Genomic DNA, 71,745 nt, shown 5'->3' on the forward strand with positions numbered 1-71,745 from the left:
AAGGGACATATAAACCAAACTCAATCATATCCTATCTCATTATTATATTTTAGGTGCGATTTCATATATTTCACAACCCCCTCGCCTTTCACACTGCTCAAGGCAGCAACAACCAAGACATCAAAACGGTATTATGAGCCCATTAAGCCGGAGCAGTAGTGCTTTTGGTGCACGAGGACTCAAGGGTCAGAGAGGAGTTAACTGTTTCTAGTCTTCAGGTCAAAGGCTTGCTGGCCCCAACCGAGTAAATGAGAGAGCTGGGGAACTGCATGAAAGTCCTCCTATACATTGTAGAGAGTTCTATATAAATCTATTCTGCTTTGTTCCTTTTTGAAGTCTTCTGATTGGGATCGGATGCTGATCATGAGCCTATACACAAGATAATCTATTGTAATTTGTAAGGGATTTGCATGTCGGAATTGATGGCTCCATTGAGTTTTGAATATTTTGTGGACTGGTTCAAGATAAGATACCTCTCGAGAGAAGGATCTAGGCGTTGAAACCTCATGACAGCCTATAACGGCAAGGTATTGACATCATTTTCTGACTTAAACATATGGTGGTGGCAACTAATCACCTCTAAGAATAGTTTAATCGTATACATAATACCTGTTTCATTGGGATTAATAATTTGTTTAGTGGTTGGTCCCTTAAAGCGGAAGCTTGCAGATTAAGAGCATCCAAGTTAGCCGGCACGCCATGGGTGGCGAGCGTTAGGGACTAGTTGCATAAAGTTTAAGGCTGCTACCTGGCATGTACATATACATGACAGTTTCAGCAAGCAAAACAACATTTGTTAAACAATTGAATTAATTATGGTCCTATTAATAAGGAAAAACTACTTAGCAAGTTTGATTTTATGACTGGTTCAATAGAAAGGAAAATCTTGTAATTGGTTGAGATCTAATAGGGAGAATATTGGACATCTTGACCTTCGCTTGAACCGACCTTCTTGACTTCGATCGTAACGAAGGTGAATGACTTTGGAGTAGACTGAGACACTACCCTGTTTGAAGCAATAAAGATTAATAGTTATGCTAGAGCTGTAGTTAAGGTATGATTAGCGCAATTGTCGCCTGTGTGACTCGGGCGGGACGGTTTTCATGTCGTTAATGCGTGACCGATCATTACCACATAGTTAAGGCACGTCGCGCCAAATCAGGATGCAGATAGGGGTGGCAAAATATGATCCGACCCGCCAACCCGACCCATGTTCAACCCGCTATAAACAGGTTTGGGTTTGGCCTAAACAGGTTCGGGTCGTAAACAGGTCGACCCATTTAACCTGTTTATTAATTGAGTCGGATACGGATTTTAGATGTCTTACCCGTTTAAACCGTTTAACCCGTTTAACTGTTGGTAGGTTAAACAGGTTAAACGGGTTAAACAGGTCTAAACAGATTAAACGGGTCTAAACAGATCGGGTTGGGCGGATTAAACAGGTTGGGTTAGGCAGGTTAAACAGGTCTAAACAGGTTAAACGGGTCAGGTTGGGCAAACAGGTTAAACAGGTCGGGTCGGGTTGGATAAACGGGTTACTTGTTTATTAAATAGGTTAAACGGGTCGGGTTGGGTTACCTGCTTTAATAAACAGGTCAGGTTCAGGTTGTAATTTCTGACCTGTTTAATAAACAGGTCGGGTTCAAGTTTATGATTTTCTGATCCGACCTGCATGTGACCCGACCTGTTTATGACCCGACCCGACCCGATTGCCACCCCTAGTTGCAGACATCTATCTTAACTCTCTATAAAGGTGTAACCTGGGGATCCTTGCGTAAGCTCACACAGATTCTTCTTAACATATTTGCTCCCTTCCATTGTTGATCTAGGTTTCTGACTTAGGCATTGCAGGGTCTCCAGCTGGAAACCTTCCGGCAAGCGGATTTTTTGTGGTTGGCCTCAGCTACAAACAGTCTCAGTTTCCATCGATTCTCATCGACCTCAGCTCAGAATCTAGTAGCAACAAGATCCTTTTAATCAACCAAGAATAAGGAGTTGAGAGATTGCTGAATTTAATTGCATTAATCTTTTTTACTGTTTAGTTGAATTAATGCCACACAAAAACTTTGTTGCATATAAACAATATAAGGAATTTCTAATGGATGACTATAATCTGATTAAACAATAAAATTTTACATGTCAAGCCTTACGTATATAACTAACTTAAGATGAAAAAGTGACACTTGCACGACAAACAAGAATCTTTCCCGAGCTCCTTAGCTCTATTACTTCTGCAGTCTTTTGCCATGGATGTGCATGAACCCTGGATTAACTATCTTGTTTCCCTTTCAAAAACATCCTATCTAACCACACATAGAATCGCATTCATACATCAAATTTCTCTAGATATAACTCTAATAGGAGCAAAATGAGCTGGCTTCACAAAGATCTGCCTAGTTGTTTCAGGACAGAATATCCGGTTTAATTACTAATTCAAATACGGCTAGTTTTTCCGGTTAAAACTAAAATTATAATTCTTAAAAAATAAAAGTGAATCAAAATCATCCTCTCCAATCCAAGATATAATGGCATCATCAATTGTCCTTCATTGCCCTATATCTCGTTAAGTTGGTGGAAAAAGGCCAATATCTAATGAAATAGGACGAACCATAGTCTGCTATGTTATCCACGTCGGATTTGATAAAAAGGCTGCCTTGTGTCTTTAGGTCAGGAAGATCTAGTGGGATATAGTTGGGAAGTATATCCAAGAAGAAAGCTACATGTGGGGCCCTCGAAGATCTGTAAAGATCTATGGAAAACGGGGTAGACCGTAGAGGGGAGAAAAGCATGATGGTAGAGGAGGGATTGGTGGTTGGTGGGGCCCGAGGAGTATTGCGGAGGCCGCATCCCCTTTCCCCATAGGCTGCGTGCCCCCGAATGCAGCCACAGGATGGCGCCACGTCAGCTCCAGATAGAGGGTGACACGTGGCAGATCGGAGGCCATCATGAGATTACGTCGAATATGATCGTGTGGCGGGCCGACACGGACCCACCATATGGTCAATTTGCAAAAGGACATGGACATGGGAACTCCATGCCCTTTTGTGACTTCTTTTCACTTAACCACCAAATGTCATGCATCATATATTTGTTTTATTTCTTTTAGAAGTTATGGGACCACTCTTTTTACACCCATATTCAGTGATGAAGCTCGGCCTACTTTACCACACTATCAATTATTATGTAAGCAATGCTTAAGCAACGCAAACTCGAACTAATTATTCCAAAAAAAAATTGGATTTGCATTTCTAAATTATATTGTCAGAGTAGAAGAAGCTCACCATCCAAGGGCACTTTGTCTCTGAAGATAATATTAAACCCAAACTTTTGGAGCTATTTGTAAGATAGTCTTTAGAATTTTCTTCATTATGCAGGCTTATCTAACATGTACCCTGTCGAACTAAGGATGAATTTGTTTACATTAATTGAAAAGTATCCGTCTCAAAATATTAATAAGAGATTTTACAAATGCAAATATTTGGCTTAGATAGGTCTATGTCCAAGTCATCTTGTATCCAACTTAATTCGTCTATCATATTTGAGTTTTGAATGTAAAATTAATCATAGCATTCATAGTATCATGTATAGCTAACTCGGCTTTGGACTTGGAATAGCTTTGTCACAATATCAATGTATGGATCAAGGTGTTCTATCTAAAATGAAACTCTTTATTCTTTTTTTTTTGAAAATTGAACAAAAATGAAACTCATTCTATCACTATTCTACATCTTTGCATGTCTTATATTCATAAATTATATTTTTAGTAGAAAATCTATATGGTCAGGTTATATTGCCTAAAATGGTAAGATATAGGTTATGTGAAATACATGCAAGCATATCATATAAAATCTCCTTGGTTGTAATATTATAATTATCCGAGCTACAATCAAAATTGGCTGAATGTTCATTGCACACATATTCAACCAATATAGGTTTCTACTTATTGTATGGCATTTCATAGCTAGGGATAGGATTGTGATGTATAAAGTAACCTTTTTACCTCATTTACTTAGTTACTTCACCCTTTAGTGGCATGTTTGTTGTCTTTCAACGATTATGTCACTGACCCTCTGTCTTTATTGAAGTTCCAAAGCACCATGAAACTAAAACTTTATCTTTATCTTCCTAAACAAATAATCAACCTCTAAGTGTCAAGTCAATCCATTGGCAACTACTTGTGCTGTAAATTATCTGGATGTCTTATAAATAGTCTAACAGTATAAAAATCATTCTTAACTACATTCACTATATCTCTTCATTGCACATCAATCTCTAGGATTCTAATGTTTTAATCTTTCTTTGAACTATTATATAGTTCTATTTGAATGTAATTTTTTATTTTCATTTTCTTACTAGCTATAGTACACTTGAGAGACAATGAAGTAGCCACGATTTAGATTCAAATCAAGTGCCTCTCCCATATGGAGAGGGATGCCAACTAACTAGGATGAGTTCAATTAAATATAGTTGCGCCAATATAGTATTTGATTGATTTATCTAAAGCACTAGTTTTATACTTAAAAAGTTATGTATCTTTTTTTTTTCTTATTTGTCTCATAGATTATTTATTTTTTTAATTTTGTTTGAAGGATTTACTAAGCACATTGATGAGTTAAAAGGTTGCACAATTAGTCAACAAGTTTTGCATCTTATGTATAAAATAGGTCAAAATAAGGTATCTTGTAATCCTACCAACCAACTGAAGAGAAGAACTTTATAAAATATTTTTGGCTTAAAATACAAGTTGAAGATTACTTGAAAACTCAAAGTTTGAGCTAGCCGAAGTAAAAATAAGTAATGCATTTTAAAATTCTTATGAGCTTATAACCGAGCTTTTTAACCTTTAGGACTATGTGGATGAATTAGACTCATACGCATCCTTAAAAACCTCTAATGAAGTGTGGACTATGGGTTGATCAATAATTTACATGAGAATCAAATCTAAGTGTTCAAGAATGCTTATCTAGTATAATATAAGGTTTATGCTGCTAACCTACTATATCACTTCTTCAGTACGTACTACGTTAGCTCGTCTAAAGTATAACTACAATCTTCTGAAAGGTTAAAACCTAGTGCCAGTCCAAATTTCCGGCTGGTGCTACGCTCGTCTAGTCCTGGTTAACCCTCTTTCATTCTTTGATAAATAAGAAGATTACCCCCCAAAAAAAATAAAGGTCGCACAAATAGCCATAAATAATAAAACAACGGTAATAATTCCATGATATAAAAGGAAAGCCTTCGGAATTTGGCAATTTTGTTTACCCGGGGCATAGCTGGGAGCCTTCACGCGGCTGATGCTGACCACCCCCTCGACGTGACCGATGGATCACGTGTGATTCTTTTGCTTCACTTTTCCACCAAAGATATACCTATTTAAATACGTACCTCCAAGATTACTTATATCTCCCAGAAGGTATACAAAACAATATAAATATTACGAGTATTTTACCGAGTTCTCCCTCCACACGGGCACCGGAGATCCAGTAAAAGGGGAGTTCTCCCCCCGGTTTGCGGCACGTGTCGCCCGTCCGTCCCCAAAAGGGGAGGAGGGAGCTGGGCCCCACCGGACAGCCGGCCGGCATCCAAATTGCGAACCTAATGATCGGGTCGAGCCCACGCCGGACCGAGGGCCGCCACGTACAGACGCTGCGTGCATCATTCCGGCCCCGCGGGCCCACCCGTCCTCCTCCTCCTGCTGCTCCTTCGCCTCCTCTTCCTCGCCCCCCGGCCGGCCTCCTCTTTACTATTTTGGGGCTGAGTCTGGCTGGGGTCGAGGTTTATTTGCTGGGCTTCTGCTGCCATGGATTGTTTGATTTCTATTTGGCGAAGAGTCTCTATCGGAATGCTTAGGGCGGTTGAGGGGACCCGCCATGGGAAAGCGACCCATGGCAAAGTGAAGGAATGGAAGGGAAGGGGCAGAGAGAAAAGGGGAGGAATACTCAATTGTTAAGAGCCAGCCAGCCAACCAACCACAGAGAGGCAGATTGGTCCCCCCAGCCACTCGTTCCTTAAAGTTCCCATAGTGCCCTCACAGCACCACCACGTTACTTCCAGTATTAACAGCAGCGGCCCCAACCTCACAAACAGCTGCAAACTTGGAAGAAGAAGAAGCAGCGGCTCCTAGAGGCTGTTCTATTACGTCACCTTGGCCGGGGTCATGCTGTGGGTTTATTTATTTCTCTTGTTTTATTTCTTGGTGCCTTTTGCCCTGGGTGGTGGAAGGTGGGGAGAGAGAGCTCGCAGAGGTCTTCTGGGCTCCAACTCTTGACACGGCCTTTTTAATAAAGCTGGTATCCCGTTATCTGTGCTCCGTTATGTTGCTATTCATCTCTCTGTTTTCCTTGCTCTTGAGGTTGGGACAGTGAAGTTGGGAGGAGGAAGGAAGCGGATATTGTGATCGATCTGGTCGCTATCCGTAGAGGGTGGAGGGGGTGGCGGTTGCGGCCAAGCGGGGCCAAAGGAAAGGGAAGGAAAGGGCTCTCTCTTTCTCTTTCCGGCCCTCCCGCCATTCCTCCCGGAATTGGAGCCTTTTCCCGCAATCCATCCATCCTTTCCACCGTATCTCTCAGTAGCTCCGCTGATAGAGAAAGCTAACGAGCAAGAGAGAAAGAGAACGAGAGAGTTATCAAATATGTATATTTTTATTATCCTTGGAGTTTGGGGTGGTGTTATTTAACGCTCTTCCTTTGCCCTATTCCCCAGCCTCTCCTGTACTCCTCGCGCGGTCTTTGGCGTTTGTTTTTCTCTGTCTCTTCGGGGGTGGTGGTCTTCGGATCTGATCGCTCGCGGGGCCTCGGGAAAGGTAAATAAAAAGGAAGGGAGGGAGGACGAGGAGGTACGGCCGCTCAAATCCCGAGGGCTTGTGTCACGCGAGGCAGCAAAAGGAGGAGCAGCAAAACCTTTCTCCAGTTTCCACCTCTTTCGAGCTGACTTGGATGATCAAGCGTTGTCTAACCTCACGACGGCCGCATTGCACATACTAGCAACAAGGCTCCACGGAGTGGAGTTTTTTTTTTCATCTACGTTGTTTCTCAGCTTCTTTTGACAGTGAGCTCTCTCTCTCTCTCTCTCTCTCTCTCTCTCTCTCTCTCTCTCTCTCTCTCTCTCTCTCTCAGTGTTAGATGTGTGACTATAATATGGCTTCCCGTTTTGTCCCTTTGGTTTAATGTATGAATGAGAGATCGATGAGAGCTATCCTAATCTAAGCCTAGTTATGGTATGGTTTGTTGCATGCTTATGCTGTTATTGGATCTTATCTAAGATAGTTCAGAGGGTATGCATGTAAATCTTTATGTTTTGCTTTTGTTTGTAAAGATGAAGCTTAAAAGATATACAGAGAACATGAGAGATCTATGGAGCCCGGAAGGAAAGGAAATATTGAAAAAACAACGCATGCCTTCCTACTAAAACGGGTACGGATAACACATTTAGTTTCCATCTGTGAACTATTTCTAGAGGTCTTAGGATGAGCGAGAGGAATTTCTTAATTTTCTTTGTAGAAGTTTAGTATATATATTTATTTGTTGTCTTCTATTTCAAACAACAATATAGACAAAATAAGTTAGACGTTGCCTTGAAAAAGTGGAGGAGTTCCATTGATCTATGTTCATTGGCTGTACAGAAATAGCCTATAATGAGAAGAAAAAAGAACAAAGAGAGAAATATAGTGTCATGTATCATTCATGGGGACAACCACATAATTACTTGGGTTGATATGCATCCATGACGCCTTCTAAATTGTACTCATCATAATTTATTGAATAAGATGAGAAGTTTCTATATCACATAATTGTTAGCCACTTATGAGTTACTTGGTAAATCATTGTATTTGCAAAGCAACATTTTCTTTTACCTTGTATTTAATATATATGGAGTATGGTGCTTCTACGCATTTTCTTGGTGGAAAAATTGAAGTTTAACAAAAATATCTAGTATTACCTAATATTCCTTTCTTTTTTGGTAAATCGGATGATTTAAACTAAATAAGAATAGATACATGCGTGGGAGTCTGAGAATAAAATATTACAAATCTAGATAGGAAGATCAGCTGAAAATTCCCCTAAAGTAATCCCATATGGTTTGCCACGTATAACGTCATCAGTCAGTAGGACTATTAGCTTCTCTATAAATATGCAAAACCTCAAAAGATAATAGTAATTGTATTAGTCTCCAGCAATCCTATGGAAAAGGTTGAAGCCTACCCTTAATAGGAGGCGATTCAAAAAGTGATATGATAACCCTCATAGAATCGCCCTCTAAATAAATTAGTGAAACCTGTAATGTGTACGTGAAGCCCTTTAATTAGCACTGTTAGCTAATATTCGTTTTAAGTAATACAATTCTTTTCTCTATATTTTTAGTAAAGAGGCACTATATCCAATGTTGTCCCAATGAAGCAATTTTTATGAGTAAGAGGCATAAAAGTCTAGCTATATAGCTTATTTTCTTGAGAAAGAATTAGATAGATGGTTTTTAAGAAAAGATAGAGATATTTAGCTAGCTTACTTGTAATTATTACTTATATTTGTTCTCATATGTAGGAAGCATTTTGGGCTAGCCTACTAAGTAAAATACTCAATTCTAACACAATATAATTCCTAGTTTTGTCGTCAGTATTCTTGAAGGCCACTCAAATCTTGAAATACTTTATTCAATGGATTAAAGGAAGATGAAGTGTTTAATTTATTTCAATTCTTAAAAAAATATAAACAAAAAAAAAGAAAAAAAAAGGAAATAAGTGAAGCAATAATTGTTCCATTTGCACTGGATAGATCTATTAATTTACTTGACATTTATGATATAATAAGCTTCAATATATATAGCCAACTGCTTTTTGGCACCCTCACCCTCACAATTAAGTAAATGACATTGCATTTTTATTCACAACAAATTACCATCAAGCAGTATATATGTACGTCCATTTGAGTTATGAACTCTCTTTCTATCATAGGCATTCACAAAACCTTTCTCAGTTAGGACATGACAGGATTGTCAAGCATGTTTCAGCATTTAAATAGTATACAATTGCAATAACTGGAAGTCGAGCAAGTTAAAATCATGGTCAAGGTCATATGTAATGCATTTATGGACTCTTATATAGATATGCAATGAAATTAATAAACTAAAAGGAATTATGTCATGAATCCTTTTTCTTTGGAAGTACAGTATCCAAGTTAAAAGAACTACAATGAATGTATAAGTATGTTAATCACATATCAACTATTTTATTAAGTAAAAAATGTTGATTCTGTTAGAAAGCTTTTAGTTGATTGATGACATATTGCTATTCTTGTTCTTTTTCTTGTCATATGAAATCCCTTACCAGATATCAGAATTTTTGGGCACTCACTGCTAGGTTCTAGAGCAAAGTCACGACCATACATTGCAACATATGCAGCACTCCTTGAGTTATATATACATCAATTCTTATGGGATCTTCTTCCTGCATCACCAGTACTCCTTACATGATCTGCAGGTACTGACTACATCACATAGAGAGCATGACTACTTTTTCACATGTACCCCCAGGATTTCGTTTCCACCCCACCGATGAAGAACTTGTGGACTACTATCTTAGAAAGAAGGTAGCATCAAGAGGGATTGACCTAGATGTCATAAAAGATGTTGATTTGTACAAGATTGAGCCATGGGACCTTCAAGGTAGCAATTTCATGGTTGTCTAATGCTGATTATGCCATAATAAAATTTGTTTTTTATATATGTTATTGTTTCAACTTTGCACTGCCTATCTTGCTCATTTCACCAGAGAAATGTAAGATAGGGACAGAAGAGCAGAATGAGTGGTACTTTTTTAGCCATAAAGATAAGAAGTATCCAACTGGAACTCGCACTAATAGGGCGACGGCAGCTGGATTTTGGAAGGCAACTGGAAGGGACAAGCCAATATATTCGAAGAACAACTTGATTGGAATGAGAAAGACCTTAGTCTTTTACAAGGGTCGAGCACCAAATGGTCAGAAGTCGGACTGGATCATGCATGAGTATCGGCTTGAAACAAACGAAAATGGGACTCCCCAGGCAAGTTCAATTATTTGATAATTGATTGCTTACATATGCAGAAGATAGAATGCAGGGAAAAAGTGAATACATTGATTTTCTTGGGACTGCCTGCTTTTTCTTACCAATTATCTGAAAAGGAAAATATGTACAAAAAGAAGGTATATTTTCTTTGGAATAGAGTCCAATACCTAACAATTTCTTACACTTTTTAAGTCTAATATAGTCCAAAAGATTTTTTATAGTATTGCTGCCCTGATTTTATTTGCAAAGAAATACATATTAATCAGCACGGGCTAGTGAACTCAGGAAGTATGAGTGAGTGGCTAAATGCTTAAAGCTTTTTTATATTTCCAAAGTCGAAAGTTTTATTTGATGTTCTCCTCATGAGTTCAAACATATGATCGCTATTATTATAAGTTATTTAATAATCAAGTTTATGCAAGAAATATAATTATTCAATAATCAAGTTTATGCAAGAAATATAATTATTCAATAATCAAGTTTATGTAAGAAATATAAAGAGAGGATGGATTCACTTTGACAATTACAGTACACATTGGAGATAACAACTCTTCTTAGTAGAGAGCGGCAAGGTATTTGAAGATAAGCTGATGAAATTCTCCATATAAGTTTATAGATGAACTATTTGATGGTCACATTTTCTTCCTTGTTTTGATGATTAGAGGAGTATGGACCATACAGATGGTGTAATTATAATAATTTATTATTAGGTTCTCTAGACAAATGTCAAATACTACTGACACTTCTCTCTCTGTTTTTTTAAGAAATATATGTACTGCTAGGACTTTAAAAATTAATCAACACTCTAAATAAATAATGAATGCTGATGATTTTGTGATAAATAATTGATCATTATTTGATCAAGCAGTATAAAACAACTACTTCATCAACTAACCGATCACATGTTGTTCATTGTTTTGATGACTGGAGGAGTATCTGCAATATATGTGGTACTGTTATACTCGCATATTATCAGGTTCTTGAAACAAAGGTGGAATACTACCAGACTTCTTTGTTTTTTAATTTTTTGGATATGTAAATACTAAGACTTTTAAAATCAGATAATAAGTAAGTAATGGATGTTGATATGCTTTTGTGAGGAATAAGCATGACTACTTAATCAAACATTATCAGTTACACATTCACATTGTGGAAGGAATATCATTTTCATACAGGAATCTCTTAAAGCATTTTCCTAGTATAATCACTAAATATCAGTAGCCAAATCTTTCATAAAACTTTGGTCGTATAGATGGGTCTCTTGAGGATGTCACTGACTGCGTTTTCCTCCAGATAAACCAGCAAGTGCAATCTTTTCCAATGCATATTTTCCTTTGAGACTGTTAGCTGCAGCTTCCTTGACTCTATTACATTTTTTTCCAGGAAGAGGGATGGGTGGTCTGCAGGGTGTTTAAGAAGAGAGTAACAGCGATGAGAGGAGTGAGCGAGCATGAGTCGCCACGTTGGTATGATGAGCAGTCCTCTTTCATGCAGGATCTAGATTCTGCAAAGCAGATAGCTCCCCGGCCCGACATGGCCTACCATCACCATCTCTATTCTTGCAAACCAGAGCAAGATCTGCCTCACCTCATGCCGAATGACTCGTTCCTTCAGCTCCCTCAACTCGAGAGCCCCAAGCTTCCCAATAATGTTAACCATGCATGTGATCTCCAGTCATCTACAATCAGGCCTGAAGAACCAATGCAACATGGTCGCCAGCTTCAGATTATCTCAATCTATAATAGCAGTGGAAGCACCGATCAATCAGCGGAGCAGGTGACTGATTGGAGGGTTCTTGACAAGTTTGTGGCGTCTCAGCTTAGCCACGATGTTGTCTCCAAAGAACCTAACTACTCCAATCCAGCCCAAGTCTTTCATCTTTCTGACAAGAAAGAAGCCACAGTAGAATATGCTTCAACATCCACCTCCAGTGGGCAAATCAATCTATGGAAGTGAAGACTGTATACCAATGGGGCTATACATACATACATATATATATATATATACACACATACTGATCATAGGACTTGTAGCATTAAGCCAATGGACAAGCTATTATAATGAAGGTTTCTGTACAAAATATTCAAAAAATTGGAGCATTTGGGGTTGCATCCAACCTTTGTAATATGGGTTAATATCCCCAAGCTAGTTCGACAAGGAGAATTCTGCTGTTAATAAAGTAATAGATGGATGGCAAGGCCGGGGGTTTCGGTAACTGGCTCGGCACTCCAGGGAGGAGGTGTCTTTCAGGCAGTAATGGACTTTATTATGTAGTCCATTGCCGGACAGCCATGTAGGCTGTCAACAAATTAATATCGACAAAATCGGTAGATGTATTTCTTTTTAATTTTAATCGAAATGGAATTGGATCAAGCAACTTTTTTCTTTTTCAATTGAAACAATTTTTGCCTAGAAATTTTCTTCCAGTGAATCTAAATCATTTAAATTGTTACTTTGAGCTTTTGTCATTGTTTTTCTGCTTGTCCCTTTTATTGTTCTTTGATAGAGATGCCAACAATCAATGCGCACTTGATAAAATGGCCAATGTGGACGAAACAATTTAATCTGAGAACTTATGATATATTTATTGGCAATAGTATCTAAATCTTAATGAACAGTAAGGATGAGAATTCATGGTATGCATGCTGTGGGTTAAATTGTGAAGGCGATACGAAGTGACTTTATATGCTATATCTCATGCGATATAGACTCCTGTTTGCAATCTAAGCTAATAAAAAACTTTAGATTCCTTTAGAAGGAGAAATATATTATATAAATGCCAAGAGACAGTATCCTACGAGGTACTGGCTTCTGCTGTTTGTACTCATTCTCTTGACAAATATCTGATCTTTGAACTTGCAGGGGAGGGTCAAAATGATCCACCTTTCCATGCACAAATTTGGGCTGTTTTTCTTCTTTTTATGGGCATAGTGCATGGACCGGTGACATAAGAGCCGAAAATATCTCCCAAACTTTTAAATGTTCACTCCTCTTAGTTCTGTAACCTAAGTATCGTGGAGAAAAACCAAAAAATGCCTTCATTTTCTCGAAACTTAGATAGCATTAGTTGACTTTTAAGAAAGTGAATGCTGATGGAGGGAAGATTTCTTGCAAGCAAGTTTCTTCCATTTTAATTCAAAATAAGGATGAAATGACTCAATGTGGCTGCAATTGTTGAAATGTGCAAGAGAAGCCACGAGAAAATGCGTAGAAAGTTGACAGCTTTGACTGCAATATTAATTATCTCCAACTCCTCGGGCTTAAAATTGGCAAAATAAGTAAAACCAACTAGGAAAAACTATATATATATATTTTTGAAAGTTTGAAACTGCAGGAATGTTCCAATAGCAGCCTAAAGGCTTAAACGAAAAATGATTTTAAAATATTCAAAATTTAGGTCTTCTTATGACATTAATTCAGTGTGATGATAAAGTTCCATTCTCTACTAGAACACTTGAGTGGATAGCAGATCGTTACCATCTTAAGGGAGCAAAGGAGAACTTTGAGATCAATACTAGTAGGAACAATAAAAAAGTCATAAAACTATTCAAGCATAGTTCCCCTTCTAAGACCAAGTTCATGATAACTCTGTTAGCCATCTAGGAAAAGAGAAACATGTTCCTTAAATCAAGGGCTGTCAGGTCACTGGACTTACAAGAGCAAGTCGGGCAATGCAAGTGAGAGGTGGTATAGATAGTCAGAGCCTCACAACATTCTCACAACCAACTAGAAAAAAGGTAAAACCTTTGGGCCAAGCAAGATCATGCTCCCATAAAAAGGGTATATGAAGGATCGATTCTTTAAGAAATAGTTGTTGTGGGAACAATCAAGAGTGGAGCGTTGCTGAGTTTGGAGTTGGAATACTTAGCTATGGTAAACTAGGGCCTAATGGTAGTTGATACAGGAAAGGTTTCAAGAATGCTTCATGACATTAGAAGGCAAAAACATTGTATCATGCAAGGTATTTGGAAAAAAAGTAGTATTTTTTTCTTAGAATGAAAAAAAATAAAAAGATGATGCAAGTAAGGCAGCCCACAGAATATTTTTTTATTGGGAGAGGAAAACGGGTTTCATACAAAATTTTTTCTTGTTAGGAGCTCTCCCCTCTCTCTCTACTCTCCCTTTCTTAGAGACTGTAAGAAAATGGAAGCTTGATGGTTTTAGAGTTGTTACGGTCATTTCATATATATATATAGGCACACATGCACGCAAGGAGAACATGATATTATTTTAATAAAATGTTTGGAGTAAAATGGTTGTGTTTTTTTCAGAGTGAAAGGGGTCGCAGACTAGCAGGATTATTTCATACTAAATTGACATTTAGGTTGAGGTTTATTTTCTCGAAAACGTGCACACGCTAATTCTTTTTCATGATAGAAACATTTAGATTCTGCAACAACCTTTCCAAATAATATTTACCAAAAGTTTATGTTTCTTGATATCATAAGTTTACTCTAAAAACAATGATATAGTGCCTTTCATGACCATGGCTGGTGTTAAACAATGATGTGGTCATTTATCCTTAAAACTTGCCAACTTGAGCATTGTAAAATTCTATAGAACTCAAACCAGAATGGTATCATAACCATTTAAATGATTTGGACAAAACACATCCATCCCAACTCCCAAGTGTTGTATTGCTGCTGATCAAGTGGTATCATAACCATTTAAATGATTTGGACAAAACACATCCATCCCAACTCCCAAGTGTTGTATTGCTGCTGATCAAGTGGTATCATAACCATTTAAATGATTTGGACAACACACATCCATCTCAAGTGCTGTATTGCCGTTGTCACTTGATCGTATATGCAAACCACAGGACGTTACATGCAACCCGACAATAAACCTTTCTTCTATCAAAGATGATTTTTTTTTTAAAAAAAAGAGTTTTTTTTTGCATGAATATTTTTCTAAAAATTTAAATTTTTACGAATATCCTCTTAAAAATTATATTTATATCTGTACCTTCATAAAATACTATTTTTGCACAAATGCCCCTAATATAACGGTTCTACTAACACTGTTAACAAAAACTATATTTATTTTAATTAAAAATAAAATAAAATTTAGAAATTACTTTTTTGTTCTCCATCACGATTGCTTTATAAATATTTTTTTTTGCACATCTACTCAGTAAAGATATTTTAGTCATTTTAATTTGAAACCATTAATTTTTTAACGGCGTTGATGGCATGGTACATATGCAAAAATAAGAATAAAAAAAAGAGATAAAATAGCAAAATAAGTGTTTATAAAGGTATACATATAAATAATAATTTTGGAAGAGTATTCATATAAAATTTGATATTTAGGAGGATATTTATATATATATGTATATATGTATATATATATGTATATATATATATGTATATATGTATATATGTATATATGTATATATGTATGTATGTATGTATATATGTATATATGTATATATGTATCTATATATGTATATATGTGTGTATATACATATATATGTATATATGTGTGTATGTATATATATATGTGTTACGGGGGAACTTAGCCACCATGCCCCACGTGACCGGCACGCGCGCCCAGGAAGACTACGGCAGCCCCTTGATCCAGCAATCCGACCCCGAGTCGGACATCTTCGCCTCCGCAGCCCGACCCCGAGTCGGCAGCCCCTTGATCCAGCAATCCGACCCCGAGTCGGACATCTTCGGCTCCGCAGCCCGACCCCGAGTCGGCTGCCCCTTGATCCAGCAATCCGACCCCGAGTCGGACATCTTCGTCTCCGCAGCCCGACCCCGAGTCGGACATCTCTCGACAACGACAGGCTATTCCCCAGAGGCACGCCGCAGCCTCCTGCTCCACTACTCCCTGCAACGGTTGTATCTGGCGCTGCTCCACGATCCTCTGTAACAGCCGTACAAGGCGGAGCTCCACTACGCCCTGTCACGGCCGTACCCAGCGCTGCTCCACGACGCCCTGTAACGGCCGTGTCAGTGGCAGTTCCATCGTGCCCCACGATGACGAACCCCCCTGAAAGACCCCCCAGCCTGGTATATATGCGGCTGGGGGGAGAAGGGGGGGTAAGCAAGAACCTCCAGAGCATTCTCCTACTTGCTACTATTATCTTTCCTTCTCCTCCGATCTCCTCTGACTTGATCGTCGGAGGGCCCCCACTACCCCAGTGGTGGTGCGAGGCTTGCTTGCAGGTTTCCCGGTGGAAAGTGGAGCGCAATCAACACCAACCAAGGCAACCCAAACGGAACCCCGTTCACACCGCTGTGCCAATCGTTCTCGGTTTGGACCACCAGCAACAGTTGGCGCTAGAGGAAGGGCCCGAATCTCAGAGCGATCGTAATGGCACGGCGAGGTGGTCGTGGAGCTTCCAATGCCTCCGGTCGCGGGGCCTCTCGCACCTCCGGCCGGGAGGCCGCTGCGTCTCCAACACATTCTCAGCAACACTCCACCGTTCCACCCCCCATTCAGATGGTCGAAGCCGCTCAGTTCGACCAGTTAGCCCAGCAGGTTCGCACCCTCGCGGAGGCAGTGCAGAACCTGCAGGGTGTGATGTCTCAGGCGCCGCAGCGGGCCCAGGAGCTGCTGCTCCCTGAGCGCTCACCTGTCCTCCTCAACTCGCGCTCCTTCCTCTCCCATGGGGAGGAGCGCCGGCGCGAGGAAGATTCTCGAGCACGGTCCATTCTGCCGGGACCTTCCCATCGGAGCTGCGCGGGGTACGAGAGGCGGGCCCGGGCGCGTTCCCAGACCCCCCAGTCCTCAAGGAACCCGCGCTCCAGTCGGTCCCCCTCTCGGTGCACCTTGTCTCCCACCCATCGGTCGCGCTCCCTGGACCGGCGGGTGGACGATCTCCACCGACAACTCCAGGTCCTGAAGGGCCACTCCAAAGATCCCTTCGCCGACTTGGAGATCTCCTCCCAGCCGGCGCTTGCCTCGAGGATCCTGCGGACCCCGAATCCGCCGGGGTTTAAAATGCCGGCGATCGAACCCTATGACGGGGCGGCGGACCCGCGGGATCACGTCGAGAGCTTCAGGACCCTTATGCTCCTCCACGGAGCATCAGATCCTCTCCTCTGCAAGGCCTTCCCGGCGACCCTCCGTGGCCCGGCAAGGGCGTGGTTCGCCGGCTTGGAGGCTAACTCAATCCAGTCCTTCGACCAGTTTACTCGCCTCTTCATCACCCATTTCGCCGTCAGTAGCCGGCGGCGACTGATCTCCGACTCCCTCTTTGATGTCCGGCAAAATGAGGGAGAAAGCTTGCGGGATTATCTTACCCGCTTCAACAAGGCTACGCTGGAAGTCCGGAACCTGAGCCAGGAAGTGGCTCTTTCAGCCCTGAAGCGTGGCTTCCGAAAGGGCAGACTCACCTTCTCCCTGGACAAACGCCTGCCGCGGAGCTTCCCGGAGCTGTTGTCCCGGGCGAACCAGTATGCGGACGCCGAGGAGGCGGCCGCCCACCGGAGCAAGGAGGCCGCCGAGATCCCTCCAAAGCTCGGGAAGAAAAGGCGAAAAGAGGCACGCCAGAGGAGGAGCCCGACGCCTCAACGTCGGCGCAGAAGCCTGTCGCCGGCGAGGAACCACGGCGCCCTACGCCCTCGTTCTCCGCCCCGACGTTTCAACCGGTACACTCCTCTCCTGACTCCCCGGGCCCAGATCCTCATGGAAATCAAGGGGCGGGAGGACCTCCCGGTCCCGAGACAGATGAAGAAGATTCCCGGGAGGAGGCCCTCTCGGGCGTACTGTGAGTATCACCGGGACCACGGCCACGACACCGAAGACTGCTTCCAGCTTCGGGACGAGATCGAGGCTCTCATCCGCCGAGGGCGTCTCGGTCGATATGTGAACGACCGACGTCCCCCCGCAGACCCGCGTCCGGCCGATCCAGCCCCTCAAGAGCCTCGGGAGCAGAATCGACCCGTCGCGGGCGTGATCCACACTATCACTGGGGACTGCCCCCGGCCCGAGAGGAACGCAGGGGGCTCGACTGAAGCGTCAGGGGCAGCCGTCGCAAAGAGGCAGAGGGTCGGTAATGTAATCACCTTTTGTGATGAAGATGTAAAGGGGGTTCAGACCCCCCACGATGACGCCATGGTGATCTCCCTCACTATGGCAAACTATGATGTAAGGCGTGTTCTTGTGGATAGTGGAAGCTCAGCTGATATTATGTTTTACGAGGCCTTCCAAAAGATGAGCTTGTCCAGACAATTGTTGCACAAAACATCCACCCCCCTCATAGGATTCACTGGTGACGCTATCTCGGCCGAAGGTGTCGTTGAGCTGCCTGTGACTGCGGGCGTTGCACCCGCAGAAGCCACGGTGCGGCTCGGGTTCTTGGTCGTCCGTGTTCCCTCGGCCTACAACGCTATCCTCGGACGACCCGGACTGAACGCCCTTCGCGCGGTGGTCTCTACGTACCACTTGCTCATGCGGTTCCCCACGGCGGCCGGGATTGGAGAGGTCCGAGGTGACCAATCGACCGCAAGGCAATGTTTCCTAGCAACTCTCAAAGGGAAGAAGCCCGTAGAAGCCTTAAGCGTCGAGTCCCTCGACGCCAGAGACGAGGTGGCCTTGCGGCACGGGGAGCCGGCCGAGGGTGTGATCGAAGTTCCCCTCGAGGAAGGTCGCCCGGACAGGACGATCCGGGTCGGCGCCGATCTCGACCTGGGAGCTCGGGCCCGGTTGGTGGAATTCCTCCGAGCCAATGTCGATGTGTTTGCCTGGTCGGCGGCCGATGTACCTGGGATCGACCCGGAGGTCATTTCTCACGCCCTCAACGTCGACCCGACCCACCGACCGGTAAAACAGAAGAAGAAACACTGTGCCCCGGATCGGATCCGAGTGGTCAACCAGGAGGTAGACAAACTCTTGGAGGCAGGATTCATAAGGGAGGTCAGCTACCCCGAATGGCTGGCAAATGTCGTACTTGTCCGGAAGGCGAGCGGAAAGTGGAGGATGTGCGTCGACTACACCGACCTGAACAAGGCATGCCCCAAGGATAGCTTTCCGCTTCCGCGGATAGACCAACTGGTCGACGCGACTTCCGGATATCAGCTGCTGTCTTTCATGGACGCCTTCTCCGGCTACAACTAGATAATGATGGCTCCACAGGACGAGGAGAAAACTGCCTTTATAATAGACCGGGGGCTGTACTGTTACAAGGTAATGCCCTTCGGTCTGAAGAATGCTGGCGCCACTTACCAGCGCCTCGTTAACAAAATCTTCAAAGAGCAAATCGGCCGGAACATGGAGGTGTACGTGGACGATATGCTGGTGAAGAGCCGCCATGCAGACCAGCACATCGCGGATCTGGAGGAGACTTTCGCCACCTTGCGGAAGTTTCACATGAAGCTGAACCCAGCGAAGTGCGCCTTTGGCGCTTCGGCCGGGAGGTTCCTCGGTTTCATTGTCAACCAGCGGGGGATCGAAGCCAACCCGGACAAAATCAAGGCCATCCAAGATATGTCCCCTCCGACCAAAGTGAAGGAGGTTCAGGAGCTCGCTGGGAGGGTCGCCGCGCTCGGACGATTTGTGGCAAAATCGGCCGAACGCTGCCAACCTTTCTTCAAGGTGTTGAAACGCCCGAAAGACTTCCTCTGGACGGCCAAATGTCAAGCAGCATTCGACCAACTCAAGGAATACTTGGCGTCTCCTCCCCTGCTGTCCAAGCCGCAAGAAGGGGAGATGCTCTACCTCTATCTGGCGGTCTCCCCAACCGCAGTCAGTGCGGTACTGGTTCGGGAAGAGGCAAAGCTCCAGAAGCCTGTGTACTACATCAGCTGGGTCCTACGGGATGCCGAGACGCGGTATACGAAGGCTGAAAAGATCGCCTTCGCGCTGCTGACCGCGACCAGGAGGCTTCGCCCCTATTTCCAGGCCCATTCTGTCACCCTCTTGACCGATCAACCGCTGCGGCAGATCCTCAGCAATCCTGAGAATGCGGGACGGCTGGTGAAGTGGGCAGTAGAACTTGGTGAGTTCGACATCCGCTACCAGCCCCGACCCGCCATCAAGGCCCAAGCGCTTGCGGATTTTCTCGCTGAGTGTACGGTGCGGGAGGCGGAACCTAGGTCGCCGGAAACACCCAGCCTCGACCTCCCGATTTGGACGCTTCACATCGATGGGTCGTCGAACCCCGAAGGTGGAGGGGCCGGGCTGGTCCTCACCAGCCCTGATGGAGTGATAGCCGAGTATGCCTTGAGGTTCGGATTTCCAGTGACCAACAACGAGGCGGAGTACGAGGCCCTAGTCACGGGACTCAAACTCACCAAGGAGCTCGGCATCCGGCGCCTGAAGGTCTTCACCGACTCCCAGCTGGTGGTCGGGCAGGTCCGTAGGGAGTTCGAAGCCCGGAACCCGACCATGCAGAATTACGTCCGGAAGGTGCAAACACTCATTCCCGACCTCGGCAGTGTCGACATCCAGCAGGTCCCAAGAAGTGAAAATGCTAGGGCCGACAGGTTGTCCCGCTTAGTGAGCGCAGACGCGCACAACTTGTCGAGGGCGATCTACCTGGAGACCCTGGATGCCCCGAGCATCGGCGAGGCTGGAGCGGTGATGGCGATTGATCCGGAGCCGTCTTGGATGGACCCGCTTGTCGCCTACCTCGCCGAAGGGATCCTCCTTGAAGACGAAGATCAAGCTCGGCGACTTGTTATGAAGTCCGCCCACTACGTACTCTATGAAGGGAGGCTGTATCGGACCTCGTTCACCGCCCCCCTCTTAAAGTGCCTCCGCCCCTCGGAAGCGGCCTACGTCCTCGGCGAAGTCCACGAAGGCGTTTGCGGATCACACTTGGGGGCTAGGTCCTTGGCGCACAAGATCATGAGGCAAGGCTATTATTGGCCTACCTTGTTGGAGGACTCAAAGGATCATGTACGGAAATGTGACGCCTGCCAGCGCCACGCCAACGTCCAGAGAGTCCCTTCTGTCCCCTTGGCACCAATCACTGCACCCTGGCCCTTCGCCCAGTGGGGAATGGATATCCTCGGACCATTCCCCGTCGCTTCAGCTCAGCGGAAATTTTTGATTGTTGCAATCGACTACTTCACCAAGTGGGTGGAGGCAGAGCCGCTGGCCACTATCACGGAGGCGCAAGTCCGGAAGTTCGTGAAGAAGAACATCATTGTCCGATTTGGGGTACCTCGGGTCCTCATCTCGGATAATGGCCGACAGTTCAACAACAAGCATTTCCGTGACTTCTGCGAGGAGTTCGGGATCGAGCATCGGTTCACATCTGTGTCGCATCCCCAAACCAACGGCGAGGCCGAGGTCACAAATCGGACAATCCTCCAAGGAATCAAAGCACGAATCGGTCGGACGGGGCAAGCTTGGGTCGAAGAACTCGAGAATGTCCTTTGGGCGTATCGGACCACGCATCGGACCCCTACCGGGGAGACGCCTTTCAGCCTAACCTATGGCACGAAAGCCGTTGTCCCCGTGGGGCTCGGACTCCCCTCACCTCGGGTGGCCGCGCACCGACCCGAGGCCAATTCGGAGCAACTCCGAGGAAACCTGGATCTCTTGGAAGAAGCGAGGGAAATGGCGCAGGTTCGGATGGCAATGTATCAGCGGAGGGTGGCCCGATATTACAACTCCAAGGTCCGACCGAAGCTTTTCAGAATCGGAGATCTGGTGCTAAGGCGAGCTAAAGCATCTCAACCTGCGGAAGGTGGGAAGCTAGCGCCAAATTGGGAAGGCCCGTATAGGGTTCGCTGGGTAAACCGACCTGGCTCCTACCAGTTGGAGGCCCTAGATGGTCGAGAAATTCCAAGAAGCTGGAATTCCGCTAACCTGCGGATGTATTACCAGTAGAACGACAATGCCAGAAAGACAGTTCAAAAATGTATAACACTTTTCATTTCAATAATTTCTGGTTACAACGGCGTGCTCGTGTGATTACAAGGAATTTCCAGAGGGGAATTAGGGTGTAAAGAAAGTAAAGAAGAGGTGGAGACTCCGAGGAGCTGGAGATCTGGGATCCCGAAACCTCCATCCGAAGCGGCTGCAATCCCACCGGAAGTGGGTGCCTCCAACCGGAGGGGCCATCGACGTCTCACGAAAAAGACGAAGAGCCAGCGCGGATGAAGAAGAAGCGGACGAAGGAGAAGTCCACACTGCTCCTACCCAGAGGCGCCATCCACGCCTCACGAAAAAGACGAGGAGCCGCCGCAGACGAAGCTCCCGCTGCCTCCAGGGGAACGCCACCTCCAAAGGATATTCCGGTCCTCCCCAGTGTTAGGGGAGAGAAGGAATACAAGGGAGAAGAGCATATGGAGGCGCGGTCCCGGATCAAGCGCCTGGTGCGGAGCTCAATCGGGAGGCCGAACTTCAAGGAGGGGAGACGTGATCCTGGATGAAACGCCTAGAGCGGAGTTCCGCCGGGGAGAACCTCCTTGTTGATCCCAGATGAAACGGCTAGTTGGCGGAAGTCGCGAAGGGCGCGCCTCCCGTTCCTTCGGTAGGGGTCTCTCAACCATGCGCCGGAGAGGAGGCCCACGATCCATGGCAACCTGAACAGCTCCGGCTTGGCAGGCTCCATCGCACCTGCACCTATATTTATAGCCAAACTGCGGCCCTCCGGTCGTTCCGATGCGGGTGGCTCCAATAAATGCGGGCGCATTGAATCCGAAGCCGATCCGGCTCTCGAGGCGTATCTTCCCGCGATTTCCTAAGCGTTATTCTCCTTAATCGCATTCTTTGTGCAGGACACTCCGGGTGGCCTGTACCCCTAGGTCCACATATCTCCGCTCGCGCCCAGGCCGCATCCGCCTCGAAGAACGTGCGTATCGCGGCCGCTTAACTGACACTCCTCGCAAGCAGCAACTGGCGATCCGATTTCCCAGGTAACCCCTCAATTAGCATTTAATGCCCATCTGGTGTTCCCCAGGCGACGCTTGGAGAGGAGGAGAAACACGATCGCAGCTGGCCACGGAGAAATCCCGTCGGGCGGCAAGCGACAGGCGCACGACCAGCGAGCGGAATTTTCCGAGGCTCGGCCCTCGGATGCCAGGCTAACCCGATGATCATCCCGGGAGCAGACTAGCCTGAAGCCCCGACCGGTCGCCTCGGCTTGCGCCAGCCTTGGCCGACCAACGAGCGGAATTTCCCGAGGCTCGGCCCTCGGATGCCAGGCTAACCCGATGATCATCCCGGGAGCAGACTAGCCTGAAGCCCCGACCGGTCGCCTCGGCTTGCGCCAGCCTTGGCCGACCAACGAGCGGAATTTCCCGAGGCTCGGCCCTCGGATGCCAGGCTAACCCGATGATCATCCCGGGAGCAGACTAGCCTGAAGCCCCGACCGGTCGCCTCGGCTTGCGCCAGCCTTGGCCGACCAACGAGCGGAATTTCCCGAGGCTCGGCCCTCGGATGCCAGGCTAACCCGATGATCATCCCGGGAGCAGACTAGCCTGAAGCCCCGACCGGTCGCCTCGGCTTGCGCCAGCCTTGGCCGACCAACGAGCGGAATTTTCCGAGGCTCGGCCCTCGGATGCCAGGCTAACCCGATGATCATCCCGGGAGCAGACTAGCCTGAAGCCCCGACCGGTCGCCTCGGCTTGCGCCAGCCTTGGCCGACCAACGAGCGGAATCTCCCGAGGCTCGGCCCTCGGATGCCAGGCTAACCCGATGGTCATCCCGGGAGCAGACTAGCCTGAAGCCCCGACCGATCGCCTCGGCTTGCGCCAGCCTTGGCCGACCAACGAGTGGAATCTCCCGAGGCTCGGCCCTCGGATGCCAGGCTAACCCGATGAACATCCCGGAAGCAGACTAGCCTGAAGCCCCGACCGGTCGCCTCGGCTTGCGCCAGCCTTGGCCGACCAACGAGCGGAATTTTTCGAGGCTCGGCCCTCGGATGCCAGGCTAACCCGATGATCATCCCGGGAGCAGACTAGCCTGAAGCCCCGACCGGTCGCCTCGGCTTGCGCCAGCCTTGGCCGACCAACGAGCGGAATTTTCCGAGGCTCGGCCCTCGGATGCCAGGCTAACCCGATGATCATCCCGGGAGCAGACTAGCCTGAAGCCCCGACCGGTCGCCTCGGCTTGCGCCAGCCTTGGCCGACCAACGAGCGGAATCTCCCGAGGCTTGGCCCTCGGATGCCAGGCTAACCCGATGGTCATCCCGGGAGCAGACTAGCCTGAAGCCCCGACCGGTCGCCTCGGCTTGCGCCAGCCTTGGCCGACCAACGAGTGGAATCTCCCGAGGCTCGGCCCTCGGATGCCAGGCTAACCCGATGAACATCCCGGGAGCAGACTAGCCTGAAGCCCCGACCGGTCGCCTCGGCTTGCGCCAGCCTTGGTCGACCAACGAGCGGAATTTCCTGAGGCCTAACCCTCGGATGCCTGGCTTAGCGCCGGAAGAAGTTCCTGAGGCCTAACCCTCGGATGCCTGGCTTAGCGCCGGAAGAAGTTCCTGAGGCCTAACCCTCGGATGCCTGGCTTAGCGCCGGAAGAAGTTCATGAGGCCTAACCCTCGGATGCCTGGCTTAGCGCCGGAAGAAGTTCCTGAGGCCTAACCCTCGGATGACTGGCTTAGCGCCGGAAGAAGTTCCTGAGGCCTAACCCTCGGATGACTGGCTTAGCGCCGGAAGAAGTTCCTGAGGCCTAACCCTCGGATGCCTGGCTTAGCGCCGGAAGAATTCCCTGAGGCCTAACCCTCAGATACCTAGCCTAGCGCCAGAAGAATTTCAAGAGTCGGAAGTCAGCGAGACGCTACCAAGAGTTAAAAAGAAGAAGGACGAAAGTGAAATGAAGAAACTCTATTTGCATTAACTTTCATTGTTTCAGGGCCGAGACCCATACAACTTGGCAAAACGCCAACACACAAAGGAAAGAACAAAAATACAGAAGGTCAGCTTGGAGGAACCCCCGGGTCGGGAACGCCGGGCACGTCCGCAGGGGGTAGGGAGACGGTTGGAGAAGCAGCAGGCAATGGCGTCGGAGGGGAGTCGAGAAGGGAGATCCCACTCAGGTCAATTTTGGGGTACTTAGCCGACACCCTTGCCAGGCCTTCCTCGAAGCCTAAGACAAAGGAGTCGGACCCCGCGTCCGACATGTCACGGACGAACTCGTCGGACTGACGATAGGCCTGTACCGCCTCCGACATATCACGGGTGAACTCGGCGGACTGACGATAAGCCTGTACCGCCTGACGCCCGATCTCCGCACTCTTCTCGGCCAGCGCCGCCTCTGCCCGCTCCATAATCTGAGCCTTCGCCTCCAAGACCTTCGCCACAATCCGGTCATCCGCCTCGGAAGAGACTCAGCAGATCAGCCTGAGCCTCCTTGTGCTTCGCCTCGGCAGCAATGCGAGCAGCCTCAGCCTCCTCCAGGCGCGAATGAAGCTCCTGGTCGCTCGCGCGGAACTTCTCCAAGGCCGACTCCAATTCGCCCAGCTTGGCTTCAAGAGACCGGGTTCGGTTGCGAGCGTTGTCGGCTGACCGCTGGGCCCTCTCCCACCTCTCTCGGTAGTCGGCAGCCTTCCGGGACTGCTTCTCGGCCCGCTCCTCCGCCTTCTTGATCTCGCCCTCGAGACCCGAGGCAACCTTGAGTTGCTCCTGAGCCTCCAACAGTTGTTTCTCCAGGATGACGAAGCCGAGTGCCCGCTCTTCGGCCACCTGGAGCCTCGTCTCGAGGTCCCTGGTCGTCCTCCCCGCCGCAGCCTGACCTCCCTCCTCTACTGCCTTCAGTTGGCTCTCGGCCCTCGCCAGAAGCCTCGCCTGTTCCTCGTAGCACTCCTCCAGGCGGATCATGTACTGGGCGAGCTAAGAGATAAGAAAAACGAGGGCGTCAGGCGGGGATCAACAGAGCCTATAAATGATGAAAGCGACCAAAAGAACACTCACCGACATGAGACAGACGCAGCTGGCAGCCCCAACGTCAGGGACCCTCATCTCCCGGACCTGCCTGCGGTCCTTCTCCAGCAGTACCGTCTCGATGAGGTTTCGGGCGCCGGCGAAAGTGAAGGCCGACCCCGACTTCTCCCCGGAGTCGGACGGTGGTTCTGCAGCCTTACCCTTACCCATCGCTTGGGGAAGAGTTATGTTGACCATGCTCGGGGCGGGGACCGCCCCTGGAATTGACAGGGTCCCGCTCGGCCGGGGCCTCGGCGCGTCCCTCCTCGTATCATCCGGAGCCGACCGAATCGAAGGCGGGGCTGGGGACCGATCACGTCCGACCCGTCCATCTCGGGCGCGCCCGGGTGATGCCTCCGGAGAAACGGTAGTCTCGGCATCGGAGGGCTGATACAGCGTCAACTCCCGGTCCGCGCCCGCGGCGTCCCCCTGATCGGTGGGTCCGGACCCGTCTGTCGGCGTCGGAGTCGCCTGCCGGCGGGACTTCTTCGCCGGTGGGGCCCCGCTCGGAGGAGCTCGTTTCTTCCTCCGGGCTGCTTCCAGTAGGGACGTCCTACCAACAACCGTTGCCTTGTCCGACCGCATGACGTCGTCGATCTCTGCAAAAAGGACGAGGTGGTCGGAGGTTGAGAAACTGAAGGAAAGAACGAGACGAAAGAGGAGAAAAGAGCTAAAAAAGAAATGGTGGCGGGCTCACGGTCAGTGGGGACCGAGCTCAGACCAACGTTCACCAAGGTATCCTCGGAAATAAGGCAAGCCACCGGGGGGAGCCGGCCCTCGGCAACCAACCCCTTCAAGACGGCGACGCCATCGGATTCCTCCCTCGACAACCTCGATAGGCCAATCGGGGACTTCATCGGCGTCTCCCAGGTTGCCCTGATTCCCCAAGAGGGATCTACGTCAATGAAAAAGAAACGCTCCTTCCAGCCGTGAATGGAGGAAGGAGCCTCCTTGACGAGGCCGCACCCTCACCGCGCCGCAAAGCACCACCACCCTTTGTCCTGGGGGTGGCCGCTCAGGCCGTAGCATTCCCAAAAGACATTCAGGGTGGCGGGAACCTCGTGCATGCGGCAGAGAACCTGGAAGGCCGTCAGGGCGCGCCATGAGTTCGGCACCAGTTGCGTCGGCGCCACTCTTAAACCCCGAAGCACCTGCACAACTAAGTCCGAGGGGGGAAAGCGAAACCCGGCCTGAAGAATGCCCTCATTGATGGCGACCTTCCCTGAAGGAGGATGGGACATCCTCTCCTCAGGCCCCGGAAGCGTAACATTGCAGGCCTCGGGAAGGTGGTATCGAGCCACGAACCTATCTAGGTCTTCAGCGACCAGCTCCGACTTAATGCGGTCTGCTCTCACTTCGCCCATCCCTAATGGCCAGTGAATCTACGGTCAGGACGGGGTCAAGAAAGGGGAAAGGACCGGAACGACTGGAGTGCCCTAATACAAAAGGAGAAAGTATGGAGAGCCTTAAATTGAAGAATGGGGCAACTCACCGGAAGAAAAGGAAGAACGGCTCCGAGAGCGTCAAAGGAGGAGCAAGCGAACAGTCCGACGGCAATGACGGCAGCGCAAAGGAGAAACTCGGAGATGTCTGTAAAGAGAGAGGCGGACGGAGGAGGGCCCCCGGTTAAATAGGCAGAAAGGTGGGTGACGCCACGGTGAGGACGCCTGGCTGCCGAAGGGTCGCTCGCGCCCCAAAGGCGAATCGACGCCATTAAGGAGGGATGTCCGCCGAAATCCTCAGACTGCCAGGTCAGCAACAACCGCCATACGCCATAAAGAAGGCGGGGAGCTCGAAGCGCGCGCGCCTCTCCGAGGGATGGCGGCAATCACGAAGCATCACTCCCTTCACCCGTTCCCCTTCAGGTTCCAGGCTCGGAAGTGGGGGGCTACTGTTACGGGGGAACTTAGCCACCATGCCCCACGTGACCGGCACGCGCGCCCAGGAAGACTACGGCAGCCCCTTGATCCAGCAATCCGACCCCGAGTCGGACATCTTCGCCTCCGCAGCCCGACCCCGAGTCGGCAGCCCCTTGATCCAGCAATCCGACCCCGAGTCGGACATCTTCGGCTCCGCAGCCCGACCCCGAGTCGGCTGCCCCTTGATCCAGCAATCCGACCCCGAGTCGGACATCTTCGTCTCCGCAGCCCGACCCCGAGTCGGACATCTCTCGACAACGACAGGCTATTCCCCAGAGGCACGCCGCAGCCTCCTGCTCCACTACTCCCTGCAACGGTTGTATCTGGCGCTGCTCCACGATCCCCTGTAACAGCCGTACAAGGCGGAGCTCCACTACGCCCTGTCACGGCCGTACCCAGCGCTGCTCCACGACGCCCTGTAACGGCCGTGTCAGTGGCAGTTCCATCGTGCCCCACGATGACGAACCCCCCTGAAAGACCCCCCAGCCTGGTATATATGCGGCTGGGGGGAGAAGGGGGGGTAAGCAAGAACCTCCAGAGCATTCTCCTACTTGCTACTATTATCTTTCCTTCTCCTCCGATCTCCTCTGACTTGATCGTCGGAGGGCCCCCACTACCCCAGTGGTGGTGCGAGGCTTGCTTGCAGGTTTTCCGGTGGAAAGTGGAGCGCAATCAACACCAACCAAGGCAACCTAAACGGAACCCCGTTCACACCGCTGTGCCAATCGTTCTCGGTTTGGACCACCAGCAACAATATGTATATATGTGTGTATGTATATATGTATATATATGTGTGTATATATATATATATATATATATATATATGTATATATGTATGTGTGTGTGTGTGTATATATATATATATATATATATATGTGTGTGTGTGTGTGTGTGTGTGTGTAATGGTCATTATTAAACCTTGGTCCCTGGTCTACGCACAAATCCGCAAGATCAGGAAACCGTGGGGCGCGTCGTATCCCACCGTTCGCTTGAGATCGGACGCGTGTTAAAGACGCTCGAATCCGTACTTTTGCGGCCCGAAGCGTATACATAAGGCTCCTTCTCCGCCCTCCCGCTCTTTCTCTCCTCATCTCCACCCCCGCGCCCACCGCTTCGAAGATGGGAGACTACAGCGATGCAATGATGCGCAATAACGCCGCCGTCCAGCCCACACGAAAGCCCCGAACCGAGCTAACGTCCTTCAGCTCAAACTGGTGCTCTCCCTCGCTCTCTCTCTCCTCTCGATCCCTAGCTTTTTTTGATTCGTTCGGTCGTTCCTCAAACCCTAATTCCTCTGGCTCTCGAGGATTTTTTTTTTTATTTATCTTGCGATCTGATTCGATTACGATAATCCTGCGGTTCGGGATTCAAATCCAGAACTAGTTTTTGGTGATCTATTTAATTCTGTTTTGTTAATAAGGATTTCTTGGATTCGGACCAATTCAAAGATATCGATTTGTTTGAATATATTGGTTTTTTTCCCTTTTTTTGTTTCGTTTCCTTTCTTTTTCTTTTGGATGATGAAAGATTTCAGAGATTTTACTTTGCCTTTCTGTATATCAGTTACATTTGTTTGTTTGGCCTCTCTGGTGGTTTGTTTTATTGCAGATTGGGCAGAGTCATCCAACTGGCCTTACCGCCTATCTTTTGAAGCTATTTGAACCCCGACCTCCTTTGGGTTATAAGCCTCCTATCGACAAGATAAAATGCCCTCCATATACTGGTATTTTTTCTTTGTGCTGTTCATCGTTACTGTTTTTTGGTGCTAATGAGCTTGATGCTCTGTGGTATTGACTGTGACATTCCTTTGCAGGCATAGCGCAGTTTGTGAATCGTTTTGCTGAGCCTGGGGATACTGAATATGCTCCTCCTGTTGAAAAGGGTGAATCCCGCGTAGTTTTTCTCTTGAAATGTTATAATTCAGATGCATGTGATTTTTTGTCTGCCATCTTATCGCATCCTCTGATGTTGACATTATTTTGTTGGTGGAAAATTTGTTACATGATAATTGCTCATGTTTTACAATATCTTTAGTGTCATTGTTATGTTATTTGTTGTTGTAAAGCTAGGAAATGAGAATGCATTTTAAACTAAGTCAACAAACCTTTTACCATTTTTTGTGGGTGGCTGGACCATATAGATCACATCATGATTTATTCAAGTATGAGATTACTAATCGTTTATATCGACCAGATATAAGACTTTGGAATTGCATTAACTTTTAACCAAGAAAACTTGAGGCTAGATCGAGGCTTACCATGATTCTTAGTGAGGTAGCATTTTTTTTTTCAATTTTCATGAAGAAAAGGAATCAACTTAGTTGTGCATCCAACAGCATCCAATTGAGCACCCATAACTTGTGCACTAGGGTTGCAAAGGAGTCGAGTCAAACAAAGTATATACTGCTTAGCATTGACTCGTCATATGAAACGGGTATTTGGAATCATGTTGAGCTTCAGCTGAGCTTGACAACATCTGTTTGAGCCTAGCAAGCTCCTTATCTAGCTGGGCTAAACTTTTATTAATTTTTGCAAGCCTAAAGTTTTCAGGATAGTCTTATTTATGAGCCAAGCTTTAAAAAAAAATTGTTCGAGATTGGCTGATTTATTAGATGAATCAGGCTTGGATAAGCCTGTAACTGAGTGAGGGTGAATTATTTATAAATAGCTTGTTTTGTAGGTATCTCTATTACACACAGACACACACCTTGAAGGTTTGATTCCTTGGGGTGTTGGGAGTGTGCACCCTGATTCTACAGGGTGCACCACCTCTGCTAGCACATGCTTTTATTAGCGAACCAAGCTATTTCATAGCACTACCTATTGGTGGGAGAGTTCCACATGAACGGCAAAAGACAGTTTGATGATGATTTTGGAGAATACAAGAATCCAAAGTTGCACAAATGACTCTGGCAAATTCTAAGACAATATTCATTATTGCATTTTCTAATATCCAAATGTCATATACATGTCAATCCTTAATGTCCATTTCGTTTACAAAAAGTTTCATAATTCTGGGTTTTCTTCCCTTGTTTTCCTGTACCGTCCCTCCCCCCCTCACCCCCTTCTCTGTTGCTTAGATCTGGTAAATTCCGAAAGGGTTCACATAACAGATAGTGACTACTGGTGTTGTAAATTGATCGACGCCAAACAGCTCATACCTGCCAACCTCTAAAGGTGTCTGGGACATGGCAAGATAGCATTTGAACCATATCCTTCACTTATTTAGTACCACTTTTCCCTTTTATTGTATAGTTAGGGAAGAACCCAACATGTATCAAGCTGTATTTGAGGCATGCCAATATTAAATATGTACTGGATATGGCTATGACTCCAAGGAATTGCCCAAACTTTATAGGATTAGAAAATCTGTATCGTTGTAGGGCTTCCCTAGCACAAATTTCAAGCCTATTTCATACACTATGCACATTTTTTTTATATTAATGATAAAATGTAACTAGAAAATTGTGTAGAAGAAAAGTTAATTAACAGTAGACAACAATTTTCTAAGTTTAAGAATGATAGACAACAATTTCCAACTGTCATTCTATGGATTGGAGCTATGGCGATAGAGAAAGCTTATAAACAAATGATAAGTAGAGATCGTGAATTAAAGTGTCATGTGCCACAATTGTGCCAATCATGTGTTAATGTGTTGTGCTATTGATGTGCTGAATCACATGCTATGACGGATTTTGAATAAATAATGGCCAACATTGCTATCTATTGGTTCCTTGCCAATTGGCATCGGACCGCCATGCACAGTGTAGTTATATAGATACTTATATGATTTCCATGTTTTATTTTATGGTATGTAAGTTAGATTATTAATAAATGCATACCAATACCTAAATCCTTGATATAGATGAGGATGCTGAGCTGTATGTGTAATAAAACATGGATGGAGTTAGAAATGTAAGAATTTGGATGCCTAAAGTTCTATTGATTGGGGACAAGCTTTTAGGATATAGATAGATACATTTTGGCCTACATAATGTAATTGGAGGAGGCCTTGTTGGAGGGGTGATGTGAATGCAGATAGAAAGGAGTTGGACAAAGTTTAGGCCTAAAAATACTTAGATGGAGTTGGTCCGGAAGTATTTGAAGATGATTGACATAATTCTCAACCTTTTTTTTAATATGAATGATTGCCTTATAAGCATCCTAGGTTCTAGTTGTTGTGTTTAGTTTTCTTTGATAGTTTAGATGAAGTGCTACATGTATGGAGACATATGGACTAAATGTGTTTTTTTTTTCACTTGGTTTTCTCCAGTATCTTGGTGTGCATATACTTTCCAATAGTCCTCCAGTTGCTTGCAGGCATAGTTTAAGAATATTAGCATTATTCGTAGGCAAGGTGGCATGAAGCTGATAATATGACATGGAATTTTGCTTACTTGTATTGCAGACTGTCTTAATTTAGAGTGTGGTCCATGAAGCCCTACCTTGATGGGATAAAACATGGTCAGTGAGGACATTTAAGAGATAAAGTTAGGAAAACAAGTCAAACAAATCCAACGCACATAGGAAGCACAATGTTAGCTCGAACATGAGAATGAACATTTTAGTCAAACAAGTCAAAAGATCTGACATGCGTAGGAAGTGCAGCTTTAGTTGGAACATGAGACCCTAACTTTTTGAGCAATCAAACTTGAGCTTCAATGGTACCAATCTAACATTTGTAGAGGTTATCGTGTATGTATTTTTCTATCCTTTTTGTGCACGATATTGGGGAATCTCGTGTGGGGTTTTTGGTGTGGCTAACACCGTGAAAATCAACTAGCTTGTAAGGTTTGGCTGTACCTGTGAAACAGCTAGGTTGCGGTCGATTGCTCTGAAAAATCGATTGGGTTGATTGTGAGCCCGAGTGAAACAATCGGTATAGGTTTTGGTTGATTTTCTAAAAAAATCAACTGGGTTGATTGTGATCCCGTGTATAACAATCAGATTGTAATCTGGGATAGATTATAGTGAAATTTTCAAGAAGAAAGTCTTGAGTAGGTGTAGATGCAGAGTTGGCACCGAACCACTATAAATCTTGTGTGTTTGTATTGTTTGTGTTGCTTGCGTTTACTTCTTGCATATCTACTTATTACTCTCTTGCTGAAATTAATATTCATCTATTAAATTTTTTATTCCGCTGTATTATTTAGCTAAAGTTTTTGACAAACCCAATTCATCCCTTCTCTTAGGCTACATAGTTGGGCAACACGAGTGAAATAAAAAGTGGGCTACTAGATGTCTACCATATGTGATTTTTTTTTTCCGATTGAAGAGGAGGCCACCCATGTGTGAGTTATAATATAAAAAATTATTTTGTCAAAAATGATAATATATAATAAAATGATGTCTAAATATATCCAGGCTTTGGGTTCGGGCTCATGTTGTTCTAGAGTTTTTTTCAACTCCAGCACAGGTTCTGTATGGATCAACTCAACAGGCCTCGGGTTGGCTAGAGTCTCATCCTACCTGCATGTATAAACTTGTAAATATCACTAATTTACTTGGTTTTTTCCCTCGTCATCTGGTTTCTTGTGTACATGTAATATTAGCTTCCTCCAGGTCTTTAAGATTCACAGTCCAATTGTCCAAGTAGAGAATCAGATCTTATTTTATGAGACTAGCTTCATTGGCTGCCCTTCTTGCATTCGATGCTGGAATTCTTGTGTTCTTCCCACTTTGATGAGTCACCTTGTCACATATTACTTTTAAAGAGCATCTTGGTCCTCGATACCCCTTGCCAATTTATAATCACAACAGTTATTTTTGGGGCATTGCATGGGCGATGACTCATGTATCTATATTTACATATATTTATGCATATATGTTTATGTATCTATGTTTATGTATGCATCTATGTATGTGTGTGTATATGTTGGACTACATGTTGGTTAGGTTGGATGTGATTTCAGCATGATCTTAGCCTGACCCACTTCTATATATTTAGGCTGTGTGGCAGAATGGATTTAATATTTATTCTATTGGTCCTCGGTTTTTGGCTTGAATCGGTCAAAACAATCTAAACCATAAAATATGTGAAAAATCCAATCCACCTGAGCTCTATTCCCTGCTTCATTTCTTGTTCTGACATGGTGCCTCATGAATGGTCCACCCCCATGTGAGACCTACTATCGTCTGTGTATTACACTAGTCTACAACTGCCGCATGGGGCAGGCAACCAAGCAGTGAAAAGAGCAGTGATTGATAGCAATACTGAAAAGACACTTGTTGTATTTAATTTACCATATTGTTACCGTTTTAATGTGGAGCAAAAAGAAATGTTTAAGATACAGTTTTTGGTTACTAAAATGTGTATTGAGCATATCATACATGACAGTAACAATCATAACAAATATTTACCATATGGTTACCGCTTTCATTTGGAGCAAAAAGTAATGTTTAAGATATAGTTTTGGTTACTAAAATGTATATTAAACATATCATACAAGAAAATAACAATCATAACAAATATGTAGATGTTATCAACTACCGTTTTGCATAAGTTCAATTGGCAGACCAATTTTAAATTTTCATTAATAACAAAAAATGATGATACCTTCTTAAAGAAGTTATAACTAATAGCCCAATGGATTCTTAATTTGAGGGTCAGGGTGGGTCGAAAAGAAGATATTATAAATTTCTGGTGTATGATCAGGGCTTGTATGGTCCATATGCGATCCATTTCTGAAAAATCTCAAATGTTTTGATCCAACCTTGATCCATATAACATAGGGTTAGATAGGACCAGGCTGTTGTCGTGTGCTTGGAAACATAATTCAATTAGCTTGCAGCCCTTAATATGTATGCAGGTATGTGTTTTGCGGAAGTGATAAGAGGAACAAGGAGGGTAGCCTTGGAACAGATCGCAGCATAGTTTGAATTTTAGTAATCCCTCAACTCATGGAAGAGAAAACAAGGAGGGTAGCCTCGGAACAGTTGCAAGACCAGTGAATGTTCACTATTTTTTATATGAAAAATGTATTCATTTTTACCTGAGTTTTGAGCTAGGACAACCAACACAAGAAGTATAGGAACTATTGACTGCTCACCACTGACATAGATGTTTGACTCAGACTTCAATTAAGGTTCATATGCTAAATTAAAATTGCTTCTGACAGAGGTTTTTGATAGTAGACTAATTTTTACCAGAGCTTGACCTACTAATTTTAGAAGATGTTTGATAATTTCTTCATATTTTTAGGCTGGTTTCCTCAACCTTAGGGTCATAGATATCTCTATGGAGATATGAGTTACTGTTTTAATATTTAATTGTATTTAGGATGTTCCTGGCCTTTGCCTTGTTCTTATCCTTTATGCTTTGAATCCAGCTTCTTTCCAAGTCTGTGCTGCTATTCTAATTTGTCTTATTATTTTTTAAGTTTTCTCATGCCTGGATTGTTCTTTCTGACCAGGGAGCAGCAGCAGGTTGCATTGGGACATCCTAGATCAGAAGAGCCTTGGTCTAGGGATGATCGCCATTTGGATCGGTAGAACCATTTATTGCATTGTTTGTTTATATTTTAGCCATCTAGTATAATTTCTCTTTATTATTCAATAGACACCATGTAATACTGTCACTAGATTTTTGTTCTTTTTTGCCCTTTTCTTTTACCTATATGTGTACTTCCATATATTCCTGACTAAGCATTGTTCCAGGGACGGAAAAATCTTGAGGAGGAGGGAGGGAAAGGGAACCAGAGTGGGTGAGGTCACATGAAAGGTCCTATGACAAGACTCAAGATCGTGATATGAGAGAAGATAGGCACCACCACAGAGACAGTGATAGGAATAAGGACAGAGACGGAAAGAGATCGTGGTCGTGACCGTGATAGGAATAGGGACAGAGATGAAGAGAGACCGTGGCCGTGACTATGACAGAGGTCGGGAGCATGATCGTGACCGTCCTCAGAAGAGGGAGAGGGAACATGACTGAGATTATGACCATGCAAGCCATGAAAGAGACCGTGGGCATACGCATGATAGGGATACCGACTATGATTATATTGAACGAAAGCATAATAGGGAGCTGCCTGGAATGAAGGCAAGAGACTTTGATCATGGAGAACCTAATCATGGATGAGAGTGGTATGATGGGCCTAAGCATGGGAATGAACAATGATTATTATCGGTATGAACAACAGAGAAATCAGGAACAATATGACCAAGAATACCATGGCCTCGCTAATCTTCAGCATGATTCAGAGTGCTCTAGGTGACAAGACCATGAATTCTATAGCCATGTGCCTTACGGTATCGTGGATCATGTCAATTATCACAGTCAATTTGATGGTGCAGAATCTGAATCACGTGAGGAGGTTGTGGCGTTTGGTGACCAGTACTGAGTATTACTGCGCAGAGAGATCGCGCTCCCGTGAATGAGGAAATCGAAGCTTAAACATGCAGTAAGTACTGATGACAAGTCTTAGTTAATCTTTTGCGATTTTGCATAGCGACGGTCTATATCTTTCGCATGGTTTCAGCTTCATGAGTAGAGCAAAGAAGTGGATCTATTGCTGCTGTTATGGATCTCGAGACTATTATGATTGTTTGACTTGTGGAGTCTGTAATTTTCTTGCAACTAAATGTTTGTATTTGTTTAGCGTTACTTCTTAAGTTAAAACAGGCATAGGCGATGAACAAAGTTGCTGTGGTTTTTCAGCTTTTACGCAAGCTGTTGACTCAGAAGTGTTCAGCACTTAATGTATAACACTAAATACTTTCCATTTGGTTCAGCTTAACAATGGTTATGATTTGCATTAATTGGCTTTTTGGCGATAAGGCATAGGGGGCCCTTTGCTGGTTCTATATTTGCAATATATTGATGAGTTCATACAGATGTTATATATGCATGCTCATTACCGAACGCCATATTCACAAAAGAGACTGCTGCGAAGGCAGCTGGAATGAGGCTGCTGAAACTTGGCAAGCTTATTGCCTTGGGCTTCTTCTTGTGACTGTCCATTTCCTGCTTGAAGGAACTCTATTAGTTGTCATTGACTGTTCAACTGATTCAAGGATTTGTCAGAGAAGGCCCAAATGTTGCATCTTATGATGAACCGACACTGTTATCTCTCATGTCCATTTTATGACCAGGAAGTGAAATGGTGCTTTATATTGTTTGCGACCGAGAAAAATTGGTGAATGTTCTACTTTTAGCCAAACCACGAGAATGCAGTACTCTTGGTTATTATAAAAAGTTGTGGATGAACTCCAGCTGAAGAGTACATAATATTTTGGCAGTAAAATGCTTAAGAGGATTGATGACCAAGTCAGACATGTACCATGGAAGCTATTATTGTAAGAAATTAAATTTGACTTCCTGAACTGTCAATTTCTTAGAATGGCATTCGAAAGAAGATTATGAGAAAAGAACTATCAATTGCTCTGGTGTGTCTCTACATACGTAAAGTATGGTGTGTGTCCTTCTAGGCTAAGGGGTTGCATTAGACCATGACCTGGCGTTCTTCATGAAAACATAGCACCAATATAGTCCTTTGCTTTGGAGGTTTATTACATATGCAAGCAAAGAAAAATGGGAAAATACTAGCAGGGAAAATGAGCTAATAAATATTGTAGGCCATGTAAAATATCGATCAAAACCATCGATCAACCTTGATCTAGATATCTAAGAACATGTACAAACCAATATTCAATTGATATTTATGCGTTTAAACTATAAATTAAACTGAACTTTGATCCCGCCATTAATTCCATCCAATGCGTCTAAAAGTGCCATTTGAATTCTAGCTTAGTAATTGTTATTATAAGCAAATTTCATTTGAGGCAATTTTCTTAGGAACCCTTCATAGATGAGCTTTTTGGCTAGCCATCTGCCAGAGGATGGAAGGTGGTACTAAAGTATAGTCCCCCCCAACGTTCTATGCAAACTTTTTCAAAATTGAGATATAAATTTAGTATCCATGTCTGTTACAATAGTTATAGGAATGCCATGCAACCTCACAACTTTCTTGCTGTAGAATTTAGCTACCTTTCCAAGAGAATAACCAACTTGGTATTCTAAGGAATGAGCTAACTTTGTTAGTTGGCCCACAATCACTAAATTGCGTTATTGCCATTAGAGGTTATAGGCAAACCTTTCACAAAGTCAATGCTTAGAGATGGGAAAAGGATGCAATTATCCTCCTAATTTTAGGTGCTCGGTTTTCACTTGTTGACACATTAGACATTGTATAATAAGCCGAGCAATTTCTTCCTATATATTATTCTACCAAAAGTTTTCTCCCAAAATCCTGTACTATTTGGTGCTTCCATGGTGAATATGATTAGTATATTTTTATGCCTCTAATAGAATATTCTTCTTCAAGTCTTAGATATCCTACTAGTGTTTAAGTCTTTGAATTTGAAAAGAGAAAATAAAAAATAATGAGATTGATAATCCAGTAAATAACAACCTACTTTAATTTGTTAGGTTGAGCAAGTAGTAAAGAAATTTAACTCAACATATAGAGAAATAATACATTTTGATCAAAATAGAGTTTACAATCCAATTTTCATATTTAAAGCTATTCAAATTAATATCTGATCATATATACCAAATCTCAAATCTATCCCAACTTTCCAACCTATAAGACTACTACCACATTTATAGCATATAGCAAGAGTATAAAGGTTACTGAAGCAGTAATAGGTGCCTACATATAACCCCTATTAATGGGATCCAAAATATAGTCGAGTTGGGATTCAAAGATATGCATATATCCAATTCAAAATATTCATAATTCGTTCACATACTAGTATTCCAACAAATTTTGAAGATAAGTCGAAATATAATTCTTCCAAAGATTCAATATTTCCAAAATATGCATAATTCACAAGAATATGCCCATCATTTGTTACTTGAATTGCAAAAGGATTTTCAACAAATAGAATTTTTACCTGCTTGATCTAATTAATTTACATAAAGACAAGAAGGATTTGGTGAACAATATATAGAAAGAATGTAGCTAATTTAAAAGATATAATTTAATATGCACTAAACATGCATTTAAATTATTTGCAAAATATTTAAAAAAAGAATGCTCAAGAATTGTGTTCATATAATTAAAATATTTTTTCCATGTAAGTATACTTTAAATTGTAGAATGTTACTTACACCAGTAATTAACAGATTGACTACTCCACAGGAATCCCGGCAAAACCTAATGGTTTAAAATCATGGATATATCAAAATAAATGTCGCACCAATATTCCAACATAAATTTCTAAAATTTTTTAAACTTTAATTCACTTTTACTAATTTATTTAAAACCTCTAGGAGATCTTAAAAGCTACAAAACATCAATCGGGATCCCTCATTTACGATCTAATAAAAGCCATAATACTTCTAGACCAATACAATGTTGCATAAAATTTATCACAAAATAAAAGATGATTCTTTTATTTCAGTTATCCTTGAAGGCTACACCAAATAATGCAGGGTTGGTTCGGTTAAAATTCTCAAGGTTTGCAAATTTTAGAGGTACTACACGTACCTATCGTCGACGTGTCTAGTGACTAAACGATCTAAGCTTAGGATTTCACTATTTATTTAAAATTAATACTATTAAATTTACAAATTCAGAGAAGGTTGATTTTATCTCAGTCACGGTGTTCTGCAGAAGAGAGGTTTCACGTCAACTCAATCTTGCCGGCTTTTGTCTCGACTGTAACTCCTCTACGTGACAGAGAAGGTGGGGAGTGAAAGAAAGAGTATGAAAGATGGAGAGAGAGAGAGAGAGAGAGAGAGAGAGAGAGAGAGAGAGAGTGGGAACGCGAGAGACAAGAGACAGTGAAAGTGAGAATGAGAGAAACAAAGATAGAGAGAAAGGGAGAGCGAGAGAATGAAGGGGAAGAGAGAGAGAGAGAGAGAGAGAGAGAGAGAGAAGGTAGGAAGGGAGCGGGCACGAGCGCTGTGCGCGCGCGCAGAAGAAAAAGAGGCGCGCTTTTTCATGAAGAGAGAGGGCACATTTTAGCATCGAGCTCGAGATGGGAAGATGCCTCGGACACTCTAAGATATTTTATTGGATATATTCGTATATGAATTGCTTGTCCTAGCAAGCAAGCCAAAAAAAAAAATACATATATATATATATATATATATATATAGAAAAGGGTACATCCTAAATGATGGTCCCCAAGGCTACTACTAAGATCATCTCTAGAAAAGTGATCTGCTCTAGGATTAGTGAGTTGCTTAACGGAGAGCTCCATGAAAATTAATTTTCTATCATGAAGCAAATAATTAGACTGAGACATTTCAATTTTGATTGTTAAACACATATAGCATCACATTGGTTTTCCATTATTTGTATCATATTCAATTAACCAAACTTAGATTAATGCAACCCACATCCAGAATTTTCTTTGACGAATATGATGGAAACACCACCACTAGGATGCTGAACCCTCGATCTCTTACAGGTTGAGAGGAGTGCCAACGAGACAAGGCTGGTTGGCAACCCAAATCCAATATTGAGGCAAAAAGAAAAGAAAAGAAAAAAAAAAAATCTGGCACATGCATTAATCCCCTTTTCTAAATTAAAACTAGTTGCAATAGTTTTAGAAATTAATTTTATTTTCTACAACTGAAAACACTTATGGATAAACCAAAATGTCATGCTCAAACCCCACCCAACACACACACACACACACAAACACATACAGAGCTTAGCAATTATTCAGTTAAATAACCAGTACATTGTTATGTGTATTTAGGATAACTCAAAAAGTGTACGCATTCATCTGTGCATCATCATTTAGGATATGATACTATTAATTAAATTTGCTAACTAGACATCTCAAACATACGTGCATTTGCTCCTCAATATACAAGCTATATGATCATCACTTGGAACAATGGCATGCCTAATGTTTCTCAAATACAACTCAAGCTCAAGGAATGTCATAGTGGTGATGCATGCCATGCAAACAAAATGTAGAATAGTCATGTGCTAAATACTCATGTAATAACATGACAATAAATGTCATAGCAGGATGTTCGTGGACTAGGTTTTAGCAGTATCATATAACCATGGTACAATAATGACGAGAAAACAAAAGTAATCATAGTGCAAGCAGATGCGAGGGAAAAGTTACACATGAACATGGAGTTCTTCGTGATGTGCGAAAATTTAGCAATTAGCATTAAGTTTAGCCATGATCAAGTTCCATTGCTAACAAAAGATAGAAACTTCCACGCCCAAATAATTCTCAAAAGTTGTACATCATCAATATTCAAGTTAAATCAATACAATTGCATCTCGTGATTAGTATTTTACCATCATTACTCGAAAAAGAAAGCGTGCAACTATAACCAAATTCTAGTTAACTAGGTCCCAAGCACACAAGATCGATGCATGACATGATCTTTAGCATCCTAAAGTACCAGTTTAGATGGATGAAAAGGCTAAACATAAGCATCTAAAATACTGCATGAACATTTTAGAGAAAGAAGACGATCAACTGCACTTTGAGATAATGTAAACTTGAATTAACTAGGAGCTTTAAATGCGTGAAACGACAATTTAAAAATAGTGGTCAATCAGGGTAGAAGCTGTGGTTTGCAGAAAAATTTTCTAATCCTCTCAAATAAACCATAGTCTTTAATTTGAACAGATTATTTATGTAACTGCTAGCCATCAAGCCTTGTTCCAATTACCTTGCCAGCCTTATGATTCCTCAATCACCAATAATTCTTATTAAGGGCTACTTAATTTTGACACTATTCCAAGATATTTAAATTCATAGTCTCATTTTCCTTCCATGTTACCTGAAGACTTAGCTTTCTCCACTTGAATACCTCAACTAAGATCCCGACCTCCTGAATCTCTCTGTGCATGGCCATACCATTTCAAATAATGTTTATCATATAATTTTATCCTTAATTTCTGGAAGAAGAATTTAGCCACAATTTTCATAAAATGGAGATATATGGATGTCTGTATGTGTCTGTACATAGGAGGGAAAACAACCTCATACGTACTAAGATCGTCATTACATCCTTATGAAAGAACCTGGGACACTTACCATGTTCATCAAAATCTCATGGATAAAAAAGTAGTCTCAACACAGTTTGGTTTGGACCAAGCAGTTGACAACAACCTATGCATGGATGTGCACAAAATGAAATTCTCTCAAACCCTTCAGAGATCCACTTTAAACGAAATGGCCCTTCCGATTTCGAGCTAGCAAATGATTCTATAAACCAGATTCTAATCTGCCAAGGAGATCATATACATCTTCTTGCAACAATACAAGTCATTTGGTAAAAGTTAAGAGAACACAAACCTTTACAACCAAAAACCTCTATGCAGGCCATGTTTCTCTACAGTTCGTTGGCTTCATCCTACAATAAGTCATGAGCTGTGTGTGGAGGAGGTAAAATAGGAACTCTAGCTCCTTCCCATGGCTGTACTTGCGTTACAGTGAAGGTAATTCTGGGGAACGCCAAACTCAACATTTCAATCGGAAACTATGCATTATTTTACACGGTTAAAATCACGAAAGCTTCTCTTGCTCATTTCATTACCCGATGGGGCCATCTTCGTAATCGTGCCAGCCAACCATGTTTTGTCCTTTCCTCCTAAATTTAACAAAATATAAAAGACTGCTAAGGTCTGCACGCAGCAAATGAACGCATGAAGCAAGTATAATACTCATAGGACACAGACTGGTGCAAAGTACGTGCCTAACCCCAGCCTTTTGGAGTTCTTTTTTGGCCTAAATCCTACGCGGCCGAGTGTGACTCTAGCGAGATTTAAATTAGGTCTAGCACATTTAATGAAGCGTGACAAAACCCAACCGTGGCTCCTACCATGCACCTATAAACAAAATGGGTGTGTTAAAATTCACACACACACACACGCAAATATATATAGCAAGGAACGGAAAGGAAGCTTTTGAAGATTCAATGCACGCGAGCTCGGGCCGGTCCAGATGCCGAACCAAAAGCCAAAACCGTACCATGAGAGCCGTACGATGAGGTACACGACGGCTGGTTTTATCCGAGGGTCACAGGGCTGCCAGGAGTGCACCATCTCATGGACCCCAATCGGATTTTAATGGCCCCGATTGGAGCCACCGCGTGTCAGCACAAGCGACCTCTCACCGCTGCCCCTCCCTTCCCCCTTCCGTTGGACCGACCGTTCGCTCGGGTTGACCGGGAAATGACTCGGTCAGCCAAGTTTTTCCCTCTCATGCTTCGATTAGTGAGACGACTTGAGTTGACTCTGGAAGGAGCACTCGCCCTATTAGTTTATCTCTCTCTCTCTCTTCAGGTTGGGGCGGGGTGGGGGATAAGGCTAAGATATATTTCTAGATGCCCCGTTTCAATCTTGCAGCGAGCAGGCCACGTCCAGTGTCCAAATGTTAACCTCGTTGCGGATGCCTGGAATTTGTGGCCTCTCTCCCCCATGTCTTCTGAACTTTGTCCTGCTGTTGCATGGCAGAGAAGACAGCGAAAGAAGAGGAGCGGAAACGGAAGGGTGGCTTGGTATAGATCATGATGCAGAGGCATAGATATAGATGGATGGATAGAGAGATGGAGAGATGAGTAGTTGGAGGGCGCAGAGAGAGAGAGAGTGGGGGTTGCTCAGGTGGTACACCGAACAACAACGCGGACAGAGCGCATTAACTTCTCACCATCTCGTTTCTTTTTCATTTTGTTGGTTTTTGGTCACCGTCTCCTCCCGTAGTTCGTTTACGCCGACAAGGTCACAAGGATCATCATAGCTCTGTGTCCTCACGTAACGCTGAGGGAGAGAGAGGAGGCGGGGGTGTTAAGAGTAGAAGTACAAAGATGGCGGAAAGCCCGCTAAAGTACGTGGAGAAGGTGGCGCCGTGGAAATGAAGGGGAGGGGGAGTAAGGGTAAGAGGAGACAAAATTTTGCCAAGTTCTCGTATCACGAGTTACTCGTGATGCCTGGCCCGTCAGTAAGAGCCGCTGCCCACGCAGATTGGATCAGATCATTTAAGAGGCCTATATCTCATGCATCAAAAAAAAAACAAGAAGAAGAAAAAAGGGGCCTGCACCTCTCTCTTCACTCCTCCCAGCTCTACTTTGGCATTAGCTACTTCCGCGGCCAGTTGACGTAGTGACACGTGTGAAGCATCATAGCCTAATAATAACAGCACCAACCATGGCGACATTATGGCTCCAAGGGAGAATGATGACGTGGCAGTAGCTAGCCTTAGATGAAGGAGTGGTTATTGGGTTAATCAGATCCACCGCCTAGCTCATGGACCAATCCAAGGCAAAGCAATATGCACAAAGTAGGACAAAACGCGGAAAACATGCATGCTTGTACATGTTGCTTCATCACCCTTGGATTGATGCACTAGTTCAACGATGGATCTGATCGAACCAATAATTAGTACGGATAATGTGGATGGAGGGTATGAGGTGGCCCTTGGGAGAGGGGGCGCCATTAACCAAGGGCTGGTAACCCCAAGGCAGGCCAAAATAATGCAAGAGCTAACTAAAGCTAAAGTTAGGAAGCATGAGTGTGTGTGGTGAGGGTGCAGTGCAGGCTTTGGCGTAAATGGAGAAAGAGGGGGGTCGGTCTGGGCGCAGTGAAAAAGTGGAAGCGCAGGTCAGGAAAGGAGAGGGGAGAATTCTTGGCTGGCATGTGGGTGGTCGCTTGGTTTTGTGCCCAGAAGTTAGAAGGCTTTGGTCGGATGGAAGAGCCTAGAAATGTGTGGAGGATGGCGAGAAAATTGAAGGACCGGTGCCAAAATAGGCATGGCTCAAAATAAGTTCGGAAACATAATAAAAGGAAAAAAAAACAAGGGAATTTTTACAAGGGACAAAGGTGGTAAAGATGAGAGGGAGGAAGGGGGGTTTGTAGAGAGAGAGAGAGAGAGAGAGAAAGGGATCTCTGTCTTCCTGCTGCTGCTGCTGCTGCTCTTTTGTTACCGAGTGAGGGTGGGGGTCGTGTGCGGTCAAATCATAAAAAGTGGAAGCTTTTCCTTTGTCTTTTCTTTTTATTTTCACTCTGTGTCTTGTTTGTATTGAAACTTTTGAGGCAAAGATATCACCCTAAGGAGGCGGAGGCGGAGACGGAGGCGGATGCCAAGCGGGCTATGCTCCTCTCTACTCTACAACTGCACTGCAGCTATTCTGGGCTATTGCCCGAGAGGCAGAAGAGAGGTTCGAGGAAACGAGAAACGCATCAACCCTCTCCCTACTCTCTTTCTTGCTTTTTTTTTTTTTTTTTTAACCTTTGAGGAGGTCTTTCTTGCAGTTTTTTCTTCTTTCTTTCTGGCTCATTACTACGGAAACAACGGGTGAGCAATGGAAAGGTAAGCGGCCAATGCAAACTCCCTTTCTCGCTCCTCTCCCCCACCTCTGCCGCCCCTGCCCTCTCTCTCTCTCTCCCCCCCCCCTCCCTTCTCTCTCCCTCTCCCATTGGGAATGCCGACCACCACACACCAGTCTTAGTCTTCACCTCCTCTCTCTCTCTCTCTCTCTCTTGGAGACACTTACCATGGGAGTTTCACGGAGGACACACATAGGGGAGGGGTCGTTTTCACCGTTCATTCCGGTACACCCAGCATGGAGATCTTCACACCTCAAAGATGTGTTTTGAGGAAAAGGACGTTGATCTGATAGTCCTCATCCATCAAACACTTGGACCCTTCAAACGGAATTCACCATCGCCCTGATGATCATTGTCGTGCTTTGGACTTCCAGGACCCTTAATTTTAGGCAAACCCATGTTGTCTAACATGCTGACATGTGTCGTTTTTACGTAAAGTCCGCATAAAAGGTCCCCCACATATCTTTATTATCATCTAACCTAAGGGCCAGAAGCCCCCCCAGGCGTATGTTAGCTTCCCTGCCTCACAGCTTCCATTATTATGCAGTATCGTCTATGAGACATGATTACATTACATGATTACAATGCATTCGTCCATCCATCAGCGCCAACAGTAACTTCAAGCAATTCCCCATCACTCATTCATTCTGATTGCTTTATTTACTTTTTATTTTGATCTCTGTAACAGTGGTACTGTGGTGGTAGCTGTCTTCTGTGCTATAAAAGAGGGGGCAAGCAGAGAGAGAGAGAGAGAGAGAGAGAGGGAGGGAGGGAGAGAGAGGGAGACTTGGGGGTGCGAGTTGGTTTAGCCTATATCTCTCTGTTTCTCCTCCTCTCTCTGAGCCATTCACCCATCCAACCAAGACTTCGTTCTTGCTCTCCCTTTCCTCCTTTCTTCTCTCTTTCCACCATCTTTCCGTTCATTCTCTTCCTCTCTCTCTTTCTCTCCCTATCCTTCTCCCCATCCTACCTATTATCAAATCAAAACAACAGATCCGAGGTTATTGGACCAGCGGTCACTCAAAGCATCAAATCGAGCCATCAAATCAAATCATATCATCACATCAAAGGGAGGAGGTGAAAAGAAAGAAATTCCCACCCCCCCAGAAATCTCCTTCGGCTGGTCAATCAAATCAGGAGCAGCGCAGCAGCAGAAGAGAGGAAGCAGCATGTCATCCTCCTCAGCCGCCTTTTCTCTGGACCAGCTCTCCCCACCCCCCTCCGAGCAGCTCTGCTACGTCCACTGCAACTTTTGTGACACCGTCCTCGCGGTATACCATTATTCTCTCCCTTTCCCCCTCCTCTTCTTGTCCTCCTCCTCTGTCTCTTTCTCTACTCCCTTAATGTATTCTTCATTTCCTGTTCTTCCTTTAGTTTGTTTCTCTTTCGGTCATCTTTCAAGCCTCATATGACTTGCCCAATTTGGTGTTGGTTGTTTTTTCTCTTCTATTTGCTTTCTCACTCTATGGAGTGGCAGGTGAGTGTTCCGTGTAGCAGTTTGTTCAAAACAGTGACGGTGAGGTGCGGCCACTGCACCAACCTTCTCTCCGTCAACATGCGGGGACTGCTTCTCCCTGCCGCCAACCAGCTCGGCCTCGGACACCCCTTCCTGGCTCCCTCACACCACAACCTCTTGGTACCCACTTTGAGCTCTTGGATCTCTTCTTCTTTACTTATATTTCACTAGCTTCTTCTTTTTAACTTTCTTCTAACTCGGTGCATGTTATCGCTTCTTCTTCTTCTTCTTCTTCTTCTTCTTCCTCCTCCTCTTCTTCTTCTTCTTTCTTCTTCTTCCTCCTCCTCCTCCTCCTCCTCTTCTTCTTCTTCTTTCTTCTTCCTCCTCTTCTTCTTCTTCTTCTTTTATTTGTTGGTTATTTCTGGTGATTCTTGTTCTCTAACGGTTAGGATGAGATCCCGTGCCCCCCGCCGAGCTTGCTGATGGATCAGCCCAGTCTCAACAGCAATAACAGCAACGGCGCCAACCACAACCACAACCACAACACGATGGCACCTGCCAAGGGAACCGAAGAAGAGCTCCCCCAGAACCCAGTTGCCAACAGACGTGAGTATATTCTTCTTGCCTTCTTCTTCTTTCCTTTTTCCCTCTTCTCCCTCTCTGATTCCTTAATGGTCTTTCCTTTTTGTAGTTTTATACTGTTGTTATCAAACATTCCTCTTTTCCCTGAAATATAAAACTGATGGAGGTGAAGATAAAATAAAATAATGTAAACAGTTGCACCAAATGTCTTTTCAGTGAGATCCTTTCTACTTCATTCTCACGATCCACCACCAACCTATCAAGAAAATGTGGAATATCATGCCTGAAAAGGCTTCCATGTGAACATTGCTTGTTGTCTTCTGGTCTGCTCCACAGGAACAATGCCATTCGCTGCATTAAACTCCAAGCTACCACCTTGTTTCTCCTGACATCCTGTAGCTATAGTAGGTCTTCCCTCCTCTCTTCTCCTTTTTCGGTCTGGAAGCGTTATCATGTCTAACATACTATGCAATTGCTTAATTTAACAAAGAACTCAAAGATAGTTCCGGATCTTCTGATTAGTAACTTGCTCCCTTCTATCCCTCTTCTAGCTAGTCTTTTTCTTCTTCGCGAAAGGCTAAGCAAAAGATTAACTAGTGTTTTTGGTTGTTTTTGTGCTGTCGGTGCAGCTCCAGAGAAGAGGCAGAGAGTTCCATCGGCATACAACAGATTTATCAAGTAAGTAGAAGTCCCAAGTTCGATTTCCTAACACCAAAGAGAGGAAGAAAGAAGTAGAAAAGGAGCTCTTCTTTAGTTCTCCTCCATCTCTTTCAGTAATTGCTGCTAAGAAGTTTTCTTTTCTTTTCTTTTTCTGGTTATATTAGGGACGAAATCCAACGCATCAAGGCTGGGAATCCGGACATCACCCACAGAGAGGCTTTCAGCGCCGCAGCTAAGAACGTAAGAGTTCGAGACTGGTTTCCCTCTGTTTACTGCCCTACTTCGAGGCCTCTTTCCGGGCCAACTCTCTCATTCTTTTTAGGGTTTCCATTTATTAACATAATAACGTTTTTTCTCCCTTATTTTTAGTGGGCCCACTTCCCCCACATCCATTTTGGCCTGATGCCCGATCAGGGCCTGAGGAAGAACAGCGTCCGCCAGCAGGTAGAGCAAATTAAGAAGAAACCCACCTCCTTATGTACATAAAAACTAAAGTAGTTTTCTAAGCTTAGCCTCTGTTGGCCTCCTCTGCGGCCTGTTTCCCTCCTTCACGGGTTTCCTTTTAGGGTTTTGATTGGTTAATTCTCTTCTTCTTTTAATATATATATAGGAGGGAGAGGACGTTCTTCTCAAGGACGGCTTCTACGCAGCCGCTGCAGCGAACATGGGGATCACTCCGTTCTAGGCGGCAAGGACGCTGGCTGGCTGGTTCTAGGGTTTTCGTTGGCTAGTGCTGCTACTGCTGCTAGTTGTTCCTCTTTCTTTCCCAGCTTTATTATGCCCAGAGGAACTGTCAACAGCCTATATTTCTAGGGTTTCTCTTCCTTCGTTTCTTTTTCTCTCTTCTTGGTTTCTTCTGTCGAGAACGCCTGTGGAAAAGGTCGGTATGCTGCCTTTTATTCCAGACATGTTGTTATGGACAAATATATCTTTGAAACTACTTATTAGTCTGCTGTTCCCATTTCCTTTCTCCTTTATCTCCACTCTTCTTTTTCTTCCTTCTCTCCTTGCTCGGAGCCTTTTTTTTCTGTGATTTTTAAGCCTTTATTTGGTATCCGATTCTCTTTCACAATATATATGACAAGGTTCCTTCTAAGGGCACTGCTATCGGTGATAAGATGAGGCTTCTTTAAGAACATTTTAAAAACTATGCTGGAGAACTGTTATAGGTAATAGACATTGTATAACGCTCACCTGCTAATTAGTCCAGCCGTCTCTCAATCGCGTCTTTAAGAAATACTTCCACCTCCTTGCTGTCATTTCAGGATAAAATTCTGAGAATTAGCAACCCTGCTTCCAGGTCGGTTATGATTCAATTGATATGGATGTCCAGATTCTTATTGATCAGAGTCCAGTGGTCCATAGTCCTTCTCCCCAGACAGCCCATATATTGGCCGGTGACGGGGCTTCAACAAGCACAAAGGAGGCTCCGCGTTGTATTCTTGTCTGGGATAATATATAAATCTAATAAGAATTCCTACCTTCTTTGTCTAAAATACACTTTGTTTTCTGCAAAAGCTTAGGCAAGAGAGTTTAATAGTCTCAAAATCGAATTTTCAACAGATGCTAGTGCTAAACTATATTGGCTTAAAGGAGTGATGCACCGACACTACTTGACAGACTTGACCAAATAGGATTAATTCTCGATATTTAAACTGAATTCCCGTGTGCATATACTTGCCCATTCTGGCATGAATTCAAGATTTTCACAGGCACACTCCGAGTCACAAAAATGATCCTCGTATGTTTATGAACTATTTTTCATTGTCTGTCTGATACTCACGGTGTGCCAATGTGACAATATTACAGTCCATGGAATGGCAATTTTCTTGGTTATATATTGAACTTATCATTGAGTTTCTTAGTTATGATATATCGGTTCTTTGTTATGATTATGGCCACTGGAATGGCATTTGTCTCGCGAATGGAACATTGGCCGTTGCTTGGCACCTTTCACAGCTCATGCACTGTTGAGAGTTTACTGAATTCAAACTACAAAGGCTGCGCTCCTGCTGGTATTCTAAAAGATAAAAAAAAATGAAATGAAATGAAATAAGGCCCTTGGCCTTTAAGTGTTTTCAGAAACTCGCACCTCATTTTGGTTGCAATTAACAAGGTTAAGCTTGGTGCATGAGTATATAATCACCACCGAAACGAAAGACAGTGGGGCAGCCTTGAACTGGAAATAAACATCAGCTTCATGTTAACTGCTTCTGAGAGAGGATGAGAATTGTTGTGCGAGTCCCCACTGATGTATCACACCTTGGAGCTGTCAGGGGTTTGGAGTTCCCAGACCTGGATTTCAAATGCCGCATGTTGGAGAACCTCTAAATCTCATGTTTCTTTCAGAGTCAAGACACCTATCACCTTCAATTTGATCTTTCTGCAGACAGAAAATATCAATTTTGCCTAGGTCTTGATGAGGTTGCAAACTGAGCACCACTTGTCAGGGAATCCATGTACCCTGTCATCCAAGTGATATCACAAACACCTTAATAAATGACTCTATATCACTGTCACTATCAAACTTTCCAAACCTCAGTTAAAAATTTTAACCTCCATTCAAAAAAAAAAAAAAAAAATGTTTCCGGTGTAACATAAAATTATTGACTAGCTTGACCCATCAGAGCGGATAGGGGTTGCATCTTTCATGCGAAAGAAGGATTCACCTTCCTTAATGCAAATCCACCATTGGATCACCCAATGCACAGATCTCAAAGCACTCCGAACTCCATCATCCTTCCATCCATCTCCTCGGTTCTTAAAGCAATCTGTGATTGATCCAACGGTGGATTTGCATGAGGAAGGTGAATCCTTCTTTCGCATGAAAGATACAACCCCATCCCCATCAGAGTAGCCAGATCACTCTTCCATAAAGGCAAGCATCTGCTGAGCCTCTACTTGGAGAATATAATTAGTTTCTTTGAGATTCTAAACAACAGAATCTAAGGAGAGAAATAAAATTACATGGATCAACAATTTGCCCACTTATAGTTCTATTTGAATATTTTCTTTCAACAATCAAAGACTAAACATATAACTAGCAATGATGCATATACGGAAGTAGGGTACACCATGCATGCTCCTGCTAATTCATTGATGTCCACAATCTTCACATTAGGTTTTAAAGGAAGTTGTTTCGTTCTGTTTATGACTCACTATAACCTCTGTACCGTCACCATAATATGTAGTTGCAATATCACATCAACCGTGTCTACATCAACCATATAGCTGAGATCTCAAACCAAATATCTATGAGGACATGTGTAGGTATGTATTTAGTCCAACATTAATTATATACTGGAGAAATCTGAAATTCAGGATCAAAAATCCATATAATATTTATGGCTAGTTTTTCGAATGATGTTTTGTGTTCTACGAATATTATTAAAGAAGATCTCGCTCATGGTTTTTATAGACTAAGAGACTCTATAGCATGGACACTTTTGAGTTTGCCTATATTTTGACCATCATTTGTAACTGAATTTGATTAAATTTGGATTCTTAATTTGGTAAGTATGCCAAAACTTAAATGAGAGAAATATGCGAGGGCCTGTGTGGTTGCATACTAGAAAAATCTCGAATCCTTATATAAAACTAAGAAATCTAAATAACAACTTCTACGTAACCTTTTTGGATGAGGTCCTGAGTTGTTATAATTTCAGTCGCATTTGGTATCATATGGATGCTAAGAGCTTGTTCTATTTTAGTTCTACATGGTGAGCGCAAAGAGTATGTGATGCTAAGTATCGTAAAGAAGCCCTCGACATGAACTTATTATGAATTATTTGTTATTAACTTGTGCTTCATAGGTATGGTTGTTAAGTCTAAAATGAAATTGCAAGTCTTCACTCTTTCTTCTTTCTATACTTCTCATCATAATGGTGATGGTAGTCTAGAATTGCCTTTTTTACCTGTATTTGCCTAACCTATTACACTTGTTTCGTGATAATATCATTTTTAATTATGCAAAATTGTTTCAGTACATCTAGATTAGAACTTCTTTCATGATTACAATCTTAGTATGTTAGCATCTAGGATAGTGAATCAACTCCTCATAGAATGATATTTCAATCCCTCTTGTTAGCTTCACCTCTAACAATGCTACTTTGAGCTCAAGGGCAAATCTGACAGCTTCAGATCTGTGCCAAGTATTTAACATGTGAATGTTTTACATAATTTATAACTACAGTTTAGATTCCTTCATGTTCCTATATGCTTGATGGTGTGCAAAGATTGGATGTTTAGTTTCTTAAATTAATCCCAAGCCGTCATGCAGAAAAGGGGGAAAACGGATGGTTGTCAATATGAACCTCAAGTGGAATGATGATCACAGGACTATTTGCACTACCAATGAGTCGGAGTAGCTAGGTTTGTACTAACCCTAACCAATAACAAATAATAATGGAAGAAACAGCGATAGCAGCAAGATCAACAAAACACGAGCCTCGTGTAAGTAACATGCTAGCTTTAGTTAGACACTTCCCTAGCATTAAAGATTACGGTCGAATCTTATAATTATTTTTCTCCAAGGCCCTTCAAGACTTGCTATCCTTTTGTGGAAAGACATGCATGCTATTTAACATTTTAACTCAATTGCAAAATATGTCACTCTAATCGTGGATATGATAATGGAGTTCGGGGGTAGCATCCACGATATTCAATGACATTTAGTTCATGCATTAAAAATGCCTTTGGCTCATTCATTCTCATAACACAACCAAGAAAAATAAGAACTTCACTACTAATTGCTTCAATATTCACATTATAATTTCATTTTGTCCTGTAATTATCTTGTATCTGGAATGCTTTACTCTCTTTTAAATGCTTCAACCTAATGAGCCAATGTGAGTGCCATCCCTTGCCATAGAAGTCCTGAACTTAGTAAAGAAAAGTTAAAACATGTTCTCTCTTTAAAAGTTTAGATTTTAGCACCTATTATACGTTCCAGTATTGAAACTTAAAAAAATAAATAAATAAACTATAAATGAATCATTTAGTGAAAGCAGGTAATTAATATGAACAGCATATAAAGCGTGAAAGAAACCCAATATGCATGCCCTTAATGTAGCTTGCAATAATATTACACAAAAAATACCAACATCCAGAGGCCATATCCTTTTTCTAATTATGAAAGTTCAGAAACAAAGTCCAAAATCTTAGTCAATTTCCATCACGAAATTTCTAGGAAACTGTTGCTGGATTTTCACCCCGGCAACAGCCTTAGTCCCAACCAAGCCGAGCAGAAAGAGACCGCGTCCCCCACGAGGTATTGTCCGCTTTGGGCGCTCCGGTCCGCGCGTCCAGCGCTGACGGAGGGAGACGTTTCCGGCCCGCGCGTCCAGCGCTGACGGGGGGATTGCCCTCACGGTTTTGTCCCACAAAAGGGCCCTCGTGAGGAAAAGGCTTCGCCCTCCTCATTATAAGGCACGGAACCTTTCCGCTCTAGCCGATGTGGGACTAAATTCAAGGCCCCCTCCCCCCCCCACAACATAGCCCCCCCAGCGGGAAGGTTCCGGCCAGGTTTTATCCCAACGGGCCCCCACAGTCCTGGAGGGTAGTCAATGGAGAGAGGAGGCTGGCCCTTCCTCCAGCGCCATCTGATGTGGGGTCGGAACCCCGACACCAGCCCACACACCGGACGAGCAGGGAAAGCATCCGCGTCCTCGCCGAGGTATTGTCCGCTCTGGGATTGCCGCTTCGAGTCTGCGGGAGGTTGCCCAGGGAGGTCGCCCAGGGCCGGAGCCCAATGACAGTCCCAATGACAGTCCCGAGCCCTGCCGGCGCGGGGGTCCGCGGAGGTACTACCCCTACCCTCACGGTTTTGTCCTACAAAAGGGCCCTCGGTGAGAAGAGGTGTTTGCACCCCCTATTTAAGGCACAGACCTTTCCGCTGATTATCCGATGTGGGACTAAACTGGGAACCCCATCCCACAACACAGCCCCCCCAGCGGGAAGGTCTGTGCGTGGCCGGGGCCCTCCTTCTAGCGCCATCTGATGTGGGGTCGGAACCCCGACACCAGCCCGCACACCGGACGAGCAGGGAAAGCATCCGCGTCCTCCCCGAGGTATTGTCCGCTCTGGGATTGCCGCTTCGGGTCTGCGGGAGGTCGCCCAGGGCCGTGGCCCAATGACAGTCCCGAGCCCTGCCGGCGCGGGGGTCCGCGGAGGTACTACCCCTACCCTCACGGTTTTGTCCTACAAAAGGGCCCTCGGTGAGAAGAGGTGTTTGCACCCCCCATTTAAGGCACAGACCTTTCCGCTGATTATCCGATGTGGGACTAAACTGGGAACCCCATCCCGGCCCGTTGGGGTAAAACCTGGCCGGAACCTTCCCGCTGGGGGGGCTATGTTGTGGGGGGGAGGGGGCCTTGAATTTAGTCCCACATCGGCTAGAGCGGAAAGGTTCCGTGCCTTATAATGAGGAGGGCGAAGCCTTTTCCTCACGAGGGCCCTTTTGTGGGACAAAACCGTGAGGGCAATCCCCCCGTCAGCGCTGGACGCGCGGGCCGGAAACGTCTCCCTCCGTCAGCGCTGGACGCGCGGACCGGAGCGCCCAAAGCGGACAATACCTCGTGGGGGACGCGGTCTCTTTCTGCTCGGCTCGGTTGGGACTAAGGCTGTTGCCGGGGTGAAAATCCCGCAACAGATGGCGCTAGAGGAAGGGCCAGCCTCCTCTCTCCATTGACTACCCTCCAGGACTGTGGGGGCCCGTTGGGGTAAAACCTGGCCGGAACCTTCCCGCTGGGGGGGCTATGTTGTGGGGGGGGAGGGGGCCTTGAATTTAGTCCCACATCGGCTAGAGCGGAAAGGTTCCGTGCCTTATAATGAGGAGGGCGAAGCCTTTTCCTCACGAGGGCCCTTTTGTGGGACAAAACCGTGAGGGCAATCCCCCCGTCAGCGTTGGACGCGCGGGCCGGAAACGTCTCCCTCCGTCAGCGCTGGACGCGCGGACCGGAGCGCCCAAAGCGGACAATACCTCGTGGGGGACGCGGTCTCTTTCTGCTCGGCTCGGTTGGGACTAAGGCTGTTGCCGGGGTGAAAATCCCGCAACAGAAACCAATTTAAGCCTGCTTTTCACTTCAATAGGAAAAAAACAAGAAAAAGGAGGGCTTCCTTGACTTAAACAGAAACTCCAGAAAGTAATAGCAATTAGATATGCTTAAGATGCACAAAAATCTAAAATGTGGATGGCTCCGCGGAAATTTTTATGTGAGGCATCAACCTGCTGACCACTTTTCCCCTCCAAAACCATCCCATCTGCCCGTATATGGCATCATCCCAGACTTTAATGGCGAGGAAAAGTGACGCACCACACAGATGAGGATGTGTTTAAGGGCAAGGCTGATGACAATCAAATGCTTTCCTAGGAATGCCTTTGCAGTCCATTTGTACATAAGATCTGTTTCAAAATCTATTAGTTAAAATAAAATAAAATTTGAACTTTTTAGAGAAAAATAAGAATTTAAATTAAATTCCTCTTTCATGTCACCAACTGCATGCCGGGCACAAATTTAATTTTCAATTCCTAGCTTCACATTCCAAAAATTAAGATTTTGGACATAGTGATCAAACCTATCTTGCAATTTTTTAAAAACATTTTTCCTGCACTCTAGTAGATCCGAACTACCAACCTTCGACTGCTCCAATGAAAAGAACTATGTTTATGTAGTTATGGCTATTTCGGCCTAGAAATTTTATTCAAAGGGAATACAACAGTAAAGATTTGTACGGGTGTGTATTTAGTCTCATATCGACTATGCAGTAGATAGATCTTGAATACTTATATAGAACCAAGGAATTCAAATAATACATTCCAGCTAGTCTTTTTGGATAAGATCCTAGTTTGTAACAAATGGTATCAAAGCAGTCTGACCAATGGCCTATACGGACTAGAGGGACAGTGCAACACATGCCGATCGTAATGCTTGTGATTAGATTTGAATGGATATGAATCTTTAGCATGGTAAGGACACTAGAGCTTAAATAGGAGAGTATGTGAAGATTCATGTCCCATATCAGCTATGCACTGGATAGATCTTGAATACTTATAGAGCCAAGAAACCTAAATAATATCTTTCGGCTAGTCTTTTTGGATGAGGTCTTGGGTTGTGACAATATCCCTTTGAGAATATAGTACTATGTATTGCAGAACTTTACAGCCATGCACGAACGGTAAGTGATGAAGGAAGAAAACATCCACGCAAAATTCCAAAATAAAATTTCATCGCGTCGCCATATGTCTTGCATTCTCATCAAAAAAAGAAAAAAAAAACTACTGAATTATTGGATTTCAGAGGGTTAAACACCATTTTTGCCATCTCCATATTAAGAAAAGAGAACTCATATACAGCTTCTTATCTCATATAGATCTACATGGCTACAAGGCTCACTGAGTCACTGGGATGGCTTTCTTTCTGGTTTTCGCTGACAATTGTAGACAATGTCCTAACTCCTTGGTCTTCCATGATGAACGCGGAACCATGGATTTACAAGCCTTGAGCAAGATGGCAATGACAAGTAACGAGTCTATACGGCAAGACAGTGATGACAGCTAATGACAAAGTGAAAAAGAAAGAAAGAAAGAGACTACGACGGATGCCAGCCCATGTCTTTGGAATGATTGGAGGTGATAAAGATATGTTGGGCATTCATGAAGTGACTGTTGATACAGTGGGAGGTATGGGAGATGTGGGAGATGACGGGCCACAAACTTGTTCAGGCTCAACTTGTCTCCAAGTCCCCTTGAAGTCTTTCGGGCTCAGATACAAGGAAATGCCTACCTTCTATCACATGTGGGGTCAACAGTGGGATGGAGCATTGGAACAGTTGGAAGGGATGAGAGATGTCGGGAGGAAAAGGCTGAGCTAATGAGGACGAGATAAAAGGACTCCTTTTGAGGGTGGAGTGTTTGTCCTGTCAACAATCATAGGAGTGCGGAAGTGATCCAACCGTGGAGAATATGATGGATAACGGTGCAGTAAGTCTTAGGATTCCAGAGCTTTCAGAAGTTAATCAGAATGTAGTTGTTTAGGTTTGGGTATCATGTCTTACAGTTACCACGAGATGAGTTTCACTGGCTGCAGGGATACGATGTATCATTTTCCCTGCCTTTAGAACAAGTCTCTTAGAGCCCTAATGATCACTTTCTAATCATAAAGAGATATTGGTATTTCTTCCCATTTTTTAACCTACTCGGGTCAATAGCAATGAATATCATGCGTTATGATGTATAATTCCTTTTGCCTGTTAGTTATTGCCGATGTATACAGAATATGTGTTTGGAGATTCACTAAGAAAATAGATGGTGCAAAGTCTCTTGCAATACTCGTCTCTTTATTCTGCGGTATCAGAACAGAATGCTCACTGCATCACAGAACGAGACGAGTAGAAATTCAGGTATGGTGAGGAACAAATCAGAGATGACGATGCGGAGCTTTCACCAGATAGCAAGCCTTGTATCAGTCAAGCTCTCGCTCCAATTTCTTACTATGGAAATTGCATTTCTACCTGCTGCTTCATGACTCACCACTTCTTCATCACATTGAGGAAGATGAACCTGCAAGCATCATCGAAGGAGGGATCGAGAGAGTGAATCTTGAATGTGAAATCTTTTATGAAAAATGACTGAATTCTTACTAGTGGGCTCCTAGAACCCATGACAGGAAGTCCTTGGTTTAGCTGTCCACTGTAGCATTACATGACAAATCTGGAGATGCTTGGAGGAACAGTTTCTCACATCTACAAAGGAGAAAGAAATGCAGCTAAAGATCCAACTGGCTATGATGAAGGGAAATCAGCCGTTGGATGAGTTTGTCAGGAAGTTCAAACTCTTATGTCAGTCCTCATAGCTATACAACAGCCCATGGAGGAAGTAGACAAAGTCTTCCAACTGGCAAGATGCTTGGGACCTCGTTACCAGGCCTGCGACTAGGCAGTTCTATCAAAACAATCATATCTAACTTTCAGTCAATAATTGTAACGGGCTTACAGGGCTTGGGGCAGCAGCTAGCTTGCAAGATGATGAAGAAAAAGCAGAGGCAACAAATAATGATCATGCCCTTGTTGCTCAAAGGGGAAGAGGCCGTGGCAAGAACAACGGATGATGTAATTTCGACTCACAAGGATCCAAGCCGCGAACTACAACAATCAAGAAGATGGATATAACAGAAACTCCTCCATGAATAGCAATCCGCGACCTCAACAAGGAACCTCTCAAAACAATCGGCAAGCATCATCAACAATTTCTCCAAGGTGTTCTTTGCCAAATTTGTGGAATTGCTGATCACACTGGTTTGAAGTGTTGGCACAGATTTGATCATGAATACCAAAGCGAAGACTTGCTTGAGCCTTTGCAGCAATGTCTGCCTAATTATGGAGATCCAAGCTTTTATGTGGACACCAGGGCAAGCTCTCACATGACATTCGACATGCATTCTTCATACCATTTCTGAAATGTGACTCCAATGTTCCTATTAGTGATGGCACCCTCTCCCTGCTACACATAATGAAACAGTGTCTACAGGATCTAATGAATTGAAGAATGTGTTGGTAGTGCCTGAATTAAAGAAGTTAATTTCGGTTAGTCAGTTCACTAAAGAAAAATTCATGTATTTTTGAGTTCCCCTCCTCTGGTTTTGTGATAAAAGGACCTGATAACACTACAAATTCTAGCAAAAGCAAGTAAAAAGGGACAACTCTATGCACTGGATGAACAAGCAGAACATGCATTGGAGCAATTAAGGCAGGCAAGGCTGGCGAATCAATATGACATCAGCAATTAGGTCATCCCCTTTCTCATATGTTGGAAACTTTAGCTTCAAAAAATAATATAAAAGTTTCTTCTTTGACATAGCCATCTAGATTGTGCACCGGTTGTCAAAAGTTGTAAACTTCCCTTCTTTAAGAAAAATGAAAAACCAGAGTTCCTTTTCAAAAGGTTCATGGTGAATTTAAGGAGTCCTTTGCTCTATTTAACATTTTTCAATCTTATGTTAATTTTGTGACGACTTCAGCAGGTTTACATGGCTTTATCCTCTCAAAAGGAAATCTGATATTTTTTTTCTTTTACCTGCTTTCTACAATTTTAGGGGATGATCTAGAACCAATGTGAAAAGACCATCAGGGTCCTCCAGTGTGATGAGGGAGGTGAATGTGCAAAAATTGATTTTCACTAACACTCGGCTCAGTGTGGAATTAGACAACATATGCCTTGCCCCATAACTCTAGAACAAAATGGCATTGTAGAAAGAAAGTATCATCATATTGTGGAAAAAAGACTTAAAATGCTCATTCATTCCAATTTGCTGTTGAGGTAATGGGTTGAAAGTTTTTCAACAGCAACATAACCAGTTTCCTGCACCAGTACTTGGCCTGGACACACCTTTCTATAGGTTGTTTGGAAAGAATCTGGACTGTTCATTTTTGAAAAACTTTGGTGCCGATGCTATCCATATCTTAGAAACTATGCGTCAAACAAGCTTCAGCCTCGATCTCTACCATTCTTTTTCATTGGTTACAGCCCATTTCATGAAGGATATCGATGTCTAAATCCATCTACACAAAGGTTGTACATTTCCTGACATGTAGCATTTGATGGACATTTTCTACCATACAATTCTTACATATTTATCTGAAAGTGCTGATATGCACAGGAGCTTGCTGTGTACCCAGATAAAGATGAATGGATCCGAGCACCAGCACAGTTAAAACCCTCTCCTCCAAACGATGTTCAAAATCCTAATGGCACAAACTATAATACCTGCAGCTAGATCAAATCTCATCACGCACTTTGAAGATCCAAGCTCAACCACATTACATTCAAGCCATCCTAAGCCAACAACGCAAGTTGACCCGACCCACTTAGCCTAGCCAGACACCATTCTAGTAGAATCCACAATCAATGGCTCAGATACCTTCAGCAGTTCTAATGGACTTTTAACAACTACAGATACAAATGCCTCAGTCAAATATCCTACAGAATCAAGAAGTACAAGCCCCACAAAATAAATCCTACCCTGTGTGGGTTGTAGGAATCACGATCTAGCTTAAAACGAGCTAGGAATCTATGGGGAGATCCTAAAAGAAAAATGAGTCTCCTATATTCTAATCAAGGGTTTTGTGCACGCAAATAAAATAAAGGAAATACAAGAGGAAAGAACGGAAGGGGGATGTGGTGCCCAAGCTCTTGAGAAGCTCAATCTACTTCTTCCTTGGTTACAATAGGATCTAGGGTTTAGGGTTCTATGAAGGTAAGAGAAGATAAAAGAAGGTAGGGTTTATTAAGGCTAGGGTTTTTGTGCAATGAATTTGGTAGATTTTCCCCATTCTTGCCAGTTTATCCCTAATTTCTCAAATGAATTTTGAGGACAATTAGAGGATATTTATAAAGGAAGATGAGAGGTTTCACAGTTGAGATCAATTGAAAGAGAGAGTATCCCTAGATCTAATGGCTATCGTGGATTGTTAGATGACTAGTTTCTATTGGCTCAGAGGTCAAGGGCTGGATTGATGAGGCGGCTTGATTCAATGGTTAGGGTGAGAAGTTGTATTTCTTGAGTTTTTTATAAATTCAATACAATTCTATGAAGTTGTATTTCTGCCAAGGTCGATGGAACAGACCAGGGTGAAGCCAGCTAGGAAATGCTGAAACTGCCAATTACTTTTCACCATGTGCCAAAGCCCAACCTGAGCCCAGACTAGCCTCGCAAAAACTACCAACCCTTTTCTCTTGTAGATTTAACTAGTTCTACATTTTATGTCTTTCATGATTTGGTTATATCTTGGCTAATATCTATTTGCCAATAACTTCATTATTTCTATCTTGGTTACGCATGAAACAGGTAAGGGTGTCAGCGGGTCAGGTTCTAATCAGGTTTAGACATATCCATAACTGAATCTGAAATTTATTTGTTAGATACAAACCCAAACCCAAAACCAAATAAAAATGCACACTTTACCCAATATTGGACCCAAAAAACGTTAGTATTGGGTCAAGTTTCGGGTGAAAATCAGATATTTAACATGTTATTTAGCTACATCTTTTAGATTTTTTTTTCAATTATGTAATACATCCAAAATGCTATATAATGAGCTGTGAATACAGAAAAATATAACAAAAATATAAACAATTATATTTAAAAGAGGGTAAGCATTCGTCACTTATGAATCCATGCAATCAAAATCATGAAAGAGATCCTACAATAACCAAGCTCGGTAATAAATATTAAACCACAACAAATGGATTGCAAAAAAACAACCACAAATGACATGGATAAGGATTTGCTTGAGCAAAATGTGTTATGGTTTTGCTACTCTACTAGATTTTCTTTTATAACTAAAAAGAAAATTTGATTGATATGAACGTAGACATGTATGTACATATTAATATATTTTTATGTGTGAGCATATATTTGTATGTATGCATATAATCAGATTGGGTTTCAGGTATTTGGGTACAGATCTATCAAAACCCAAACCAAACCCAATGACTTCAGGACTAATTTTGGAGTCCAAACCCAACACAATAGCTTATTGGGTTTATTTATCATACTCAAACCCTATATTTCAGGTTGGTTTTATGTTGGGTTCGCAGGTTATCAGCCTCACACCCCTAGAAACAAACCCATATTAGCAGAGCTAGCAGCTGAAGTTTTGTCAATCATAAAATCCCAATGGAACTCTATAACTTGGAGAAGCCTCAGGTTGACTAACAAACAAAACTGACAGAATGAACAAAAACTGGTCACACAGGCCTTGCAAGGCTAGCTTTAAGCCCAAGCTTGCTGAGAACTATGTGGGGCTTGAAGGATCTATCTGGCAGGGCATGGCCATAGTCTAGTGATGCCCACAGGAATAACTAAAGCTTGTGTCCAAGATATTATGGCTTGTCAAGTCAGTTTTGCTAATTTAAGACAAGTCATCCCATGTTCGAGGTTGGGGAACAACATTCTAAGCCTGACATCAAAATAGCATGTAAAGCTCGTCTTCTAGGATTGACCTCCCTACTGTCATTCAGGCCTCCATCTTGTCAATCTACTCTGAAGATTAACTATGTCAGCTCAATTGATTCAGATAAGGAAGAATTACATTTCTACCACATCAGATATGTCCTCTGATTAAGTTTATTATGTTGCTGCTTGTAAATTTGAGTCTTTATTTTCAAGATCATAGAACTCAAATTGATGCCCATGCAGCATGCATGGCCATAAGGGAGTCATAACTGCGCAGGAATTAGGTTTCTAGGATACTAAATGTCTCAAGCATTCTTATGATTTAGATTGGTCAGTATACCAGCGGACGACTTCACCTATCTTTACAGAGGTTTAGAATGGCTTCAAGAGAGGTGAAGATTACCAAACAGCAGACTTTGCAATACCAAAGCAAATTATTTGTCCAGGGAAGGTAAACATTTCATATAAGCTTTCTTCAAAGGAGAGCACCAATCTCTGCTAGCTATGATACCTGAAAAATTGAGAGGTGATTCAGCAGCATCCATCTTAAAGGAGAACAGATGAGCCGTCAGGCCTTTTGTATTAAAAAGAAAATACTGAGTAATGAAACGTGGTGCTCATTTAAATTTTACAATCATAAAACCGGCATAAAAGGGAGTCAAACACTAGTGATGTGCATCAAGGGTTATAATTAGTCAAAGGATTGCTTTGCCATATGATGACCGTATGCAACTAAATTATATACTCAGGCAGTGGTTGAAATAAAGGTCTTAAGGGTGTTCTTGGTATAGTACGAAAAACTTTTTCTCTAACCTATGGCCTTATATGATTTATATGAAAGAGCAACCAAGTGATAAACAGGGTATCCAATCTGCATATTAGAAAAGACAAGTTGGCTAAAATGTATTAGTAGGTTGCAGATACATCACGAGTCATTAAAGTATAACCATGAAACATACAGTTTTCTTCAAATTATGCTGAATATTAGAGATCAAGCTTCTAAAATATTGGTAACCAGAGATCTAGCTTGAAGTTGCTTGTCTAGGTAGAAGTGGATATGTGCAACTTCAACAACAGACTATACCAAAAGAACACTGTACATCACTAATTTTGAATGGTTAAAGAAAATAGTTTTTTAAGTTAGGTAATGTACTGCATAAAGATGTCTTAGATCTTTATTTATGGAGTATATGAATGTATGCATGCCTTCATGTAGATAAGTATACATTTATAACCTGGCTTTCCTGAATGGCTTGAAGAAATAAAATGTAAAATCTGCAACTTACAGTAGGAATCATAACAAAATTTCGAACCCTAAAGTTGGTGTGGTACAGCCAGACATGTTGAAGGAACAGAGAGGAGGTGATAAGTTCACTGGTGTATTCTTTCTCACCCAAAACAAAGAAGTACTAATAAACTTCCAGATGTTAGTAACCAACTATGTTGTATGAGCTCCCTAATCATGCCAGCATTCTCTTCCAGTTCAAAAAGTAAATAATAAAGATTGTCAGACTTTAAATAAAAATAGTATAAATTTTCCATATTATGGTCCTGATGAAACATGTCAAGAAAGGGATCTAGCAATCTATGTACAAAAGTCAAAAGCAAAAATTCTCATTTCTCCACCGAAAAAAAAAGCAAACCTTAACATAGTGATCATGCTAACTACTGCAAAAACTGGAATCTTAACAGATGAACTAATGAATAAGCAAAGAACATACCTGCTCCATTTGCATGTAGGCATCAATATATTGAGTGAAGGCAAAGTACGCCAGCTGACAGCTAGATGTGACGATCTGGTGGCCAACTACACTGCAGATTATAGAGAATGGCCTGATACGTATACACAAAAAGTCCAATAGCATTAGAAATATATTCAGCAGCTTAGTAAACAAAAATAATAATTACTTAAACATAAGCCGGTATCAATTTCATACTACAGATACTTGGATTTGGACAGCCATGATTAATTAAAAAAATGTGAGGGTCTACCTGTTCATAAGTTAAAAGAAATGGCAGGTATCTAGACTAGCCAGCTCTAGAATTGTATATAACCTCGTCGAGACTATATATATAACAGAGTTTCATCACGCAATAAATTAGTTACAGGACTGTAAATTAATATATAATTGACCTTACTTTAGCAAATTAACAGGAAAGTGGGCTAGCACATAAAATTTACAAGCCTACATGGAATTTGTCACTAGAAAATACTTGAGCTTTTTCGGGCTGAAGATGGACACTGTTTCCAATATGATGAGGAATGAGGCCTTGAAGCAAAAGTGCACTTCAGTAATCACAAGAAAAAACAAGATTTAATACAGATCATCCTTGGGATGAAACTGTGCATCTAAATAAATGGGCACTACTAAAAAGATCTACAAAACTAGCTTTAAGCTAGATATCTGCCTTGAAAATAAGCAAACAATGATGGCTCAGGGACAAAGTAACATCATTAAACCAAAATAAAGGATTCTAAAAATTCTGACACCAACTGTTCCCTTTGACCCTGATAAACCTTGATTATGGAATGCTTCAATCCTGTTCTGATAGATACAAAGGACAATATACGGAATTGAATTCCATATATTAATTCTTAGATCCAAAATAAAATTGTAATTTAGAGAAGAAACTCAACCTAATCAAGTGAAAAAAACATCATATAGCTGAGGTCTAGATGTCATTCACAATAAAGAGTCCACCATATACAGCCAATTTGGAAATTATATCCTGTACACTGTCATATACCTGATAAAGTAGAAATCCGGTTGCAGAACCAAATCAATTTCCTTCAGAAGGAAGTGTAAAAAGCTGTGTTTGACCTGTCAGAACTCAAAAAAATATGCCATCTAAGCCATAGATCTGAAACGAGAAAGTATTATCCAAAAAATAGCCCTTAAACTTGTACAAAATGAGACCAAGAAAAAAAATTTATGCCTCGCCACAAATTCAATTAAAAATCCAAATGTATATTTCATTAAACTTTGTAATCCTTCAAGTTATTAGTACAATCTTCTCAATGCCCTTTATACTATCTTCTATACCAAAAGGACATAGCTAATATTTCCATTTACAGCGTTAATTATGGAATTATACTGCCTCCTTCAAGTCATTCAGATACACCCTACACTGAATCACTGTCTTCCCAACCTGAAACCCCGGAACCACAGTAAACTCGACCTTCGGCCGTGACATCTTCTCATGGTCTGAGCCGAACGCAACTGCCCTTCGGACAACGCTCTCCATGTAAACCATTGAGAACTCATTCCCCCTTGCCACCTGAAAGATTTCCACCACCGGATCATATGCCCATGCCAATTTGTGGAGCGTCCACATCGAGCTCGCCATGTTCACAAATGGCTCGTAAAGAGGGCTTGAGGACTGCAGTGAGCCCCACACGGATTCCCCGTGGCATGAATTCCCCAAAAAAGAGGACTCCATGCCCGTATGAATGAGCTCCTGATACTTCCTCTCGCAGAACCTTGCAAAATCACAACTTGGGCTTCCGCTGATCAGCTCCAATGGATCAACGGTCGAATGCTCGATGAATTGCGTAAGAGAATTCATTCTCCGAGTACTTACATCAGTCTCATCCGACCCAATTCCACCAGTATCTTCCAAACAGAAGCCAGCGGAATCGAACCCTCCAAACATACCCAAACAAATACAGGACAGGATGGCGTACCGGCTATGCCCCGGCTTGGCATAATCCACGTTCGGGTAGATCGAATTGGCCGCCAAATCCATATCCCACCCGGATCTCTTCATCAAGTCGACCAAGCACCGGGCGAATCGGTGCACGACCCGGCAAGTGTCCTTGAGCACCGAGTCGAAGACGCCAATCGACAGCAAGGCCTCGACTTTCCCATCTGGCGGGGCACAGGCCCTGTCGAACCGCCTCGCCAGCTTCGAATTGGCCGCCTCAATGTCCCGAAGCCTCTGCTTCAGGGCGGCCGCCTCAGCGTCCTTCCTGTCGATGTCGTATTGGAGCTGGTTGACGACGGCGTCGAAGGTGCGGAGGAGGTTCTGGTTCTCCTGCACCTGAGCCTGCAAATGGGACGAGAGGGGGAGAACCGGCCTAGGGCTAGGGCTAGGGTTCTGGAAGTAGCAGTGCTTCAAGTCGGATAGGCGGCGGAGGTGGGAGACCGCGGCGCGGTCGGCAGAGCGGACAACGTCGGGCAGGAGGGGGGAGTGGGCGGTCTGGAGGTGGAGGTAGGCGGCCTGGAAGGAGGAGAGGGTGGCGAAGAGGGCGGGGATCAGGGTTTCGGGGTCGGGCTTCGGGGGTTGGGGGAGAGAATCGGGCTTGAGGACGACGACGCGCTGGCCGGTGATGATCTCTTCGGGGGCGGGGTCGAGATCGACGGCGGCGGAGATGCTCTCCCTCTCCTCCTCCTCCTCCTCGTCCTCAGCAAAGAACTCGATGGTTTTGGTTTTGAAGGCTAGTGCGAATTTCTGAAGCATTTTGGGAGAGAGAAGGAGCGGTCCGAGTCCCACCAAAGGGTCAGAAAAAGGGCATTGGGATGGAAGGATGAGCTCAGGAGCGAAGGAGGCGGCTTTTTTTATCTTTTTGCTCTCTTTTTCGAGTTTCTTTCTCTCTCTTTGCCTTGGGAGTTTTGCTTTTGTTTTGGAGTGGGGCGAAGGAGAGGGGGGACTGAGGAGAGAAGAAGGGTTGTTGGTTGGCGAGATGGAGAGAAAGAAGGAAAGGGGGAGTATCCGGAGAAGTCCCAATGGAGAAGTTTCTGTCCCCTGTGGCGTGAATGTGGTGGCCTTCTCCTTTCATCCCTTTTTGTGAATTTTTTAATAGCTTTTGCTACTTTTTACATGCGTCGCTCTGGTAGGGATCACATAATTTTATTAGTCATGATGATGGAGGACAAATCCGCCGCACTTTGCATTAAATATTGCATGATAATCTCTTTGATTAACTCTTCCTTTTTTTTAGAAGATTTTATTGACTACTTTACTGAGACCTAATCAATTGAGAACCGGTATGGTGTGGTCTGTAGGCTGTGGAACTAGATTAGTTAATGAATGATTAGTCTTTGGCTATGGTTGAACAAAAAAAAAACATGGGGCAGGCACTATAGAATGTGATATTGAGCAAGATTTCTATTTTACAACCCAAAAATCATATAATAGTATATACTGATGAATATAGTGTTCTAGAAACTGTATCTTGGAGGTGTATATTAAATTACTAAATAACTAATTTGCTAAATACGTACCGATCGTGTACTATATAATGGTGAACACCATATTCTACAAACTATGAATCGATTTATCTACATATGTGAATTGGCTTGCTAAATAACTAATTTGCTCGATGTGTTTTATCTTTTAATATATATCAATAAAAAATATATTTTGGCAATGAGGAAGAAGGAATTAACAACTCCATTAATAGAAGTATCAAATTTTTGGGTAACATAATAAAATAGGAGTTTGGTCCCATATCATATTCTAGAGTGCCCACCCTGTATAATATTTGTTGGCTATCCGCTGGACCGGGGCGTGGGGCATCCCTTGTAAGGTCGGGCATTAAATTTCTTCATGGGGAGGGAGCGTTTGCCTTGGTTTGGTCCCTTAGAATATTGTTCCATTTATGGTCACGAGAGGAGAACCCCAAACAATAGGGCACATTTGTTGCGCCCAACAAAATAAGGTAGTTGGGTACAGGGACTCACTTGAGTTTTTAAAACAAGCTCTGTTTTGGACCTTTGGTCAACCTCTCTCCAATTATGGCAGGGAGCCACAATTTGGTATGAGCTGGACGCACTCCATTTGGACGAAGGTGAGTTGGTTGCTTGCATTCACCAACTCGATTCCATTAATGGCTACTTGAGTGAAAAATTAAATTTTGGGCCGAGCCAAGCCAAGCTGTAATAGTGCTCTAAGCCTGGCCAAACCTGACCAAATAGCTGATCTGCATTAGAATATTATTTGAAATTATATTATATTAATATGTATACGGTATATAAGATGTAACCATATACGAATCTTGCAGCTGTATATATAAATAAAAAGTTATATACAATAATCACTATTATATCGGATAGCTGTTGTCGTATCGTGTATGCCATTTAAAATCTCATAATAGAACATCTTTCTCGTTTGGACTTAACCAGATTGCAATTGACTTGGAAAATGCGAAGGTAGGACTTGGGTCTGCAGGTGGGTTTTGGGCAGGGGCATAAGTTGTTGTTAGTTAAAGCCGGATTTCGGGTGGCTTATAAGCCAACTCCATCATCCTAATTGCCCTCTAGATTAAAGACATTCACAAATAGGCGTTTCAAAAAGAGAGTGCATCATCAATTGCTGTATACATTAACATTATCGTATGAAACGAGAATCAATTGAGAATCCCATTTATATGATGAGTCAATTGCTGAATGAAAATTAATTTTATGGTTCAGAGGCCAAAAAAATAATTTCAATGATTTTAATAAAAAAATAGAGGAAAACCTAAAAAAATTAGAGAAACCAAAAACCTATACCGAAAATAACAAAAGGAAAGGAAAATCGCTTTCCGATCGATATTAGGTTATAGAAGATTCGGAAGCAAAGGCATCCGTGGCCAAAGGCAAAAGCAACAAACATAACATCAACTATTCAAAATCAACAAATACTTCATCTGTAATCTTTAAAATTTACAATATTCATGATTCTCAATTAGTTGGTCAAAGCAATTATTAAAAGGTCATCCAGAGAATCATTCCATCAAGGGAAAACATGAAACTTTAAAAATTTCCAGAATAATAGAGCAACCAGCCTGTTGAGTTTATAGGATGCTTGAAAAAATGAGATCAATGGGTACACCATGTAGTTAGTTGTACAAAAGAAACAAGATCACAACTAGTCATTGCGAATTTAATCCAAAATTGATTCAAGAAGATCACCAGATGCAGTAATTATCCAATCAGGTAAGTTTAGATAAGGTTCATGAGCAAGATCTGCCAAATTGAGGACTCAATCAAAAATTAAAATTATGAAAAACTAAAACTTCTAATTTGGAAGAAATTTTTTAATATAACAGAAAGTGAAGTTAATATACGAGTTGAGGTCTAGCTTCTATCCAAACTCAAGAATTTCTAGAATAATTATCTATTCCTAAAACAAAAGTCTGTCCTAACTAGGAGAGGAATGTGATTCAAATTCTAAAAGAACTTTATTAGTATAAATGGATGATCTTGTACCATAGTTTTGTACGTATTCATTAGAGGAAAATAAAAAGTGTTTTCAGTATTTTTACCTAATTTCTCTTTTAACTAAAAAAGAAATTTTATCCTAATTAGGGGATTCGAGCATCATTAGAATAAATAGAGGACTTATGTAATAGTTTTATTCATCTTAATGAAAGTAAAGGACTTAGAATTTCGCTTCGAAAATTCTTAATATGCTCTATTATTTATCCTGAGATATTTAAGTTGAAAGGATTGAAGAATATTTTTCTTCTCCTTGATTTGATCGGGTTGGTGTTAGTTTTGGCCTTCTTATATATAGGGTTCTAGTTTATGGCCTAGACTCATGAGTACTAGAACAAAGAGAGAAAAATTTTGATGCCTGAAATATACCTAAAGATAAAGGTGAGGAAGGCTTCTACCTTAGCCAATAATAATGTGAAGGATGTCTCATTCAACCGGAGGAAAGGATCACACAAGTTAACTAATGCCTTTGGCTTTCTTGATATTCTTATCACAAAACCATCTCCGATATCTAATGATAATGATCGGTTCTCCATTTAAGAGGAGAATTGGCTTGCAAGTACTCAAAATCTTGATAAGGAATTAAGAGTATTTTCATCTTCCAATTTAATTTAGCAAGAGCCAGATTCCCAAAAATAGAGAAAGCCATGATCCAAGAGGATCAGTAGAATATGTTATAGACCAAATTGGCTACTTTGAGTGTATTTAGATGGGGTTTAGGTTTAAAAAATGAACTACAATTTCAGGAAGCCAGAAACTCTAAGTATAGAATCAAAAAAACAGGATAGAATAAATATATAAAATTCAAAAATTGAAGATCTGTTTGTTTGTGATTTTACATCAACCAGCTCTTTTAACAACCAGGGAGGCCCTTTCCTGCTCCACTGTTGTCTCTTTGCTCTCTTGTATCATTTCGTTTCTCATATGAAAGCCCAAGCAATGCTTTCCATCAAAATATTTACAAGTTCATGAGATTGTTTTGGCCATACGAGGAATGTACAAGTAAGGCATCTTCACCTATCTTGACAGTGGAAGCCATGAATTTTTTTCAGAGACAAAGTTGAGAAGCTATTCTCAGAAAGGAAACAGCATCTAGAGCAAGGGCCAAATGTTGTATAGGTGACACGAAGTTGGTAGGCATCGCTAACATAATATTGATACTCCTTGCTTTCTGAGTAGGTTCTCTTGTCCTTGAAGGCTGACAACATGATAGCCAAGGATGCCCCCATGGCAGCCTTGACATCAATTTTTTTGGCGAAAAAGGGGAAGCATGAAAAGAGAAGGACGGAAAGCGCCATGTTCGCCATAAAAAACACCAGGGATGCGTTCATTTCTTGGGATCACAGGCTGGAATCATATTTGTTCAGTGAATTAAGAGTGGGGGACAGGTAGTAGCCTGCATTGATTACTGGTTGCAGTTTGCGAGCTCCCCAGGTCTGACAAGCATGACTCGATTTCTTCTCCAGTTTATATTGGGAGGCAACAGGGCTTTCCCTGGGCCAAGCGTGGGGACCGCGTCTCATGGTCCTGGTTATTAGCGGACTCTGCACGGCAGGCACGGAAATCCGACAATATTTGGACTATGATAAGTAATGAAATACATTTTTAAAGAGACAAACGAAGTTACAAACTGAATAGTCTCGTATGTGCTAAGTCTCTCTGAGGGCACCCTACAGGTTGAGGTAGAAGAACTATCTAGAGCGCTTTAAAACTTAGTATTTTTTGGCTTTATTGGATGTATCCGTACTAAAAATATATAAATCATATGTTTCAAAAAAAAAAAAAAAGATAAACAAATATTATATTTTTAAAATAGCAATCACATCATTATAGCTTTTATAACGCAGCTAGAACAACAGCTTATGTATGCCGGTCCAGTATTTCTACAATAACCATAGTTTAAAACTAAAAAAATTGGAGTTGCCATATTTGGATTAATATTCTTTTTAGGATCTCATCTGCTTGTCGGGATGGCAATGCTCGAGGATAAAATTCCGTCCATTTCATCAACTCTCATGACTTTCAGGACTAACAAGAGCTTAAATTCTTCTAACTTCATGAGAAAAGAGAGTAAATGGAAGTGGTAAATTATTTACAAAATCACTTCAGCGAACAGATGAATGGAGGCAGGTGATGACCCAGGCGAGATTTTTGAGCGCGGTTTCTCTGCGCCCTATTCCATGTGGCCTTTTCTGTGCCCGTGACAGCCACCATATTTTGGAGGTCAGAGGTGTGGCCTGGTGGTACGTACCACCAGGCCTAAATCAGGTCAGATAATGAGCTGTTGACGCACGTAACAGACGAGACAATCCTACACACCCCTTGTTTGTCCAGGCAGGCTCCTATATCTCTTTCGAAAGTAGGTTCATTGAAGCCACCAAGGTGGTAGTCCACTTAGAACGGGACGTTTACTTTTAACCAAGTGGTTCCACGTTCGAAACGCGCGGGCGTCGATTAAATTTGGGGACCGAATGCTCCACGCCTGGACTGCTACTGGTCGGCTGGTAGCCTGGGTGGTGCCAGGTGTGACGTACTCACACGGAGGGTCGGGTCGGGTAACCGAGCCGGCTCACGGGTGGGGAGGGTATAAGTAAAATAGGTCGGCGTGCCCAACACACGACCCGGTTTACCCGCATCGAACATTCTCCTGGCGGGGTGGGGGGCCCAGTGGGGGCTGCTACGCAGGGTTGGGCTTGTCCCTTCCTCCCCCCTTCCCCTTTCTTTTAGCAAAAAAAAAAGTAGGTACATTGGATGGTTGAGACTATCTACCCACACAACACAATGTT

General features: G+C 43.4%; 3 protein-coding genes and 1 pseudogene across 5 annotated transcripts; 3 read left to right on the plus strand and 1 right to left on the minus strand.

The window, feature by feature from the left end:
- Positions 1-6,701: 6,701 nt before the first annotated feature.
- LOC148703241 (NAC domain-containing protein 7-like) lies at positions 6,702-12,457 on the plus strand. Of its 2 annotated transcripts, none has more exons than XM_088723784.2 (4): positions 6,702-7,047; positions 9,476-9,660; positions 9,767-10,038; positions 11,425-12,457. In XM_088723784.2, exons 2-4 carry the CDS (start codon positions 9,501-9,503, stop codon positions 11,995-11,997), a joined length of 1,005 nt encoding a protein of 334 aa, XP_088579910.1. In that variant the 5' UTR covers positions 6,702-7,047; positions 9,476-9,500; the 3' UTR covers positions 11,998-12,457. The 2 variants fall into 2 exon arrangements, with proteins under 2 accessions (XP_088579910.1, XP_088579911.1); XM_088723785.2 differs by having other exon boundaries at positions 6,723-7,047; positions 9,767-10,042; positions 11,429-12,457.
- Positions 12,458-28,850: 16,393 nt separating this feature from the next.
- On the plus strand, positions 28,851-36,552 carry LOC148703242 (U1 small nuclear ribonucleoprotein 70 kDa-like; annotated as a pseudogene). Its single transcript, XR_015988162.2, has 5 exons — positions 28,851-29,007; positions 29,402-29,516; positions 29,607-29,675; positions 35,205-35,279; positions 35,449-36,552. The product of XR_015988162.2 is annotated as a U1 small nuclear ribonucleoprotein 70 kDa-like (transcript).
- Positions 36,553-45,855: 9,303 nt separating this feature from the next.
- On the plus strand, positions 45,856-48,752 carry LOC148703243 (protein YABBY 4-like). Its single transcript, XM_088723787.2, has 7 exons — positions 45,856-46,378; positions 46,585-46,743; positions 47,013-47,169; positions 47,775-47,823; positions 47,970-48,045; positions 48,175-48,249; positions 48,416-48,752. The coding sequence occupies exons 1-7, from the start codon at positions 46,277-46,279 to the stop codon at positions 48,488-48,490; spliced, it is 693 nt and encodes a 230-aa protein (XP_088579913.2). The 5' UTR covers positions 45,856-46,276; the 3' UTR covers positions 48,491-48,752.
- Positions 48,753-64,705: 15,953 nt separating this feature from the next.
- On the minus strand, positions 64,706-66,547 carry LOC148703244 (protein GRAVITROPIC IN THE LIGHT 1-like). The gene has a single exon (XM_088723786.2). It carries the CDS (start codon positions 66,216-66,218, stop codon positions 64,848-64,850), a length of 1,371 nt encoding a protein of 456 aa, XP_088579912.2. The 5' UTR covers positions 66,219-66,547; the 3' UTR covers positions 64,706-64,847.
- Between the last annotated feature and the right edge of the window lie 5,198 nt (positions 66,548-71,745).

The sequence above is a fragment of the Phoenix dactylifera genome, chromosome 6 (assembly GCF_051530095.1).
Source record: "Phoenix dactylifera cultivar Ajwa chromosome 6, Ajwa_hap1_PhDact_Kaust_v1.1, whole genome shotgun sequence".
NCBI lineage: Eukaryota > Viridiplantae > Streptophyta > Magnoliopsida > Arecales > Arecaceae > Phoenix > Phoenix dactylifera.

What these genes read in the sequence shown, in the direction of transcription:
- LOC148703241 (XM_088723784.2), top strand. Translation starts at nt 9,501, where the DNA reads ATGACTACTTTTTCACATGTACCCCCAGGATTTCGTTTCCACCCCACC. An exon ending in TGAGCCATGGGACCTTCAAG is followed by an intron (nt 9,661 to 9,766) that starts GTAGCAATTTCA and finishes TCATTTCACCAG; the next exon opens with AGAAATGTAAGATAGGGACA. An exon ending in ACGAAAATGGGACTCCCCAG is followed by an intron (nt 10,039 to 11,424) that starts GCAAGTTCAATT and finishes ATTTTTTTCCAG; the next exon opens with GAAGAGGGATGGGTGGTCTG.
- LOC148703243 (XM_088723787.2), top strand. Translation starts at nt 46,277, where the DNA reads ATGTCATCCTCCTCAGCCGCCTTTTCTCTGGACCAGCTCTCCCCACCC. An exon ending in GCATACAACAGATTTATCAA is followed by an intron (nt 47,824 to 47,969) that starts GTAAGTAGAAGT and finishes TGGTTATATTAG; the next exon opens with GGACGAAATCCAACGCATCA. An exon ending in TCAGCGCCGCAGCTAAGAAC is followed by an intron (nt 48,046 to 48,174) that starts GTAAGAGTTCGA and finishes CCTTATTTTTAG; the next exon opens with TGGGCCCACTTCCCCCACAT.
- LOC148703244 (XM_088723786.2), bottom strand. Translation starts at nt 66,218, where the DNA reads ATGCTTCAGAAATTCGCACTAGCCTTCAAAACCAAAACCATCGAGTTC.